Source organism: Ceratotherium simum, chromosome 36 (genome assembly GCF_057802395.1).
Source record: "Ceratotherium simum simum isolate JZ-2026a chromosome 36, ASM5780239v1, whole genome shotgun sequence".
Lineage (NCBI taxonomy): Eukaryota > Metazoa > Chordata > Mammalia > Perissodactyla > Rhinocerotidae > Ceratotherium > Ceratotherium simum.
In genome coordinates, this window is record NC_141935.1 from 4,819,643 (window position 1) to 4,891,353 (window position 71,711).

At 44.2% G+C, this 71,711-nt stretch overlaps 2 protein-coding genes and 1 long non-coding RNA gene across 4 annotated transcripts in view; all 3 read right to left on the bottom strand.

Annotated features, from left to right (window-relative positions):
• Nucleotides 1–3,054, bottom strand: part of LOC147912336 (uncharacterized) — a 23,239-nt gene extending 20,185 nt beyond the window's left edge. The window contains exon 1 of the long non-coding RNA XR_015550012.1: nt 2,968–3,054. This is a non-coding gene — a long non-coding RNA (uncharacterized LOC147912336). The remainder of the gene's footprint in view (nt 1–2,967) is intronic.
• Nucleotides 3,055–32,432: 29,378 nt separating this feature from the next.
• On the bottom strand, nt 32,433–47,087 carry LHX9 (LIM homeobox 9). 2 transcript variants are annotated; one of them, XM_014794159.2, is made up of 5 exons: nt 46,811–47,087; nt 44,721–44,923; nt 43,248–43,603; nt 37,205–37,407; nt 32,433–33,107 (listed from the first exon to the last, which is right to left on the bottom strand). In XM_014794159.2, the coding sequence occupies exons 1-5, from the start codon at nt 46,982–46,984 to the stop codon at nt 33,051–33,053; spliced, it is 993 nt and encodes a 330-aa protein (XP_014649645.1). In that variant the 5' UTR covers nt 46,985–47,087; the 3' UTR covers nt 32,433–33,050. The 2 variants fall into 2 exon arrangements, with proteins under 2 accessions (XP_014649645.1, XP_004439038.1); XM_004438981.3 differs by lacking the exon at nt 32,433–33,107 and adding an exon at nt 35,755–36,012.
• Nucleotides 47,088–57,334: 10,247 nt separating this feature from the next.
• On the bottom strand, nt 57,335–62,381 carry C36H1orf53 (chromosome 36 C1orf53 homolog). Its single transcript, XM_004438982.3, has 3 exons — nt 62,111–62,381; nt 58,859–58,960; nt 57,335–57,557 (listed from the first exon to the last, which is right to left on the bottom strand). Exons 1-3 carry the CDS (start codon nt 62,372–62,374, stop codon nt 57,486–57,488), a joined length of 438 nt encoding a protein of 145 aa, XP_004439039.1. The 5' UTR covers nt 62,375–62,381; the 3' UTR covers nt 57,335–57,485.
• Between the last annotated feature and the right edge of the window lie 9,330 nt (nt 62,382–71,711).

A 71,711-nucleotide genomic window follows, 5' to 3' on the forward strand; every position in this document is an offset into this window, starting at 1 on the left:
ATTTAACTTCTCTGTGACTCAGTCTTCTCAAGTACACATTGTGGATCATTGTACTACCAACTTCAAGGAATTGTCCCCAGGAATAAATGAAATCATGCATGTTCAAGCACGTTCAATAATATCTAGCACATAGTAATGCTAAATAAATGTTAGCTGTATAAAACTCTGCCATAGTGATGCGAAGACTCTGCATTACATATTTTTATTTCAAAATATAAGGCTTCTATAATCAGGATTTAAGGGCAAAGTAGGGTTCTTATAAAACCTAGACATTAGTTACCCCCTGAAAGTAAAAGTAGGAGGAATGAATGTTAGAAGGAACAAGCTTTGAGTCAGACAGAACTGGTTTGGAATTCCAACTCAGTCAGGATCAGGCTGTCTGACCCTAGGCAAGTCATTTAACCTCTTTCAGCTTCAGTGTCTTTATCTCTAAAATGGGCATTATAATACGCAGTCTGCAAACTAAAAGAGATAACATGAGCCCGGTGGCATATTATAGCCTCAAAAAAATGGCAGTGACTATTACCATGAGATCAGCCATCTGTGAAAGAAGCCCACCTTGATAGTCTAAAAGTGGATGGTTGAGAGACATTTAGAACCCCCAAGTCCAATCGATCTCACTGGGCACTTAGCTACAGGAAAATACGATGGCCTGGAAAAGACAGCGACGGCTTAATAAAAGACTGGACTACAGCCTGCATGGAATGTAGAATGCATGGAAACACAAGATTAAAGATTTTGACACTGTTTATATGACTCTGATTCAGAAAAGAGAAAAAGAGACGCTGAACCTAGAAAATGAGTCACCACAGAAGAACACCCTGTCGAGGAGCAGAGAAAATTCACCTAGATTTACCGTGGCGTCGTCAAAATATTCAAACAAATCCAACTCCCTTTGGTCTGACTCTACAATCACCAGGCAATATTCCATTTATTATTATGTCCTTCCTAGTAACTGAATTCCAGAAACTGGAATCCCTGAATGGCAGAAACAAATACCTGGATATTGGAAGGGCATAGTCTCTGGAAATTAATTAATGTTTGAATAAAATCAGACGTCTGTTGTTATTGTTGTCGTTAATTTAGTTAACATGAGCCAGACACGAAGAGCCTGATAAAATCTGAAGACACGGCAAAAAGTCAAGATGCTTTGCTTTGAAATCAGGAGACTGAGTCCCAGGGTAAGGAAACTCCACCAAAGACTGCTTCCCCGAGAGAAAACCCATCTAGCCGGTCAGCCCACCTGCCTCCGTGACGTGTCTACTCAGACAATGTGTCTTTAACATCAACCACTAGAGTGTAGCATGAATGACTCAGTTTGATGATTTCCAGCCCCGAAAATATCAACCCTTAGATGCCATTCTCTTTCTCACACATGGAACGCAAAGAATCGCTAAATAATATTAGATGTCTTGCTGAAGTCCATACATCAAGTGTTAACACAGCAGGGATGGAAATCCTTAGTACCATCCTAGATTCTGACATTATCTCAAATCCACTTTCATATTCATAGTCATTCTCCCATATAAAATATTAACCACTATTGCTAACAGGTCAATGGTAGGAAAGATTAAATTAATAATGCCTAATAATTAATGTAGGTGTATTCATCTTGGTATACTAATCTACATATTTCATTAAACTTGGTTAATAAAACAAAGGAAGGGCTATCCTATATCTTTCCACTCTGGTCCTCACTGAGATGTTTCTGACACCTCACGCACAAGAGAAAGATGAAAGTTTTCAAGTTGTTTAAATGAAAACAGAATCTAGCGTTCTATTTTTTAAATATAGTCATATCAACACCACCAAACACAAACTAAATGCCTTCCAAGTGTTTTAAATCAAAGAATTACAGGGAATTTCACAGTTTACTTCTTGGTTGAGGATGGTATCTCAAAATATGGACCATTTGGTTTTTAAAAGCTTCTTGGCAAGATCAATACATGAGCCAAAAGGCATACAAAACGTAGAGAAGAAAAACGAGCCCTAAATTTTATTTCTAAAATCTACTAAATGAAAACATATATTCTATTAAGAAAAGAGAGAGACACTCCCCTCCCCATTTTACTCTCAAAAAGGAGGATGTGTGAAGTATTGCAGCCCTGAGAGAGCAATATTTGACTCACAGCAGACGACATGGTTTCACACATTTGTTACTATACTAGTCCAAATAGACGCAGAAATACACAGCCACTCATTCGGTAAAGTTTCTAGGTTACTTATGAAATTCAGATATCTTCCCTAAAATTGCAAATTTTCTTCTTGTTTTTCATGCTCCTAGCATAGAAATATGTTACTAAATGGGCCTGTGGTCAAATTTATCGAAAATCTTTTGTGCTGCGATTTCCTCAAATATTTAAAAATGCAATGAAATCAATATATTAAATATTTACTGAATTAATGTTAATGGGTTCAGAGAGACAAGAAAAATGAACTCCACCTTATTACCATCCATGATTCCAACACATGGCACTACAGAGGGAGAGGGGTCCGGAAGGCAACCAGACCCTGGTTCATCAGTGGTGAGCTCTATGCATTCACACCACGTCACCTAAAAGGCTTGTGAAGAGAAGACGGCAGAACAGTGCTGCACTGGCGAGAAGAGCCAGAGGGAACTAGCACTTAACTATGATATATGATATTCCCCAAAGCCTCTCAAGTCTCAGGACAGAGACTGCACAACACGTCAACAGGAACACAGTTGTGCCAAAAACTGAGCCACTATGCAAACTATACATCTGCCCAAGTCCCACTAAAATCAACCTACTTATATAAAGTCTTCTATATTCATCGCTCCTGGGGTGTTGCCCTAGCCCACAGCCCTCTCAGAGAGCTTCCGGTGCCTGCCCACCCACCTCCAAGGAGAAATTTGGCCTTCTGGTTCGTTCCATACGACCCTGCCTTGCTGGCGTGGCCTTGATCACAATGGGGCCTATCACAACCTCTCCAGCAGTTTGTACTTACAAGACAGGTCAGTCAGTCAGCCACTCTGGTCCTCGATTTCAGCACATACACACAAAGGAGCTGTGGTGCCGCCATGTTGATCACATGTTGAGCAGCCAAAACGCAGCTAGAGAGAGAGAGATTGAGATCCGGAGAGAGAGAGAGAAGAAAAAGGAAGAGGGGAGGAGGAGGGGCGGGGGAAAGGAGAAGGAAAGAGAGAAGAAAGGAGCAGAGGACAAAGACCACGTAGGGTGTGGAGCTGAGGAGGGGAGGGGGAGAGAGAGACAACCTGGTTCCCAGTATCATTCCACTTCCTATTTCTAGTCCCTCAGACCCAGCTGCATTTACTTCCTCCGGTTCCGTTTTCCCTTAAGCTAGTTTGAGTAAGTTCTGCACCTCAGTCTGTTCGAGCTCTTCCCACCTTCCCCTTTGAGATATCTCGTTTCTTACCTTCTTCCCACTGTGGGAAGCATCCCACCTTGAACTAGCCTGTTTCTTCTTTCAACGGCTTCCTTCTAGTAAACTTTGTTAGAATTCTGTGAACGTGTTTCCATAGGTGCTTGTTGCTTCAGTAAATGAGGCAAGTTTGAAATAATCAATCTTTGTTCTCACTTCTCTCTTGAATTTGGGACTTTTGGGCCCCTTCACTAAGAAGAATTTCCTTTTAAAATCTGCTTACGTTTAATCAGAACCAGAAATATACAACCCACAGACTACAACAGTCCCAGTGGCAGCAACAAGGCCTTAAGAAGCAGTTGTTTAAAAAAAAAAAAAAAAGAAGCATTGTTTTCCCTTCACTTTGATTTCTGGTTAATGTGTCTGGTGTGCTTGTTTCCAGCCTTTAAAAAATAAAAAGAAAAGAAAAGACCTTCTATCTGACTTTCCATTTTTAATGATTTAGCATACTGACCTGCCAAAAAGCCGAAGGCTCAAAAACCCTAATAAGGCCTCACAATAATAGTTTCTCCTCCGAACAAAAGTCCCCTCCAGAGCACCTGAGTCAGCTTGTTCCCTCTGTAAGGAGCCCCCTAACAAGCTGCCCTCCTACAATTCCCGACACTGCCAGAAAGGAGGATGGGGTTCCTGAGCAGGCCACCAGCGAGTTCCAAGTCCAACTCAAGCCGATGCAAAGCATCGTCAAGGAGACAGCCCCAACCTTTGACACAATAGGGATTATTTTTTTTAATATGTTAACACTCGAGTTTTGGAAATTTGAATCTTACCTTTTTTTTAGATGCAAGGGTCATGATTTTTCTGAGATTTCATGCTATTGTTGTAAATGCACAGAAAGGTCATTTTTTTTTAACATGGAGGAGTCAGGCATTCCCATGTCAATGCACTGTAATGAATTTTCTCATGGGCCTTTTCCCATAAGAGGTCTTTCTGTCCCTCTCTGCCAGGTGAAAACCTTCTGCACCAAACTCTAACTGGAGATTGCCTTCCAGTGTTTAAGGGTTATTAAGCAGATGATTTTGATCTGCTCTTCTCTCTCTCCCCTAAAGGGAAAAAAAAGGATATAGGCTTTACATTCACCAAAAGTGTTTTACAAAAACTATACCCTGACCGAGAGTTCTAGAGCAAATGACGATGTAGCCCGGGTGGAGTTTCTCCCCCAGGGTGTTTAGACCTGGTGGGAGAGTGTGAGGAAATCTGAAGCAGGACGTCTTGAAGTTGCTTCCAGGCACATGGCTTTATTATTCAGAACTTCCGGGAAGACATTAATATGCCTGTGTGCCTGCTCTCTCTGTGGCAATAGTCACAGATGGGAGTCACGGCCCTGGGGCGCTTTTAGACTTCATCTACAACTCGTATTAATAATGGATTTTACCTGTTAGTCCAAGGCGTTTCTGTAAACTGGATTTTGAGGATTCACCATCTCCATTTTAAGATTCTCACTCTCGGCCTCCACCTCCTCTCAGGCCAGCTCGCTTCCTCTGGGACAGGACTCCAACAGTTCTTTGCAGGTCCAGGGAACCTCAGTCTGTTGATCCTGCCGCCTTTTCAAGGGCGCTCAGCACCCTCGTGTCATCACCCTTCTCCTGTAACAGCTCACGGTTCATAGTTGGTCATGATAACTGCTCCCTCGCTTAGGCCCTTCTCTCCCGGAGCCCTCTCTCACTTTGTTTTCCTTCCTTGGCAAAACTCCAGGCCCCTGCCGAATCCGTGGCTACACCTGCTCGGCTGATTGTGGCTGGAGACAGGCTGGTCTCTGTGTAAATCCACCACCATAACCTTAAAGGGGGCCCTTCCGGCTGCAGGCAATTCTGCCATCATTTCCTAGTCCACGCCTTCTCCATTTTCTCGACCATGGTTTCATATCTTCTTTTTCATCAAAGCTCCAACACCTCCTTACCTATCTTCTCTCTCAGCTGATCGCCTTGCTTCCTTTTCCACTGAGAAAATTGAAGTCGTCAGTAGAGAATTTCCACTGGCTCTCACCATCACCTTTACCTACCGCCTGCACCTGGGCTGCAAATTCTGCCTTTTTCCTGTTATTGTCAATAAACTGCCTATGTTCCTCTGGGGCGCTAGATACCACCCCTTCTCACCCCAGCACATCTCCTCTCTCATCATTGTCAGTTTTCCCATCTCTGTGATGTCTTTCCCACCAGCCAGCACACATACTGTCATTTATTCCATCTTAACTGGATGATGTCGTTTATTCCATAGTAACTGCTTACTCAACATCTCCACTTGAATATCTAATAAGTGTTATCTCAAACTTGTCTACATCCACGCTCCCAATGTTCCATCCCCCAACCCCACACCTCTCCTCCCACAGCTTCCCCACCTCAGCTGATGGCATCTCCATCCTTCTAGTTGCTGAGATTAAAATTTTTTGAATAATTCTTAATTCCTTTCTTTCATATCCCATATCCAATCTGTCAACAAATCCTTTTACTCTTACCTTGAAAATATATGCAAATCTGATTACCTGGTGCCACCTCCATTGCTCTAGTTTGCTTAAATCCACAATCATTTCTCAACTGGACTTCACGACAGTTCCCTAACAAGTCTCTTAGCTCCCATCAGGTTCTTTTCAACATGACAACCCCAGTGATGGTGTTAAAACATTAGACGTATTGTGTCCGCCTCTGCTGCCAATCCTACAATGGCTTCCCATCTCACAGAGAGCTAAAAGGAGAGTCCAATGACCACCCTACAGGGCTTTACGTGATTGGCTTCCCCTCTACCCAGTAAGGCTCTGAGCTGATCTCCTTCAGCTCTCCCTCTCCTGCCACACTGGCCTCCTCTCTGTTCTTGTCTGTTCTTGCAGCACATGCAGGCCATCTCCAGCCAAGTGGTTCACTCCCTCCCCTCTTTCAGGTCTTTACTGAAACTCAGCAAGCTCTCTGTTAGAGGTTCTGACTCCTTCCAGCACTTTCCTACTCTCCTGCTTTGCTCTCCTCTTCTCCGTGGCACTATCACTATCCAGCATTATTTGTATATTGACTTAGGTTTGTGTTTACGCCCTCTCTGACCATAACGGACAAACTGGAATGCAGGCTTCATGAAGGCAGGGATTCTGAGGATTATCCTCAGCACCTGGAACAGCGCCTGACACAAGGGAGGCCCTCAAAAAAGGTTTGTTGAGTGAATTCTAAGAATTACGTAAGTGATCCCTGCCAAGCCACTTACTCCCCTCGTTTGCAGTGCATCCACGTGTTAGGTAGTGACCTTTTGTTGCCTTAAAGTAAGAATAGTGACAAGTCACTCTCACCAGCTCCCCTTTGGGCTGGTGGGACTGCTGATTGATAGAAATTAGGAGCAAAGAGAGGAAAGCTAATGGAGATCACATATGGCCTGTCTTAGTCTGCTGGAGCTGCCATCACAAAACACCATAAACTGAGTGGCTTAAACAAGAAAAATTTATTTTCTCAGTTCTGGTCCATGATCAAGGTTCCGACTGATTTGATTTTCAGTGAGGGCCCTCTCATCTTGCAGATGGCTGCCTTCTGGCCATGACCTCAAATAGTGTGCACATGGGAGAGAGAGAGAAAGCTCGCTGGTGTCTCTTCGTATAAGGACACCAATCCTATTACATCAGGGCCCCACCCTTATGACCTCATTTGACCTTAATTACTTCCTTAGAAACCCCATCTCCAATTACTGCCACACTGGGTGTTAGGGCTTCAACATGTGAATTTGGGGAGGACGCAAACTTTTGGGCTGTAACATGTCCCCATTGAATTGTCTGGCCTCAGGCTTAGCATGGAGTAAACCAACTTCTGTTTTTCTTCATGAGTCATGGAGTATGTGGGATTCAACTCCCAGGATATCCTTTTGTTTGTTCTCACACACAATATCCTTTTGTTGGATATAATTATGCTTTTTCTTCCTGAGTAATTATTATGATTCTATTTAATGCTCAAATCGGTCACAAAAACAAAATAAAAACATTACATAGGAATTGAGTTTTAAGGTTCTACTCATGATCTGATTTCTTAGTAATAAACAAATGGTCCAAGATTTACAAGTGGCTTTTCTTACTCCATGAATCCATCTACCAGCAATCACTATGCTCAGGCACGGACACAGGCCCCAAAGACCACAAAAATCACATGACACTGTCCCTGTGTGCAAGAAGCTGTGATCTGAGAGAGGAGAAAAGATTTGCACAGAGCTCAGCAATAAAACGAATACAAGTAAGACGAATATCATGACACTGATAGAGTGACATGACAAATAAGAGGTCATAGACCGTGTGTGCTGTAGACCATCAGAAGGTTTCTGTGCAATTTGGTCTAAACGAAGCCTCTTAGTAACATTTCTATGTATGAAAATGTGTTAGTTTTTTAAATCTCAGTGAACTTTGATCAATATGCCGTGTGAATTTCAGAAAGAAACAAATAGAAAACTCTCCTGATCGGGAAAAGAAAAACATCCCCCAACAGTGGGGAGAAGGTAACTCCTCTGCTGACACTGATCAGATTTAAGGGAGAGGAGACAAGGCTGGGTGCTGGTAGGAATGATCGCTTTTGATTCTATCCTCGCTGCTTTCTAAATTGGGACACGATTGTCAGTCACCAGAGGGAATTTACACATTAGACAAACTGTTATCCTGCAGAGTCAATGTGTGGGAGGGCAGAATTCTTCCTTAAATATTGCTTTCACACGTGTGAATGGGCAATGGAGTTTCTGAGGTCTTTCAGGGAAAAAAATATTTTTTCCTACCTAACTTACTGGAATGAATACAAGGCATTTGGCAAATTTTAGAGCATAATGTTTACTGTGTAACCTGTATGAACATGTGAAATACAACATGCCTAAAATGATCTAGTCACATAAAAAGAAACCCAGACTTATTTAATTCAATTCTATATCTACTGAGCGCTCATTACACAAAGGAAGTGCTGCAAAATTTTATGATATTTCCTTATATTGAAAAATATCATGTTTATGAAGTGATATATTCTAAAACCAAGAGCTTCCCCTGCATATAAGTCAAATAGCTGTGTTTCTAAAGATATTGATGACAGCTGGGCTGTGTCAGACTTGACAGTCCATCACCTGCTTGTGGGTTTCAGGGAAAGTTTGTCACTCTTCTGGGCACAGTACTTCCTCGTGACTTAGGTCCTCACATCTCGAGCAGTGCACGTTCTACAGGAGCCCTGAGTATTTTGCAATTTAGCTCTAAAAATGGCTTGATACAACAATAGCTGTAGAATCTATTCGGGCAATAGTGATGTTTTTAGCACTTTTAATAAAAAAGTGGAATCTTAACGGGCTATGACAACTCGTACCAGTATTATCTCCTCAAATAATAGGAGATGCTTTTATCTCCTCAAAACCAAGTATTACAAAAATTTTGACACTTGCTCCTACAATTTGGGCTCTTTCAACAGCACACTAGAGATTGTGTGACAGAGATGGAGCACATGTTACTTCACAATACCAGCTACCTTACAGGAGGAGCCTTTGGTTTTTCCCGGGACAATTGTTCCCCTATAAATGAGGCAGGCAGTGAATAGGGAATGAAAAATTAATATAGACAGAATTTGGCCCCACACACAAAAAATGTTACCAGCCACCTTTTCTTACATTAGGCTGCTCTCAGTGCTCAAAGCCTTCCTCCTCTCTCTCCACTTCCTGCCTAATTCTACAGTCTTCCTTTCCGTGAATGATGGGTTCCAGCTAAATTAGCTTATTCTCGATATTTCCAGGCACATGGTTTGCTTCCTCTCCTCTATATCATTGCTCCAACTGTCCCTCTTTGATATATTTTTTCATCCTACTCCACCCTGAGAATTCAACCCCTCAACCCTTCTTAAGTTTCGCTTTAAGGCTCGCTTTAAATCCTATGAAATATTATAATCATTTCGGTCTGAAATGATCTTTCTTTTTCATAAACACTGATGGCAATTACTGGCCATAAAATTGATATAGCAATCAATTACATGTATCAACAATAGACAATAGATCATGGCACGTCTTTTCTATTGTCTGCCTTCCACAGTTTTTAAATACTGTATTTTTTAACTAAGATTTCTCTTATCTACTATTTGTACCTGAACAAAATTGTAAATTTCTTGAAGAGCGGGACCATGTCATAATCATGTATTTAACTCCCTAAAGCAATGGTCCTCAAATTGTGGTCCCCGGGCCATCGACCTCAGCATCACCTCAGAACTTGTTAGAAATGTAAATTCTTACCTGACACCCAAGTCCTGCTGAATTAGAAATTCTGGAGTTGAGGTCCGGCGATCTGTGCTTTAACAAGCCTTCAGGTGATTCTGACGCTAAAGCTTAAGATTCTGTGCCCAGAGCGTCTCAAACAGTGCCCTGAACTTAACATTATTTATTCAATCCACATCCACTCAATAAATATGTATGGTGTGCCTACCACATGCCAGGCATTAGGCTAGGGATACACTGCAAGGGCAGAAATGTCCCTGCCCTCATGAGTTTGGAGGCTACTTAGAGAGACAGACATTAATTAAGCAATCTCACAAATAAATATAAAATGGCAGCTGTCATAAGTTGTATAAAGGAAAGGCACACGATACCATGAGACCTTATCGTGGAGAATTGATCTTGTCTAAGGTGTGCTTTTGAGAAAGTGACACTTAAGCTAGAAATGAAGGATAGGTATGTGTTTCACAGGTGCAGAGGGACTAAAGCACATTCCAGGCTCAGGGAACAGCATGTGCAAATGCCTGTGTTGAGGGAGAACATGGCCGCTGAGGCTGGAGCACAGGAAGTCAGGAGGAGCCATAATGGAAGATGGACCTTCCATCCCAAGTTAAAGACTGGTCTTTTTTCTAAAATGATGGGGAGCAATTTAAGAAAGATAAAGCAGGAAGACTGGGCTGGGGTTCAGGTGGTCACAATTCGAGTTATGTTTGAACAGATCACACTGTACAGCAAATGAGGGAGCAGGAATGACTGTGGCAGGACCAGGGAAAAGCTTGTGCTGTGTTCCAAAGAAGGGAGGGTGCAAGCTTAGACCACGGAAGTGATAGAGGGGGAGGTGGATTTGAAAAATGTTTCGGGGTAGAAATTGACAGACTGTGATGATGGATTGGATATTAGCAATACAGAAAACTAAGTGTCAAGGATTGGTCTAGGGTTTCTGGCTTACATAAGGGATAAAGGACGGTGCCAATCCCTAAAATAAAAACATAATCAGGAGATCAGTTGACAAACAAGAGAGAAGATGAATGAATTGTTGTGTATGGCTCCTGAAAACACTAGAAAATATGGATCCACAGATGGAAGGATTTCATATAGGAGAGGTGAACTTCTTTTATTGTGACAGGAGAGAAGAGAGGCTGAATCTTGATGTGGCTAGTTTGGTATGTTTCAGCAGGAGTGGATATAGTTCCCATCTAATAAATTCTGTTTCCTGGGAAATAAGCCAGGTCACCTGCTTATAAAGAGTGGAATGTACAGTTGTGGGGGGTCATGGAGGAGATGATGTTAGGGGTTTGACAAAAGTGGAGCAGATGTGAAGAGCTGTTACAGAGAGTGAGAGATCAATTTGATCAGAGGAATACATGGATTACCAGGAAATATTGAGGTTAACATTGTGAAATTATCACACTATCCATCTGACCTATTGTGCAAATTTCTCTGGCAGAGTTCAGCTGTTTCTCTGTGGTCGTGGGAAAAAATGCAGAGTTAGGCTCATCCAAGTTTGAATTTTTGTCACTGAAATGTGACGAAAAGACGAGAGAACTTAGAGTATTAGCAAAAGTGTATAAATAAGTGAATAAATGAATGAATGATGAGTGGTGAAAGAATTCTATTCCATAAATATGTTAAACTCAGTTCCTTGAAAATTCGTGTATGAAAATCATCATAGCCACCCATATGACAGATGATTGTATATCATAGTAACCTTACACTACTTCTTCTAACCTTGCTTGAAGGCAGCCCTCATCTAACTATTCCAGCATTTGCTTAGGATTTTGGCTGTCACCTCCCCTCTTCATGTGTTCCATCTGATGAGCCAAAATTGCAGTGAGCTTGACTTTGACATCAGGGGCTGACCCTGGGGAAAGGTTCCAGGATGTCATTACTGGTGACCTGATTGTGAATGAAAGGGCCTGAGTTATGCCTGTGGCGTGGATAAAAGCCACTGTGTCCCTTCCAATGCTGCCTGCATTCCAGCAGGGGTTGAAACCAGCCTCTACCTGCCTCCCTGGGGGTCATGTGTTTCTTTGCTCTGAGTGAGAGAAAAACAGGAATATGGAAAAGTTAAAAAAAAAAAAAAAGTGGGAGGGGGGACGGGGAATTCAACAGGCCAGGGATCATCTGAAAATTCATTAGGAAGTTACATGAAAGTACAAAACTTTAAGGTCTTTATATACTCTGTTCTATCACTTCCTTTTTCTGATTCCTGCATTGTGAACATCCAAGCGAAGAATTATTTTTGAGAGAGAGGGAGAGAAGAGTAGTCCAACTAATGAGGCATTTCCAAGTCAATGCAGGAATCCAGGGGCAGTTGGCATTCACCTTACAGCTTCCGGGCTCTGCAACAGACATCACAAACCTGGCCCTCATCTGAGTGACCATGGGGCCCCAACAGATCTGGGCACATCCTGGCTCTTTCCCAGGAGTGAAAAGAGCCCAAGGTGGAGTCATCCGGAGAAAAACATCATTCTCCTTTCCTGCGGGATTCTTCCAGCCACAGCGACTATGACGCCTGCTCTTCCTACATCGTCTTTTGGGGAATAGAGAAGGGTGGTGGGTGTAATCTCTTTTCTGGAATCTTGGACTTTCAGTATTGCCTTCCACCCTCGTCTCAGCTTCCAATCCTCTTCTCCACCCTAAACATTCCACTTCTACTCCCAGGAGGTCTAACAATTATTCTACCATTTTGTTCTTATGTAGATTTTCTTAAAAAAGCTCTTAATTGAAACATAACTCAGGGCCGGCCCTGTAGCTTAGTGGTTAAGTGCGCGCGCTCTGCTGTTGGCGGCCCGGGTTTGGATCCCGGGCGTGCACGGACGCACCGCTTGTCCGGCCATGCTGAGGCCGCGTCCCACATACAGCAACTAGAAGGATGTGCAGCTATGACATACAACTATCTACTGGGGCTTTGGGGGAAAAAATAAATAAATAAACATTTAAAAAAGAAAAAAAAAAAGAAACATAACTCAGACAAAAATTTCCATGAAAGGAAATCATGTCATAGTATCAAACAAATCAAAATATAAGAGCTCAAAGAGTTCTACAGATATTACAGGATGATCACTTTTCAAATTCCTGACACACCCTCATATAAACAAATGGGGACAGGACAGTAGGCAGTTCCAGAGAGAGATAAGAGCGATTCACCTACTCAACGAGAATATTTTTCTGTTTTGATAACATTTTAGAACATCTGTTCTCAAACTTTTTGGTTTCACTCTTAATATTTACTAAGGACCCCCAAAATCTTTGTTTTTTTCAGGTTATTTATATCAATGTTTATTGTATTAGAAATTAAGACTGATTCTCATATCTGCTTCTGTTTTCAATCTGTTACATTGTGTTGTTTTGGCTGCAGTATATGAAGAAAATTTGGCCTCATTAGGATGTGTAGCTGGAAAAGAGAGGAACATTTTAATAGCCTTTCTGATCATTGTGAATACTCTTCTTTGACACTTAACCAATACTTGACAACGGTAGTTTCTTAAAGGTAGTTGCAATATGGGACCTGGAAACAGTACCATAAATTTCTCATACTTTGTACACTCATGAGAGAATGAAAGTGAAAATGGCAAATAACATCTTGGTATTCTTCAGCAGATAATTTTGACCTTGTGGAAGCCCTGAAAGTGTCTTGGGAACAGCAAGTGGTCCCAGCACCATTCTTCCAGAACCGTTGCTTTAGAATCTCCACAAGGAGCTTGCATGACTCTGACGTGGAATGGATGGATTCAATTATAATATAATGTGCTAGGTAGTATCACTTCCATCTCTGAAAAACGTGTTTTTCACTGACTGGAAACTATAATAGAATCATGAAGCATTAACGTCAAAAGGAACATTGATATCATCCCTCTGAATCACTTGTTTTTAAGGACAGGAAGCTACGTGCTGAAGAAGGTCAGAGCTGAGTTAAATGATACCCCTGAAGCCGTCCTGCTGATTTGGGCAAGTCAGACTCACAATTCATCTCCTTTGTGGATTGTGGAGAGAATAGTGGGAACTTCATTGTATGGAATATTTTTATTGCCTCGGTTGCTCATCGCACATCTCAACAAGAAAACAACACACCCTGGTGTTACTGTAATTCTTTAAATCCTCAAGGAACAAATATCTTTTTTTTTAATTCATATCATTTTCCAGCCCTACCCAGTGGTGTGTGTCTGACCTTAAAAGAAACCATCTTAGAGTTCTGAATGGCAGGCAATCTAAAGAAAAAAATTAAGAAGAACAAACCTTTATAATCATTATGGTCTCTGAAAACAGCATCCATGGACTTGTACAGTGCACAGCGTATGCAGCCATATGTGACATCCTTGGCTAAGCTTCCAACAATGATAAAACGTTTATGAAAAAGCAAGATGCAATATCATAGCTTCCAGATGATCACAATGGTGTGAAAACATAATGTCCCTGTATGGTTTGTCCAGCAGAGACACATTCCCAGTCTCACGACTCTGAGTCTATTAACACAGCCTGAGATAAAATCGCCATGTTTGAGGGAACAACCACATGACACTATTGGCTCACAGCGAGTCTGCCTTGAACTAAAATTGACCAAGTTTCTTTCACATATGCAGCTGCTTAGCTGTGCTCAGTTCTCCCATCTCTTTCTCCCACACTCACTCCCCACCACCCCAGAGTCCAAGAGTTTTCAAACTGTGTTTACAACACGTCCTCCGTGGCCATGGAGAGAGATGAGGAGGAGTAGGGAGGGGGTCCCTGATTCCTCCAGTCCCGCTGCAACCAGAGCAGATGTTATCTTACATATGGGAGTTCTGGTAAGATTTTATTTGATGGAAGTATTCGATGGTAGCATAAATTTAAGGATCACTCCATAGCTTGTAGCCAGCCCTGGTGGTCTAGTGGTTAAGACCTGGCGTTCTCACCGCTGCGGCTCGAGTTCATGTCCTGGTCAGCGGCTGAAAGCTATGCCACCGGGATTTCAAATACCGGCAGGGTCACCCATGGTGGACAGGTTTCAGCGGAGCTTCCAGCCTAAGACAGACTGGGAAGAAGAATCTGGCCACCCACTTCTGAAAAACTGGCCATGAAAACCCTGTGGAGTATTGTCTGATAGAGTGCCGGAAGGGAGAGGATGGCACAGAAAGATCACCCTGCTGGACACAGCGTGACTAGGAATCGGAATCCACTCCACGGTGCTATGAATAACAACAACAAACCACAGCTTGCCTTCGCGCACATGGATTTTAGGACCTACGTGTAGCTATACACTTTCTTCCTACTAAATTTTCTCTTTTAGGTTCAGACCCACATTCCAACCCCTTAGTATCTCTTCAATTTGGATTTTACCATCTACTATATTTTCTGTCCCTCCCAGCTTTGTGACATCTGCAAGTGTGATTAGCCTCACAGCTCTGTCCTCAAACTAATTCAGTAATGAAAATGTTGAAAAGAACAGAGTCCTTGAACAAGCCCTTAGACACCTCCCTCAGGGTATATTAATTCATTAATTGGTCCTCTCTGGGATTGATTTTTCAAATCAGTTATCAATCTACATGGCTATCTACAATGGCTCTCCCGCCTTGAGCCCAAATCAAGATTCAAATATGTTGAACCATGTCTGGCAAAACGGACAGGCTTAAGAAGAGTAGATTCGCAGGACTTAGGTGTCTGAGGACTTTTGTTTGGGGCTGAAGGAGGAAGATTGTATGCAGATGCCTGGGGTGAAGCGGGGTGACATTAAAATGGTGGCTCTCCCTACATGGTCCTGTGGGTTGTATCAAGGTCTGGGGATAGGCGAGACCACAAGCAGAAGTCGAGTGAAGGACTCTGTGACAAGGGGGTGCCCACAGAGCTTCTCGGATCCCAGGTGACAAAGTGCATGTGTGAGTGAGGGAGAGGGCATTCTGCTTCTTTGGGAACATTTAGGAAACAGCACCTTTGGTACAAATGTTGCATTCTCATAGTTGGCCCCCTTACATAGCTTTGTAAGCAGGAGACACCCAGGGAAGCCAGGCTGCAGGGGAGAACATGAGGGCATCTCCCAGGAGGTACCTGACAGGCTGGTAGATGAGCATGTCTGAAACACCCCCAGGTCTTCCCAGACCTTTCCAGTAGGGGGTGTAAGAGCATGAGGAAGTCCTTGAGGAGTACAAAGCTGCCACACATTGCGATTCGGGTGTTTGAGATTATGTGATGCCTCTGTACCTCCAGATTGACGAGGCCTGGAGAGATGCAGAAATATGTATTTATTATTCAGTACACATTTCTCCCCAAAGGATATTGTGAAACACTTTGAGAGCTTCCTGAACTCCAAACACAATCTTCCAATGTACACCCTACTTTTTGCTACTTTCTAAAAGACTCCTGACTGCTGTTCGGGCAAGTTTTCCTGGAGTGAAACACCTTTATATAATTGCCATTGCTCCATCATGTTTAAATTCCTGCTGTTCAGAGTTGGTACACCCTTACCAGTCTGAAGAAATGTCCCTGTCACAGAGGTTATGGTAGAAATAGAGGAATCGAGTGGAATCCTAAAAAAAGGTTGGTGATGGAAGTTACCATAGAAAGTATCTAAGCCAGTGTTTTCCCAAACTTACCTGATCACTTGGCGTAATTACGAAATACCAGATTTCAGGTCTCTCACATGGACTTGGGGTAGGGCCAGAACCCCTCTTTCTAGCAAGCCCTCCAGGTGAACCTTAGGATCAAGGAACTTTTAGAAACAATGATTCAGGGCAGCCTCTCTTTCTACAAATGATGAAACTAAGACCAACACCATTCAAGTGATTGGCTCAAGGTCACAGCTTCATTTTGTTGTGTTTACATCTTCCCCCATCTACGTGACTGCTGCAAGAGTATCACTTTTGTGCCTCTCTACACTTTTATCAAAATCTTTAACAGGATCTCAGGACTGGGTCCAAAATTGTGGTTTCCATAAGAAGCACCCAGAAGCCCCCTGACTCCAGGACAAGGCTCGGGGGTGCAGCGTCTGCAGATGTTGGAGATAGCATGGTGGAACAGCCTTCTTCTGATCTTTTTTATATATTCAGTTCTGTGAAGAAGTTCAGCAAGCAAGGTTTTGTTGCTTAAAATAAGAATTTGAGGGGCTGGCCCAGTGGCATAGTGGTTAAGTTCCACCTGCTCCACTTTGGTGGCCCAGAGTTCGAGGGTTTGGATCCCGGGGTCAGACCTACACACCACTCATCAAGCTATGCTGTGGCAGTGTCCCACATACAAAATAGAGGAAGACTGGCACAGATGTTAGCTCAGGGCCAATCTTTCTCACCAAAAAAATTTAAAAAATAAGAATTGGAGAGCAACTGATCTAAAATATTCCCATCTGCAAAGTTGATCATACTTTAAAAGTTCGCCTATCTCCAAAAAAGCGAAATACTTCAGAGCCTCTTATTTAAATGCTCATTCCATGTTCATTAATCCTCGCCGCTAGTAACATCTACATATATTTATCTGAAGGTCGTATTTATTTTATTAACGCAAAGATGGCCAATTACTGGTGATCATTTATCTCAAAAAGTTCATACTTCATAAGGACTATTAGCATCGATTTGGTGGAGGAAATGAATACCTGTTTTCTAACAAGAAGAATACCAAAATCAACAACCATCCTTGGAAAATAATAGGATCTATAAACACCGGTGAGCTGTGGCCTCTGGAGAACAAGGCAGTTTCCCACCTTCTCTAACACAGTGGTTCCCAAACGGAATGACGCAGCTTGTGGAAGCCCCGTGAACCCTTCACAGCTATGCTGTACACACCGCAAATGTTTGATGCCAAATTTTGATCAAAGTGTAAAATTTATTTTTGCTCTGAGTTTATATACTGATAAGGTAATGCTGTTGGTTAGAGTTTCATGGAGTCAGATACACTATGTTAGCAGGAGGAGAAAATGTAGCTTAACACAAATCTGGCACCAAAGAACTATCTATGCTTATTTAAATGTGAAGGTTGCCTTGTAAATATATAGGAAAGTCTGGTCAGGGCAGTACACAGTGGTACTCAAAACTGAAGGATAGACAAGTGAACGGTGCAATAATGAAATGCCTTTATCATCCGTGTAAGCTGTCATGATTCAGAAGTAGTGATGGTGTTGTCATCATTAGTGACTAGTTTAGTGCTTCTTTGAGTTTTTTAATTCCTTTTAAGTGTGCCTCCAAAAACTAAGAGTGGTAAGTGTTCTCAACAAAATGGAAAGAACTGCTACAGTAACATAACAAAAAGACTTAGTGCAAGGAGATCCTGAGCTTCCCAGGCAAGACACCAGGATGGGTCCCTGGAATGTTCTCCAATCAGAAATGTATACTGGGGGCTGGCCCCGTGGCTTGGCAGTTGGGTGCACACGCTCCGCTACTGGCAGCCCAAGTTCGGATCCCGGGAGCACACCAATGCACCACTTGTCCAGCCATGCTGAGGCAGCGTCCCACATACAGCAACTAGAAGGATGTGCAACTATGACATACAACTATCTACTGGGGCTTTGGGGAGAAGAAGAGAAAAAAAGGAGGAGAACTGGCAATACATGTTAGCTCAGGGCCGGTCTTCCTCAGCAAAAAGAGGAGGATTGGCATGGATGTTAGCTCGGGGCTGATCTTCCTCACACACACAAAAAAGAAATGTATAATGATGATGGGTGTTATTATATGCTACATTATATGCTCTCCATTCTGGAGACGTTACCTACAAGAAGCACTTGTGGGTGTCAGAAAAGGAAAGTAAGACTTGAACGAATCCTGCTGGACCCATGTCTGTACCTTTCCCCCCGATTTCCCTCATGGAGAATTATAAGTGCCAGCAGTAGTTCTTCATCATGAAAGCTTCTCTTTCCCCTGGAGTTCAGGTCAAAATGTCTTCTTCAGCCTATCTTATCCACTAATCTATGAAAGAGTTACTGCTTCACAACTCAATTTTTTTAAATGCTTACTGAACAATTACCGTTTTCCTAGCGCCTTTAGAAAGACAACGGGGGGGGGCGGAGTCAAGATGGCGGCGTAGGCAGACTCTGAACTCACCTCCTCCCGTGGACACAGCCAATTTACAACTACTCGTGGAAAAATTACCCCTGAGACAGAACTGAAAACTGGATAAGAGGAACTCCTGCAACAACGGACAATCCTAACTGAGGTGGAAGAGGCAGAGACTCCCTTCCGGAGAGGAAAAACGCCGCCTTCACAAGCCGCCAGCTTCACGGCCGCCGGGAGCGGCTCACAGGTACGCAGCCTCCCTGGAGGCGCGGGGCCCTGAGCCGGGGATCGCCCCCGCTGGGGGCATTTTGTGGACCCAGCACAATCGAGACCAGCGGCATAATATCTGACTTTGCCTGCTACTAAAGCATTGGGGAGCACCCCCAGAAAACCCGGTTCACAAAGAAACTAAAACTGGCTCTTAAAGGGCCCGCGCACAAACTCACCCGTTCCAGAAAGCATCCTAAAATCACCAGAAAGAAAGGTGCACAGTGCTTCGGTGACAAGAGACTCACCTAATAGGCCCTGAGTGCATCTCGGTGAGGGGTGAGACCTCTCCAGGGACTGGGACATTGGCGGCGGCCATTGTTGTGGCCTGGTGTGAGCGTGCTGACACAGACGACATTGGAGTTCTCCCTGAGACCTGCTAGCCCAGGGTCTGCTCCACCCGCTAGAGCACCGATTTAGTCCAGCTCAGCCAGGGTAGGCAGCCCACCCTAGAGACTGGCCCCACCCAACAACAAGCCCTCAGGCAACGTGTGGGCCTGCATAGATTGGTGACTGGATTCTCTACAGCCTGGCAACTGAGCCGACTTGAGGGGGGCAGGGTGTGCACAAAGGAGCGGGTGGAGAGTGTGGGGTGGTGGCGGAGTGTGTGGGGCTCCCGCCGTGGAGAGACTGGGTCCGCTTGGGGAGGTCGGGGTGCTCACACGGGGCAGGACTGTGTTGACTGTGTGTGTGGACCTGTGGGCAACAGGGCTTGTCAGCTGCAGAAGACTTGTGCTTCTCAAAGACCCACATAGGAGGTTTGCCCCACCTTCCAAAGCCTGAAACAATTGGGTGCTCCCATGCCTGAGGCCAGCCCCACCCAGCTGCAATCCTCAGAGAGCTGACAAGAGACCTAATAGGCTAGAGGTTTACAGCAATTGTAAGGCCCTGAGACTAACAACCTGCCACACTGGGGGCCTACTCACTTAAAAGAAATACTGCAACACAAATGTGGTATTAGAACTTGCAGCCAACTGTGCTGGGGCTCCCCACACCTGATAAAGAGACTGAAGGGCCCACAACAACTACAAGCAGCTGAGCATTACAACAGCTGGCCAGGAGCATAACTCAGCCTCCCTGGGCGCCTATAGGGAGAGCTAACAGGCCACAATAGAAGGACACACGTAGCCCACATAGGGGCCACCCCTGGAACATTGAGAACTGAGGGAAGCACACTGGAAGCCTCCTAAGGCATCACTTACATAAGGTCACCTATCCAAGAGCAGGAGACGGAGCTGACCTACCTAATACGTAGACACAAGCACAGGGAAAGAGGCAAAATGAGGAGGCAAAAGAATACATTCCAAGCAAGGGAACAGGACAAAACCCCAGAAAAGGAACTAAGTGAAACAGAAATGAGCAACCTACCCGACAGAGAGTTCAAACTAAGAGTGTTAACGATGCTCACTGATCTGGGGAGAAGAATAGATGAACTCAGTGAGAATGTCAACAAAGAAATGGAAGATATAAAAAAGAACCAATCAGAAATGAAGAATACAATACTGGAAATGAAAAACTCATTAGAGGGACTCAAAAGCAGAGTAGAGGATACAGAAGAACGGATCAGTGAGCTGGAAGAAAGACTAGAAGAAATTACCCAAGGTGAACAGGTAAAAGAGAAAAGAATTAAAAAGAGTGAGGACAGTCTAAGGGACCTCTGGGACAACATCAAGCGCACTAACATCCGTGTTGTAGGTGTCCCGGAAGGAGAAGAGTGAGACAAGGGGGCAGAGAATCTATTTCAAGAAATAATAGATGAAAACTTCCCTAACCTAAGGAAGGAAACAGACATCCAGGTACAGGAGGCACAGAGAGCCCCAAACAAGATAAACCCAAAGAGGCCCACACCAAGACACATCATAATCAAAATGTCCAGAATTAAAGATAAAGAGAGAATCCTAAAAGCCGCAAGAGAATGTCAAGTTACATACAAAGGAAACCCCATAAGGCTATCAGCTGACTTCTCAGCAGAAACCTTACAGGCTAGAAGAGAATGGCACGATATATTTAAAGTGCTAAAAGGAAAAAACTTACAGCCAAGAATACTCTACCCAGCAAGGTTATCGTTCAAAATGGAAGGAGAGATCAAAATTTTCTCAGATAAACAAAAATTAAAGGAGTTTGTCACCAAGAAACCAGTGTTACAAGAAATGTTAAAGGGACTGATTTAAGGGGAAAAGAGAAGACCACAAATAGGAAAAATTATCTATTTCCACAATTAGAACGTAATGGATACAAATGCACAAAAAAGAGGTTAGATATGATATCAAAAACATAAAAGGAGGGAGGAGGGGAGTTAAAGAGCACAGCTTTCAGACAGAGGTCAAACTAAAGTGACCATCAATTCTGTATAGAAGAAGTAAGGAACAGAGAAGGACTACTAAAACACTGAGAAAAAAAAAAAAAGTTAAAAAATGGCAGTAAGTACATACTTATCAATAGCTACTTTAAACGTCAATGGACTAAATGCTCCAATTAAAAGGCATAGGGTGGCTGACTGGATAAAAAAACAAGACCCATATATATGCTGCATACAAGAGACACACTTCAGACCTAAAGACACTCACAAACTGAAAGTGAAGGGATGGAAAAAGATACTCCACGCAAATGGCAATGAAAAGAAAGCTGGGGTAGCAGTACTCATATCAGACAAAATAGACTTTCAAACAAAAACTGTAAAAAGAGACAAAGAAGGGCATTACATAATGATCAAGGGAACAATCCAACAAGAGGATATAACACTTGTAAATATCTACGCACCCAATGTAGGTGCACCTAAATATATAAAGCAATTATTAACAGACATAAAAACAGAAATAGACAGTAACACAATAATAGTAGGGGACTTTAACACTCCACTTACACCAACAGATAGATCATCCAAACAGAAGATCAATAAGGAAACATTGGCCTTAAATGACACACTAGAACAGATGGACCTAGTAGATATATACAGAGCATTCCATCCAAAAACCGAAGAATACACGTTCTTTTCAAATGCACATGGAACATTCTCCAGGATTGATCACATATTAGGCCACAAAACAAGTCTCCATAAATTTAAGAAGATTGAAATAATACCAAGCATCTTTTCTGACCACAACGGTATGAAACTAGAAATCAACTATAGGAAGAAAATCAGAAAAGCCACAAATACATGGAGATTAAACAAAATGCTACTGAACAACGACTGGGTTAATGAAGAAATCAAAGAAGAAATAAAAAAATACCTGGAGACAAATGAAAATGAAAATATGACACGCCAGAATTTATGGGATATAGCAAAAGCGGTTCTAAGAGGGAAGTTTATAGCGATACAGGCCTATCTCAACAAACAAGAAAAATCTCAAATAAACAATCTAACAATGCACCTAAAGGAACTGGAAAAAGAAGAACAAACAAAGCCCAAAATCAGTAGGAGAAGGGAAATAATAAAAATCAGAGCAGAAATTAATGAAATAGAGACCAAAAACAATAGAAAAAATTAATAAAACCAAGAGCTGGTTCTTTGAAAAGATCAACAAAATAGACAAACCTTTAGCTAGACTCACCAAGAAAAAAAGAGAGAAGGCACAAATAAGTAAAATCAGAAATGAAAGAGGAGAGGTTACAACAGACACCTCAGAAATACAAAAGATTATAAGAGAATACTATGAAAAGCTATATGCCAACCAATTCGACAATCTGGAAGAAATGGATAAATTCTTAGAATCATACAACCTTCCAAAACTGGATCAAGAAGAAGTAGAGAATTTGAATAGACCAATCACCAGTAAGGAGATCGAAACAGTAATCAAAAACCTCCCCAAAAATAAAAGTCCAGGACCAGACGGCTTCCCTGGTGAATTCTACCAAACATTCAAAGAAGACTTAATACCTATCCTTCTCAAACTCTTCCAAAAACTTGAGGATGGGGGGAAGCTCCCTAACGCATTCTACGACGCTGACACTTCCCTGGTACCAAAACCAGACAAGGACAACACAAAAAAAGAAAATTACAGGCCAATATCACTGATGAACATCGATGCAAAAATCCTCAACAAAATACTAGCAAATCGCATACAACAATATGTTAAAAAGATTATACACCATGATCAAGTGGGATTTATTCCAGGGATGCAGGGATGGTTTAACATTCGCAAATCAATCAACGTAATACACCACATTAATAAAATGAAGAACAAAAATCACATGATCATCTCAATAGATGCAGAGAAAGCATTTGACAAGATCCAGCATCCATTTATGATAAAAACTCTGAATAAAATGGGTATAGAAGGAAAGTACCTCAACATAATAAAGACCATATATGAGAAACCCACAGCTAATATCATCCTCAATGGTGAAAAACTGAAAGCTATCCTTCTAAGAACAGGAACCAGACAAGGATGCCCACTGTCACCACTCCTATTGAACATAGTATTGGAAGTCCTAGCCAGAGCAATCAGGCAAGAGAAAGAAATAAAAGGGATCCAAATTGGAAAGGAAGAAGTGAAACTGTCACTATTTGCAGATGACATGATTTTATATATAGAAAACCCTAAAGAATCCACCAGAAAACTTTTAGAAGTAATAAACGAATATGGGAAAGTTGCAGGATACAACATCAACATACAAAAATCAGTTGCATTTCTGTACACTAACAACGAAGTAGCAGAAAGAGAAATTAAGAATACCATCCCATTTACAATTGCAACAAAAAGAATAAAATACCTAGGAATAAACTTAACCAAAGAGGTGAAAGATCTGTACACCGAAAACTATAAAACATTTCTGAAAGAAATTGAAGAAGACACAAAGAAATGGAAAGATATTCCGTGCTCTTGGATTGGAAGAATTAACATAGTTAAGATGTCCATACTTCCTAAAGCCATCTATAGATTCAATGCAATCCCTATCAAAGTTCCAACAATGTTTTTCACAGAAATAGAACAAAGAATCCTAAAATTTATATGGAACAACAAAAGACCCCGAATAGCTAAAGGAATCCTGAGAAAAAAGAACAAAGCTGGAGGTATCACACTCCCTGATTTCCAAATATACTACAAAGCTATAGTAACCAAAACAGCATGGTACTGGCACAAAAACAGACACACAGATCAATGGAATAGAATCGAAAGCCCAGAAATAAACCCACACATCTATGGACAGCTAATCTTTGACAAAGGAGCCAAGAACATACAATGGGGAAAAGAAAGTCTCTTCAACAAATGGTGTTGGGAAAACTGGATAGCCATATGCAAAAAAATGAAAGTAGATCCTTACCTTACACCATACACAAAAATTAACTCCAAATGGATTAAAGACTTGAATGTAAGACCTGAAACTGTGAAACTTCTAGAAGAAAACATAGGCAGTACGCTCTTCGACATTGGTCTTAGCAACATCTTTTCAAACACCACATCTGACCGGGCAAGAGAAACAATAGAAAAAATAAACAAATGGGACTACATCAAACTAAAAATCTTCTGCACAGCAAAGGAAACCATCAACAAAACGAAAAGACAACCTAACAATTGGGAGAAGATATTTGCAAACCATACTTCTGATAAGGGCTTAATCTCCAAAATATATAAAGAACTCATGCATCTCAACAACAAAAAAACTACCAACCCAATTAAAAAATGGGCAAAAGACCTGAACAGACATTTCTCCAAAGAAGATATACAGATGGCCAACAGACACATGAAAAGATGTTCAAAATCACTAACTATCAGGGAAATGCAAATCAAAACTACAATGAGATATCACCTCACGCCCGTCAGAATGGCTATAATTAACAAGACAGGAAACAACATGTGTTGGAGAGGATGTGCAGAGAAGGGAACTCTCATACACTGCTGGTGGGAGTGCAAACTGGTGCAGCCACTATGGAAAACAGTATGGAGATTCCTCAAAAAATCAAGGATAGAACTACCATATGATCCAGCTATTCCACTGTTGGGTGTTTATCCAAAGAACTTGAAAACACCAATTTGCAAAGGTACATGCACCCCTGTGTTCATTGCAGCCTTATTCACGATAGCCAAGACTTGGAAGCAACCTAAGTGCCCATCAAGGGACGAATGGATAAAGAAGCTGTGGTATATATACACAATGGAATACTACTCAGCCATAAGAAACGACGAAATCCAGCCATTTGTGACAACATGGATGGACACTGAGGGTATAATGCAAAGTGAAATAAGTCAGAGGGAGAAGGTCAAATACCGTATGATTTCCTTCATTAAGTAGTAGATAATAACAACAATAAACAAACATAGGGACAGAGATTGGATTGGTGGTTACCAGAGGGGAAGGGGGGAGGGAGGAGGGTGAAAGGGATAATTCGGTACATGTGTGTGGTGATGGGTTGTAATTAGTATTTTGGTGGTGAACATGATGTAGTCCATGCAGAAATAGAAGTACAATGATGTACACCTGAAATTTTTACAATGTTATAAACCAATGTTACTGCAATAAACAAAAACAAACCTAGAATGGCAAAAAAAAAAAAAAAAAAGAAAGACAACGCAAGTGTAGGCATCATCCCTTTTCTCAAGAAAGGTATGCTATTTGAGGGAGACGTAGGAAATAATTAGACAATGTGTACATAATAAAGGCCTGATATTACTCATGTCAAGTGTGTGGGACACACAGTGAGACATAGGGCGGTCAGGAAGGGCGACATCGACTAGCACGAGTGTTAATGAGGACAATTTTCGTGGAGATAAGATCAGAATAACTTAAAGAAATGATAGTTTTAAGATTCAAGTCAATTACCATTTACTGAGTGCTTATTATGTCCCAGGTACCACACTATGAGCTTTAACAGAATTATTATAATTATGTAAAAAATACAAGAACTGGAAAAGAACTTGGAAAAAATTTTATATAGATGCTATATGATAGTTTGGGGATTATAGGTGATTTTATTTCTTCTTAAAATGTTCCTTTATTGGTATTATGTATGCAATATGTAGTGAAGAAAAAAGAATTTGTAAGATTGAGGCAGATAAGAAGTAATGAAAAACATTTTATAATTAGAGAAGATACTGTGTGCAAAAACACGACAGAGAGAATTAATAGGACACGTGCTATGGACAACGAGGGGTTAGTTCATGTTGCGAAGGAGTTGAAAATAACGTGAAAACAATAAAGCAGAGTCATACTACGAAGAACCTGGACTGTCTCAGTGAGGAGTTTATACTTAATCACATCTACAATGGGAATCCATTAAAGTTCCTGAGAAAGAAGGCATAGCTGAAAGATAATGTTTAGAAAGATTACCCTTGTAGCATACAGGAAGGATTTTGAGTGGAAAGAGATGAGAAGTGAGAGGACCCACAAAGCTGTGATTACAGTTCGAGGAACGTGAGAAGATGAGGGCTTGGACCAAAATCTCGGTGGAGGACGTAGAATATGAACTCAGGTCTGTCTGTTCCCACACCTGTCATGTGTGGTTGGAACCAGAAAGAAACTTGGAGACTGTCTACTCTGCTACTCGAACTCCTCTGCTGAAGTCTTCCTAAGGACCTGGGGCACGACCCTAGTGGGTCCACCTACAAACCAAAATTTTCTTCTAAATAGGAGATTTTATCATTACAATTCAAGCAACGCTTTTATTTTCTTCTATTGTGTATCCCATTTGTTTTAATATGAAATTAACGTTTAAAATTTTTATCAAGTAAAATTAAATGATAAGTATATTCTATTCCAATTATACACGGACTGAGAAAGGTCTCTTCCAGCTGCCCCAGGTAAATGACAACCAGGCTCTTTTTAAATTCCCACAGAGAAGAGTCACCATCTTCTAGATCATGTGGTTCTACATTAGTGAGAAAGCCCTTTCATATAGTTAGTTTAAATATAATCTTTTAAAAATTTCTGACCATTGGTTCTACTTTTATGGGGGATCAGGGCGTTGAGCTGGGGAAAGCAAAACCATTACCTGAAACAACTCCTCTGTGACTTTCTACAAAGAATATCTTCCCAAAGGTTAAGAAACCTAGTTTTTGTGAGCATAGACATAGGGCCATGGCAAAAAAGAGGAAGATCAAGAAGGTTGATTGAAGACAGAACAAAGAAAGGATCAATAGGCTTTGGTAACAGAATGATACAAAATAATTTTTTTGGGAAGTCAATGAAGAAATTGATGACTCGACTCCCAGTCTGGGTGACTGGGAGAAGAGTAATATCATTAGCAGGAATGAAAAAGTCCAGAAGTAAAGTTTGCTGAAGAGAAAAAAACGAGTTCAATTTTATTTATAGTGCACTTCAACTGACAGAACGGTCAGGTGGAAATAGCCCAAGAAATATAGTTGGAGTCGTCACCAAAGTCAAACCTTTAAGAAACGCCGTTTCCGGAGAAGCAGGCAGAGAGGAGATCCCGGAGCTGGACCGCGATGTGCTCGCTCTGAGTCAGCGGAGCCCGAGGGAAACAGCTGGTGCGTCGCCTGTGGCAAATGCCAGTCGGGAAATCGTTTTAAAGAGAAGCGAGTAATAAGGGGTGTAAAATCTGGCAGAAAAGCAAATGTGAATCAAGACAGGGAAAATGCGACGATTTGGAGAACGAAAAGATCGTTCTAACGATTGCTAACTTGAAGGAAAACGGTTTCAGCAGTGTAATGGGAATAGACCTGGGATGAAAGAGTTTTGGAAGAATGAGGGTGAGCAACTGATGAGCTGAATAGAAGCCGTGAACATTTCTAGAAAATTCCATGAAGCGATGACTGTCAGTGTTTCGTAATGATTGCAGTCTTTCTAAAGGAAACGTGACTTGCCCTAACAACACAGTGGCAATAAAGAAGAGGTATTCCTAGTGGCCTCATTGCTGCAATGACGTTGCTTCAGCAATGGTAAAAAATAAAAAAAAAAAATTTTAAAGTAAATCTGCAGAGACTAAAGTGAAACTCTTGATATCCAGATTTTTCTGAGGAAGGCCCACAATCGTCTCTGGACTAGAAACGATACTCACCTGTCTGCGTGCTTTCTGTTTCAACTGCAAAAAAAAAAAAAAAAAAAAAAAGGAGATTTGAACCAGGCAACATAGCAACGCTCTTTCCAGCACACAGAGTGACTCCATGAGTTCATCCATATCTGAGTCATAGCTAAAACAAAAACAATGCCCATGTGATAATTTGTATTGGTGAACGTTCCAATCCAAGATGCTCTAGAAAAATCAAAAACGCCAGAATTGATACCAAATGCTTGATAATCCAACACTTCCTAGTTCGGTGTTCAGGCTCCTGAGGGTGCGTACGTGGTGAACTGTGTCTTGGTAGCCTCAGAAGCCGGCTCTGTTAGACCATGTGCATATCCAGCCCACGGCAGTGTATACCTGTGTGGACGTGCATATGGTCAATGGAGAAATTTATATTTCGTGTTCACTAATGAACTCATTGACGGCCCACCACCTTAACAGACTAATAATGCTCAGTTTAAACCAAAATATCCTCTTTGAATTGTGAAAGAGCCTTTTGTTTGTAATGTGCCTCCTTTAATAGGTGAAGTAAATTCAACTATTCATTCCAACAGAATTTGCCCTTGTTTTTGTTGTGGTGGTTGTTTATGTTGAAATGTAAGCATTCGTCAAACTTTGTTGAACGAGAAAGTTCAAAACAGCAACATAATTCCAGTAAAAGGCAAAGTTACGGCCAGGCTCAGTGAAGACAGTAACCTACACAGAACCCAGAAAGATGACCGGCCCTGGCAGGGGCGCCTTCCACAGCATCGCTAACAGAAAGCAGACCCTTTGCAGTGTCTCCAACCAAAGGAAAATTGCCCTTATTTTGCTGTTAATTAAAAATTGGTTTAAAAGAGATGAGCTTTCTTTCTTAAAAATATATATCTTTTCATGGGTTTTAGGAAGAACATATATAACACACACACACGCACTGGCTCATGATGCTTAAGAAGAAAACTGAATAAAGAACTATATTACAACCTTGGAAATAGAAAGATCTCCTTGTAGTTAAAATATCCAGGAGGAGACCTCAGATCTGCACTGAAATAATAAAGTAACTATGAAATTGTATTTATAAAATAAGCTGTCTCAATTTATATCACAGAAAAATACCATCATTTAATTATTTATATCATAGCATTTTGGAGATTTTTTTTTTTATAATTTTATTTATTTATTTTTCCCCCTAAGCCCCAGTAGATAGTTGTATGTCATAGCTGCACATCCTTCTAGTTGCTGTATGTGGGACGCGGCCTCAGCATGGCCGAAGAAGCGGTGTGTCGGTGCACACCCGAGATCCACACCCGGGCCGCCAGCAGCGGAGCGCGCGCACTTTAAGCCACCGGGCCGGCCCTCGGAGATTTTTATAGCTCTTTAAAATGCCTGTGGAGCACCTAGGTCAATCTGGTAAAATGCTAAAATATTATATTTAAGATAATTTTCCACTATATTTTTCTTCTGAAAAACCACTCTATGTGTTTGTAGAATTCAAACAGCTTCAGCTGCTCGAAATGGTGAAGTACCTTTGTGCTTTTCAGAAATCACATTTCATAAAGGGCATTGATTCTATAGAATTAAAGTTTACTGAATAATAAATAGAACTTTAAGTGAGGCAAGCTGTCAAAGCCCTTGAATGTGAGAGTCAGAGCTGAGCCTGTCATGATTTTTGCCGCTTCGGAAAAGAAAAAGGAGCAGAATGAGAATGAATAAGTAAAGGCAACCTCACCTTTGAATTTCTTCCTCTTTGTATATTTGTCGTAAATAACAATTTAAATATCCTTTGAGGCTAATATTTTCTGGTTCAATGGGGAAGTACAGGAAAAAAAACTAATATATTCACGCATAATATGAGGCAACAGAGACCAGAGCATCTTATTTGTAGCAAATTTTATTTTCAAATAACCATAAAAGGTATCCAGTTTCTCTTCAGATTAATTTATAAGATCATGCAAGATGTAAACAAGAAGTTCCAAAGGAAAAAATCGTTCCTGACAATTCTAATATGTGAGGGAAAAGGACACAGAAATGCACACCAGAACTTTCTACATATGGCTAATACCTGATCTTTGTTCTCGCCCGCTTTTGTCGTTTCAGCCAAGATGAATGTAGTGCAAAGAAGCAAAAATTAATAATCCAAGGGAAGAAAAACTTGTTGATGTGATGCATGATAAGGGAGGATTTACTATATTAATATTCACAAAGAAATGTTGGAAGTGGAGATTGATTTTAGATAAAAATATCTATTTTGCAACACAGTTAAAAAGAAACTTAGTTGTGGTGATTATATTGCTACTTACATCATATTCTTGGACTTTTCCTTGAGTACCATGCACAGTTCAGAACTGTTTTTTTCTTTGCTATGGAAACAGGTAATGTGAAAAGGAAATCTTCCCAGAGGCCATTCAAAATAATATATTAACCTAGAATTCTAACTTATTTTGAAAATATGGTAAATGGCAACGATATTCTGAAAAAAATGTTTTAAGAGCAGAGTAGGTATTATAAAAATGTTTCAAAATCAATGGCACACCGTAAAGAAAATAACTTCCCATTTTTGACATTGGCTATAAAGCAAGGACTGTGGCTTTACATTTATATTTATTTGAATATCCAGAGGCGGTTCCCAATTACTAAGAACATAAAACTGATCCAAAAGGCCAATCCAGAGTTTATCCATACATATGGTTTCAAAGAAAGTACAATGCCATTTCTCCGTTTAGACTAAGTCCTAGTGTCTTTATTTAACGTTGGTGTCCAGAGACTATAAAATGTAAAAGGTCTTGAATCACCTCAAGAATACACAAACTCTCTACAGGTAAAGCTAGCATTGTTTATAACACAGTTGAAAATTAAATAGCAAAACTCCACACAAAATTAGGTGTTCATCTTTTATAACAACAGTATTATCTCTAGTCTTCTCCGTAAGAGCCTAGAGGGACACGACTCCAAATTTCCATTCCAGAACGTCCCACTTTGAACGCTTCCCACCATGGTACCCCTGGCAAGCACACTGCAGCAGAAAATGAGATGTTCATATGTGGTTTAAAAAATGCTCTGCCTCCAAAGAAAGGATATTGTAAAAGAATGTACAATGGATTCTACTGGGGTTTTGTTGAATAAAGCTATGTTTTAGGTGATGAAAAATCACCAAGGTCTTAAAAGTGTTTGCTTTGGGTCCTTTATCGTGGAGTTTTATCCTTATTTGAGGTATAAAAAACCTACCCACTCTGTAAGTCAGCATTGAGGTGGCTACTCAACCAAAGCAGACAGATGCTAACTCTCAGTAGAGTCTTTTTTTGCCCGAGATCAACTTGCCAGAAGTTAGACTAACCCAGGCATATGGGAGGTAGAAGCTATGAAAATGGAGGGCCCTGCTCCCTTCTAAGAAGTCCACTTCCTTCCCTTGCACGCCAACCAATACGTGTTCGGTTGAGACTCCAAGACCGCTGAGCATCCCAGGAAAGCAAGACAGACCTCCCAACTCTGCATCTCACGCTGTTTTCTCTTCCCATTCACATAATTAGTGCTCCTTTCTTTTACTTTTTAAAAATGTGCCTGTTTCAAATTTGTATTATTTTTTTCAGATGTCTAATTTCAGTTATGTTCTTTCCCTCTTTGGTCTCTTTCTGCATTTCACATACCAGACAAATATTTAAAGGTCTGTAAAACCAGGCAAGCTTCCAAAATATTTCTCAATGAAACTGGCATAGGTGACAGCACAGGGAAAGAAGGCAAAGCTGAGGAACAAGGCCTTCAATAAACTGGCCGGAAATGTACTGGAAAATCTAAGTTGCTATAGCCGTGGATGAGGTTTCAATGAGGCATGAACATTCAAGTTACTGACAAAACCAACCTGTTTCATGATCACTCAAAAATAGTCTACTTGTCATGGTGCATTGGTTTTTTTTTTTATTAGCAAGTTGCTCTCTCTTCTTAAATTTTTTTTTTTTAGTATTCAGGAAGTGAAAGCATTTAAGACAACATTCAAAATTCTGAGAATACATGTAAGTGAAATATTTAATGTCTGCCATTCATAAAAGTTACATCATTTACATAGGGTTCATTTGTATATAATAAAAATTTCATCATAATGAAAATTTTCTGGAAAGTTATATGTTAATTTGTTTAACATATGCTTTGGATAAACAGCTAAATAGGAGTCGTTAAAAAATTCTTTCTTCAAATATTCCCTTTAACAATTAAAAAACCTCATTCCTAAATATTTGTTTTTCTTTCCACTTGCTCCTTTGTTTGTAATATCATCTGTAATTTGAACTATGCAAAGATTGGATCTTTTCATAGTTCAGAATATATTTGTATACATCAATAAATTTGCTCATTGCATAGCGAACATGTAAACTTAGAGAGGATCTATAAATTTTACCATAATAATCTAAAAAAGTTGCTGAAATTTTACATGACAGTTTATTCTAAGGTTTATTTTTGTTGTAATTTGGATTTTCTTTGTTTTGCTTTATTTTTAATACGCATGTCAATTGATTACAACAACTAAAAAGGAAAAGTTAAAAACCAAGTACTTAATTTTATCCTAGACTACTAGAATTTAACCTCATATTGTTTGGACTTCTTCCTAAGTATAACAAGGTGGAAATGTATTGTGCTGCCTCTTAAGACAGTGTTACAAATTAATTTCAACAGTGTGTTTAACATAAAGTTAACTATGTTTGCATCAAATAAAATGTTTATTAATGAAAGCTATTTATCATACAAGAAACAGCAAAGATAAGTCATCATACAGAGATGTACACTAGAAGTGACAGATGTAAAAGTGCATGCAGAGATTTCTGTTTAAAAAGGAAGTACTAAACAATAATACTAAAATTACTGGGTTTGGATGCCTACTCTCTTAAATGAGTGATAGCTTCTCTTTGAATTTACAATTGGAAAATGCCATTAACAGATAGGACTAATACACATTAGCAAGCAGGTGAAATGAGTGTTTTGGAACTTTATTTTACAACTACTGTGCTTGACAAATGTGTGGGATTTTTTTTTCAATCATAATTTTCTTCAAATATGGGGTGGGCATATTACTGCCAGGTTGCTCTGGTTTATACACGGTTTATCTAATTTTGTTTTAAACCATATAATTTTAAGCCTCCATTTGTGTTAGACACCATAAAGAACAGAATTTTTCTTAACATTCAGTAAATGACATTTAAGTCTCTCTCTCTCTCTTTTTTTATTTTTGGCTCAATAGATTTTAAAATGTATGATTATCATAACCTAATATTGTCTTTGTCTTCACTGCAGTGGATTTCCGAGCAAACTTTTCCCCTTCTTTTAATACTTTAGGGAATTTTCAAACGTCGGGTTGTTTGGCTGTAATGCCCCAAGATTTGTTCTCCCTGAAAAAAATCATAGTGACAATTTATTAACTACAGAGCAACTTGGCTTTTAGGGGTCTGCAATTTCTATTTAGATTTACAAATATCCATTTGTGCTCAATAGACCTAACATTAAATCTTAATCATATTTAAAGTTTCTTTTCATGCAATTACTTTATCTGCTAATTATCTTTTTTTTAATTCTAAAAATTGGACTGAGTCAAATCAGTGGGGCATTACTTTTATTCTAAGAAAATATATTTAAAGGTAATTCTAAGTTGAATTACATTGCATATGCAATGGTGTGTACATTTAAAATGAATCAGAAGTTTGGAAATCTAAAAACTATTTGTATGTTTGAATATTTAAAAATCTTTTGTATTACCGTTTAATAGCTTTTACATATAGATATTGGAAACACACTAGTACAGTTAAACCTTAAATAAAACTGATGGGAAATAAAACTCCTTAGATTCAAAATGGTTTATTCACACAAATTTAATAGGATATATCACAATTGTTTGGTCCATAAATATTTAGGGGAAATAGTTTCTATACAATGCATTTATCAATAAACAAAGGAACATGGACAATTCTGCTAGACCACTTACTGTACTATAAACACGAAGCTCAATATATAAGATTATTGAATTTATCAACTATATTTGAAAGAGTGCACAACTGCTTTCTATGACATGTTCATCCCCTCTAACAGGATACACCATAAAAAGAGTTTCAGAAATAAGAGGTAAAACAGTACAAAACTAGTGAGGTGTCAAAAGGGCTTAAAACAGTTAATTTAACAAACAACACATATATCCTGATTTTTCACAAACTTACTTCCAAGTTATATCATAAGGCACATAGGAGAACTGAGTTATAATTAGTCTACTTAATAAAGTAGATCTATAGTACCATATATTGTTCTGTCAAAGAACAAAATTTATAAGTATCAATATTTTACCTGTAAAAGTGTATTAATAAGATCTCAGCCTTACCAGGGTTGTTTGGTCTGGTTAGTGGTAAATGCCCAAAATGTAATAGATTATGAAAAGTCAAGATTTAAGCTCCATATAAGATGATAACCACACTTGCTAAATATATAATGGCAATCACACCTTTCTTCTGTTACAGTGTTAACTTATCTTCCATCATCTTTTTTTAAAAAATAAGCTACTTTCTGTGCTAATTTTCTAAAGACCCTGAGCAAAAGTTACAATAATGCACTTTAATGTGGGCAGTGAACTGTCAATATGTAACCACACATTTATACAGCCAGACGGACACCTTTAAAATCTATTAAATAGCCACTTCGACCGCCAGAGGAGATTTAAGGGGTCCAAAAAGTGGAGAATATGTGCAAAGTTATTCTTAACAATCCACTAAAGCAAGACACATATCTTGACTTCTTTTTTATTTTTTTTAGGAAATCCACAATCTAATTGGTATTTAACTACAACAGAAGCATAGATATGAACATTCACCACTGCCCAGACCATTAAGATTTTAGCTTAAATTAAAAGAAAAAAATGCTACTGTAAACTAGGAAATATATTCAGATCAGCATCCACGAGGCTTCTGAGTTTATCTGCTTTAAGACTAACTTGAAATCTCTAATGTCAGAAAAATTATTTTCTGACAAATATATCAACCTGTGCCAAAGTAAAATAAAGCAAAACAAAACCAAAGAAATCGCATTGTTGGTTTTAGTCTGCTAAGTTTTTTTTAAACATTTTTCTTACAGAATGTCAGATACAATATCATGGTACAGCTGAAGCCAATTAATAGAGCTATTAATTAAATTATACTGACTTTTGTAACTTCTTAAAAAATTATATTTTGCTTATTTCCATTTTCCCTGGGAAAAAAATTAATTTAGAAAGAACGGTTTTACAACTATCATTTTTAGCTTTAGAAGGTTAAAAGTATAGAATTTCAAATTCTATTTAAAATTTTCATGGATACACAGGGAGTTTAAGTATTTTTCAAACGTTAAAAAGCAAATGACTAACCAAAAAGTTTTGTTGGGAGGTACATCCCTCAGAGAAGGAAAAGTCACATTCCTGGAATAGATTTCCCACCTAATTAATCTTTAATATTTAGAGTTGCTACAGTTAATGATTTGTTCAATCATATTCCTTATTTGTAAGAAAAAAGGAATAATCAAAATATTTTTTCAGTTTTAAAATTTAAAAAAATCTGAAGTCTTCAAAATTCCATAAGTACACATACAATGGCAGGATTTGAAAAATAACTTTAATTTTTATTTTATTAACCTAATCATTTAACTGGGAATATGATTATTTGCCCATTATAATACAACTCTTTTTTTCCTTCGAGATTCTGGAAATAAGTAACATACAATTTTAAGAGGCACTTGTTAGAATGATTCAAAAACTCCCCTTACCATCGGAAAGATCTAATTAATTTTTAAAAATCCAAATCCACTTTGTAGACAAAAAAAAAAAAAATACACTTTGTAAAGGAGACAATACTGTAAACTCATTTGCCAAGTGGCTGCCGATGCTACACACCGAGCTGTTGTTTTTATTTCCCAAATATCTTGTGGGTTAGGAAAAAAAAAAGTCTTGTAAATAATAAAATAATAATAATTAGAATAATAATAAAAAGAAGAGGAAGAATTAAAAAAAAAAAAAAAAAACCAATGTTAGAAAAGGTTCGTTAAGGTAGTTTGTGAGGGGCTTCCGGATTCGTGGCTGTCCAGGTTAGAGGTCACGGCTGTCACTACAGTGATAGTGGGATTGGTCAGGTCTGTTAAAGTGGTCGCTGTGCCGGGTGGAGTGAGAGCGCCGCTGTCTGCTGAGGGCGGGGCCGGAAGCGACGTGCCATCAGCTTTATCAACACCCCCATTCTCCTGCCGCAAAAGGTTCCTTCTGAATTTGGCTCGTGCGTTTTGGAACCAAACCTGCAAACCAATCCCAATGGATTTCTTTACCGATGTTTATTTTTATACTTTTTCTCTCTTTCCTTTTTTTTTTTTTTTTTTCCTTCTTTTTTTGGGATATTTCTTTTGTAAATATAATTGTTTATTTTTCTTGGGAGAGACGGACCTTTTTTTTTTGGCTTTCTTTTAAAACAGAGTAATGCAAGCGATGCTACAGGTGTCTCTCAACTGCACATACTCCCCCCAGCATTATAAGTGTCATTGTGACAACTGAGGCTTAAGTGGAGATACCATGGAAATGAAGGCACAGAGACAAAGAGGGGGAAATACATCCTGATTCTTCACCTGTTTGTCGTCTTTCCAGAGTGAGAAGGGGGAGGGTCAATGAAAGTTTCGAAAAGTAAGACTCACTCTTATGAAATGAACATCATGGAAACAGATTTCAGGCTATTCTTGAGTCGGACACATGGCAAGTATTCTTGGCATAGGAAAAACTTCCAGAGCCACAGACCCCAAGCAGCCCAAAACTGGTCCGCGGAGTTTAAAACGCCTGCTATTTGTCGCTGGGAAGTGGAAGAGGATCACAGGGGACCCACAGCAACCACTATAATTTCATTAGTTGGATATTGTTACCATGATGAGTTTAGGAAACAATTGGACAGCTGATCTCACTCCCAGTATTTCGTTTTTAAATAAGGTTTATTAAAATGGGAAAATGCTGGCTCCCATTGGTCGCTGAGACACTAAGCAAACTTGTGGCTTTTCAGGAATTGAGGAAAAGGGTCGATTTGAATTTGGAATGTTATAACACGTGAGTGAGGCTGCCAAGAGTTTGCTGAAGTAAGACAGCTCCAGCAGGTGCCCTCAAGTCTGTGCACTGAGCCTAATGTGAATGGAAACCTCTAAAAGCCACAGCCTGTGCAAATGACCTGCATTTTCAAAGCAGTGAGGCAAGCTCTGCCAGCCTGGGTGGACCCACCTCTCCATCTGTACAGAGAATGTGGGTGCACTGTAAAAGATCCTGGGTCTCTCTTTGGGCACCCTCCGGGAGGCACCCTGCAAAATCTCAGTACACCCTCTAGGGAGATAACTAAGGTACACTAATGAGAAGCAGTTCAGGAAATATACCTGTCACTCTAAACAGGGAAGAGAACTATATTTCCTGGCAATGGGAAGGGAGATGTATGCACAGCCAATGATGGAGCTTTCTTACCTGCAAAACTCTTTTGGTCAGGCCTGTTTTTTGAGCAAGCTGCTTGAGGTCCTTGGCGTCCGGGTTATGGTTGATGGCAAAGTAGGATTTCATGGTCCGGAGCTGGTGGTGCTTGAAGGAGGTGCGCATGCGCTTGGTCTTCTGCGAGGGTGGGTAAGCCTGCTGATCGCGGTCCAAGTGATCGGCCTCATTCTCGTTACAACCTGTTGTGGTAACAGTGAACACACAGGGCTCAGTGGAAACTCCTGCATTAGCTGAAACGATGGCGGCTGTTGGATACTAACGCTGGCATAATAAAGCAACGGTGGAAATGGCTGTCGAACCAATTATGAGCGGGATCCAGACAAACACAAGAGGTTAATCGCCCAAGTCAGCCAAGCTAGTCTGTTCATTTGGATGCATCCGAAGTTCATATAATAGAAAAACATGAAATGAATCCTCTCTTTTGCTTACTGGTTCCTAGAAATCTTGGGAAGATGAATAAGCCATAAGTGTGAGAGTAAGAGAAATCGCCAACCATGAGAAGAAAAAGCTCTTTTCTAATATATTTATGCATATCAGCACAGTACCCCTCCACACACACAGAGACTCTACATTTTGTCCATATTTGTGAAATTGAGACGTACTATCTGAAGGCATTGCTTTTTTATGCAAACAAGTAATTTCAGCTCCCTCAAATCTGAGCATTTCTGAGAGCCCGCCAACTAAGGAAGAATTCCAATTTTTAGCCTTTTCTGATGGTCCTAGAGCCTTCTAGATTAGGAAAAAGAAAGAAGCTAGAGAAGGGGGAGAAGTTAGAAAGTAAAAATTTGTAGATTTCTCATGTAATCATAAGAATATTATTTTTGAGGGCTTTTAGCTATACTGAGTTAATGTAGGGCTATCCCAGGAAGAAAAGTTTCCCCCGGGAGTTATTTTAATAAATATTTCTGAAGGCGAATGAGCCCAGACTTCTCTTCATGGCTTGATTCATGCCTGAAGCACTCCCCACAGCTCATGGTTCAGACACACTGATGGTGCTTATTTCTAGGCTCAGATCTTGGCACTTTTTGCTCTGGCTGTGTGTGAGTAGGGTTGGAGCTGTGCCCTTGGCTGGCCTGGCGGTAGGAGGTGGCATCTTCTCTCCCCTTGCAAAGCCTCTTAGCACTGAGGGCAAAACAACCCAGCCCTTGAAACCAGCCTGAAGGTCATTATCCCCAGGATGCAAAGCTGCACATTTAAGAGGTCATTTCCAATAATCTACCGGCTCTGCATGGGAAATATGATTACAAAATGAAAACATTTTGCTAATTATTTACTGATGCAGCCAACTTCGCCACTTAAGAGCATGGCAATTTTTTTTCTTTAAACCCTTACTTCAGATATCTATCTGATATATCTTCAGGTCTGGTCATCCTGCATTTTGGTACATTACAACAGAATATCTAAAATCAACCTGATCATGTCACTGGGGAGAGGGGGAGGAAAAACCTGAATCTTGAAGAAAGTGAGGCGTCTCTTACTCTTAATTCTTCCATTCTGCTTGGTAAAATATTATTTGCCTGCTATGCTCTGGTTAGAATTACTTTTTAAAAAATATTTTCTGTAAATCAGGATACATACAGAAACACAGTAGTTTTAATCATTAACCAAGAGGTCAGCTGCATCACAAAATCCACTTAACAAGAAATTCTCTCCAATGTAAGAAGACCAGGCATGAACTAATGTCTCCTTTGGTTATATTTCCATAAGATACATAATTTGGAGGGTACACTTGGTAAAAGAGCAGGCAAGTTCATTGAGGGAAAGACTATATCATATTCACCTTTGCGTCCCTGAAGTCAGGATCAGGGCCAGGAGCTCAAGAAGTGTTCAATCAAGATTTTGAATTTTTGTTCATCCACAAAATTATGAGTGACTATTAATGCAAAACCAAATCAACTTGAACTGGAATCCAAGTTAGATATATACACTCAAATGTTGAACATAGACTTCTTAAGCCCCACGAGGAAGGGTACCATATACCCAGAGATAAGGGAGAGAATATACTTTACATTTTATCCTATTTCAGCCCAGTGGGGATATGTCAAGTTCAAATATTCTACAGAATTGCACTTTCATATCCTCAAATGGATGCAACAGCATCTTACGACCTACTATAAAACTACACTTATCTCCAGTAAACTGAGCTATATTTCACGACCAGATTATAAATGTACCCACAACAAAATGGTCAAAGAGCCATACCCTAATCATCGGGGGATTCTTCAAATAAGATTCTGTCCCTATCAGATGTGAGTAACGTGTAGCTTTTCCTGAGCAGCACATCAAATTGAATATTATATTTGGGATGGAAGACTTAACTTGGTGTTTAAATAATGCCCTTAGCCATTTTCCCTGCTAAAGTAATGTTTCTTAGAAATGAATATGATTCCTAACCTAACTATATACTCATTAGTCTTTAAAAGGAAGTTTGTGAAAATTAATTATAGAATGATTTGATAAAATTGCTTCTCTGACTATGCATTCTATATCCATTATTGCAGACTAAAAACTTAGCAGAGAATTTTAGTGCCTTAAACACAATTACGGGACTTGTTCCCACACAGAATAAAATTCGGTGTGTACGGAGATTGTTAGCTCTTTATGAAACAACTATTACTGTATATGATTTTCCTGTGACTGTGTTATCACTTATGTTATTCAACTTAATAGAGCAATCTATTTCTTCTACAGAGTAACTCAGTGCATTATTCTAAATTACTTATGTTTAACCACAAATGCATTATGTAAACTTCCAAGCAATTGTGTTTCCCCAGGGTCTACTTCTAAAGCTATAGATGTTTTTGCCCCCTGAATTATAAGATGAAATGATAACTCTCTTAAAACTGTCTTAAACATACACCTATAAGTACAAATCTGGCACTATAAAGTTAATGAGAAGATCTAAATATTTTGTTTTCCAGTCACTTATGAAACAGTCACCTATACTAAAGTAGGTTTCTGTTCTGAAGGTATGGAACCTTCTGAGAACTAACTGATCCCTGGGAGACCACTAGGGGTCAGTGCCAGGCTAATTTAACGACTACCAGGGGCTTTAGAAGTTTGAAAGCGAAGCAAGAACCTAAGGAAGGGAGATTTTGAGAATCGGCAAAAATTTAGTCTCTCAATTAATGCTCAATTACCCAGATAAGAGCTGCCTGTCCTAGACTAAATCTTCTCACCTCTGGGGAGCTCTATTTCAATCCAGCATTTCAAATAAACTTTCCACATCTTTCGAAGATATCTGCCTGATGTCTGCACAGAGAGATATAAACTAGATTAGCAATATTCTCACTAAAAGGCATTTGCCTTATGTCAAGCACTAACTGAACTTTGCCAAGTTTCACGTCTTCTCTGGAAGTCTCTGAATCATAAACATATTTTGTGCACATGTTTTTGAAAACATATCAATGTATAAATTATATTTTTTCAGGATCAACATTACTCTTTCTAAGACTAGTCTACACTGAAGCAGAGATGACAATAGAAGATCCAAAGAAAGCTAAAATAATGAGCTAACACTGCGGGTACGTTTTATTTTCTACCTTTTAACATGCTTTTAATTCACTGAAGTTTTTCTTCTGCTAGTTTTGTAACAAACCGGCATTCGAGTCATAAATGTTTTTTAATGGTGGGCTGATTTTTGGTCAGTCATCTTTAACCCAATTTATCTAGATTATTTTCACCTGATCTTAAAGATCTCTACTATTTACTTGTAACTCGGGGGAAAAGTGGAGAAAGGGTGGGGTGGATGCTAATTAAGAGGCATCTGATCTGCAGTGGTATGCAGATTCCTTCAGGTTAGGGGGGCCACAGCAACCTTTGCCTTCTGCAGGAGAAGACAGCATCAACTTTCTCTACAACCTGTAGCAGCACGAATTTGCAGACTAAAGACCTAAGTGGAAGATTTTCATCCTTTTTAAGAAATAAATTTATACTCTCTAGTTCTCCTCGGAGAAGGAGGAGAAGCTAAGTTCTACTGTCCTTAAAGCTCCTCAGATCTTTCGAACATAAAATAAGATCCAAGGAGAAATGAAATTTACCCAATTAGATTAAATAAACAAGCAAAAAACCAGGCTTGCCGCCGTTTGGCTAGAAATCTCCTCCACCCTTCTGGACTTTGTCTGGACCGAAGGATTCCCTCTGTCTGAACGACTCGCTAGTTATGTGGGTCTCTCTCTCTCTTTCTAATTAGGGCATTAGGGCCTTGGTGAGTGGCTCGAGATTCCGATGTCATCTTCTATTAATAAAGAACAATTAGTGCCCTGCCTGTCCTGCCCCGAGGACCAGGCATCAAAGGAGGTGCAGTAAGCGCCCTGGGCAAAGTGGCCCCTGGCGTAGCGCAGCAGGGGGAGCGCGAGGCCATGACCCGCCACTGGGGGCTGGCAAAACCCGGGCTGCGCCCGCCGCCCTGACACGACCGATTCTGGTGGGTCTGTAGCAAGCCGGCCGGCCCGTCCGCATTCATCTAGCAACCCTGGCATGAACCGCCTAGGGACAAGCGCAGCCGCGGGATCACCGTCCCTACTCTCCGTGGGACGCCGCCCAGGACGCATTCATCCTCTCAAGGCCATCAGCCTAGAACCCCAGGAGGGAGCCCAGGGCTGGGGAGAGCCCGCTCACCCTGCGTGACTTCCCCTGAAAACTCTGGGCTCAAAACAGAACTCTTAGTTCTGAGTGGTTCACACTGGCTGTGTGACCTTGGGCAAACCACTTATCTGGCTGGATCCTGTTCCTTTACCATTGAGCATCAACAATGGTTAGGCACCATACCCGGCTCTGGGGACTGGAAGAGAGAAACAAGCCAGATCCGGGCTTGGGGATGTTCGTGCTTTGGCTGGATCTGGGTGCTCATGGTAACAGAGTGGGGTTGCCACAGTGAGGTCCCCAAGGTCACCTTCCAACAGAATGGACTCCCCTAGCCTGATTCTCCCACCTGCTGAGATTCCCATCCCAGGCTGGGACTGGGCAGGGGAGGTCAGAGCAGCTGGCCAGTCCCTAAGCTCCCCAAAAGTTAGCCTAAGGCTTCCTGGAACCCCTTTCCCAGTGGCTGGGACTCACAAGAAGAGCTTCCATCCTGCTCTGAGTTAGAGTGTGGTCCGAAGGGCCTGTCATCATCCTCACCTGGGGGATGGAGGGTGGGGGCAGACACCAACAATGGGCAATTGGTGAATGGGAGAGATTGATAAATGATGGGTGTGAGCCCCAAAGCAAAGAAGAAAGAGCGCTTTGGCCTGTTGCCTGCATTTGATTTTCGACTAAGAGAGAAGGTTGGTGGAGGACAGAATAGCAGCCTGTGACACCACCAAGCCTCCTCAGTGGGCCTGACCTGCAGGCTCTGTGCGTCTTCCGGGGGTCTGGATATCTGCATGGTTGACCACACAGGGAAGGAGCTGGCTGGATGAGGACCCTGACTAGGAAGGGGCAGGCCAGCTCTGCTGTGGAGAGTGATCCCCACCCCTGCATCTGCTTTGCACCAAGATCAGGGATTTGGATTTTTAACACTCTGGCCAACTGTGTTCTGATTAACTCTGGGCTGGTGACCATAGCCTCTGAAGACAGACTGGGGTTGGCTCTGAAGATTTTTTTTTCCCCCAGTATTTAGGAAAACCTCCTCCAGGATCTATAATTTGGCTTCCACACAGGAATTGCCCTGGGGCTGTTTTGCTCCAACTGGGAGCCTGAAACTAATGGTCTCATTAACTAATGGGCAACCAGGATTTGGCTCTGCCTGTTGGAGGGAAGTCATTGCAGCCCCATGGTTATGAATGTGTTTTTTGCCACAACCTAAATACAAGTCTCTCTCTCTCCCTTCCTGCCTCTCTCTCTTCCTCTCCCCTTCTCCTTCTCACCCTCTCTCCATCTTTCCCTTCCCTCTGAGAGAAAGGGACTTGTAGGGAGAAAAGGAGCATGTTATGGCAAAGCGCCCTCTTGCAACCAGATCTTGGACAGGGAAGGAGCTGTGTGGAATCCTCCCGCGGCAGCGGCAGGCTAGGACCGGAGTTGGGTGGTAGGGGCCCACCTGAGTTGTAATTGACGATGTCAACTCCCAGCGCTGGGCTCTTCCGCTTCCGGGGCCGCCCCTTCTGCACGGTGCCGGTGCCATTGAAGTAAGGCAGGGCCAAGCCGCCGCTCTTGGCCGCCAGCTCGGTGTAGCTCAGCTGCGGTGGGTACTCCCCTTGCAAGAGGGTCTCAAAGTGGGCGCGGCAGTACACCAGGCTGTCCTTCATGCCAAAATGGTCGCCCGTGGTCAGGGTCTTGTTGCAAGTGGAGCAGGTGAAACAGCTCAGGTGGTAGACGGAGTCTCGGGCGCGCATGACCATCTCCGAGGCGGAGATGCCAAGGTGGCAGCGGGCACACCTCTGCACAGAGAACCTTCTGGAAGGAAACAGTCGAGTCAGGACGCTGGTTGAGGCAAAGGCAGGTCCATCTCCCACCCGCGACACCAGGAGCTTGGTCAGCATTGGCCCAAGACTGAGACCTGGGAGGGCTCCGGGAGGAGAGGACATGGGCCCACTTAGACATTAATTTTATTTGCTTATTGACCTAGTCTGGTGAACCAGGACAAAGATTCCTTACATTAAAATCAGAAGAATCGGGTAACATCCTCAGTTTCCTTCTCTGTAAAGTCGAGATTTAAAAAAACAAAAACCCGGCGCTAGCTAACTCACAACTCTGTCGAAAGAATACGAAATTGCGATGCCAAGTGAAAACGTTGCATCGATTACAAAACACTCTAGGAACGAAGAGTGGTATTATTATCAGTATGGATCTGTGAGCGTGCGTGAAAGCTCTCAGACAGACACAGCCTCGGCAAAACGACCATTTTGCAGGAGAAAGCTTATTCTTTTTAAACCAGCTCTCTCGCTCCGGCTGAGAGCGGAGCTGGGTCACCTCCACATGGTTCTCTCTCCCGATCCAGAAACACAACCGGGAAGCATCAACAGACACGCCCGCGCCGAGGTCACGCTCCAGTCCGGCGGGCACAGCTCTAACCAGCGGTAAAAGGCACTCGCAACTGAGCGGCTTGGGTTTCGGCAACCGCGATTTTCCTTTTCATGGTCATTTACAGGTTTCCTGCCCCTCTCGCGAAAACCTAACACCCGGTTGCGGCTGCTGCCCGGGCCGCCAGTTCAGTCCAAGGCACGGACATTGCTCAGTTCGTAGTAAACGGAAAAAAAAACCTCTTTCGTCTCGGTCGGCGGAGACACGTTCCTTTACTGTCCCGGATTTCTCCAGGTTCCCTCAACCCGGCTGCGCAGTGCGGGAGCGCATGGTGTGCACTGATGCCGCTCTGAACCTGGGTGTCCCTTCTACCCATCCTCACCGCCCTTCGGGGGACGGGGGTGCAGCTTGAAGGGTCTGCAGGGGTCTTCCCATGTCTCGGGATGATAACCTTCCCCGAACGGGCGAAAGGTGGGGCATAAGGAGGGGGCTCGGGCTCTCAGGTGGCCGCGCCAGGTGTACCGGGCGTAAGGGACAGGGGTGGGAATACCTGTAGTAATCCTCCTTGCAGTAAATGCTACCGTCCTTGGCGAAGCAGGTCAGCTCGGACTCGAGGGCCAGCTTACATTCACAGCACTTCAGGCACCTCAGGTGCCACTGCTTGTCCACAGCCAGCAGGTAGTACCTGTCCGAGATCTTGCCCCCGCAGCCTGCGCACAGAGCGGGCTTCTCGGGGCTCAGCGGGGGCATGCCCTGCAAGGCAAGCAGACCGCGCGCTGACGAGGGCGCGCGGGGGCCGCACGGCGCGAGCCCAGGCGTCCGGAGCGCGGCAAGGGTCGGGGCCCCGGCGCAAAGGCACACATCGGGGACACGTTTGCAATTTTCCCCTTTGCGGCTCACCCCCTTTCTGCGGTGTCTGCCCCAACCGGCGTTCCGTCCTCCCGGGATTGTTCACCTAAAGACAAGCCGGCCATCTCAAGCCTCTTTTAAAAAGGAGTAGGAGCGCATTGACTACAGTTTCGTGGATGTTTCTGAACTCGGATAATTACAGGCTAAAAAATGTGGCTTTCAACGCACACAAAATAAAACCACGGAAATTGTTATTGGGGAGTGGAAAGGCGATTTGAATGAGCACGAATTGTTTTTAAACAAACACTATTACAATTCTATTTCTCTACATTCTTATAAGCAGCGTTGAAATTAAAAGGAAGGGAGAGATTATGCCTGTGCTCATGATTTGGTCGACACTGTTTTGATCGGATATATTTGGCAGATCTACTATTCTCTAATTTTCGAGGATACTGGTCCTCTTCCTGGTAGGAGTATAAAGAGCCTGTTCCCCAGGGAGGGTTTGTTGTCCAGTGCCCTCGGTACAGTCCCTCTTTCCCTGGCATCAACACACCCAGGACATCTTTGTCCTGAAAATCTGTTTAACGCCCAAGCTTTCTGCCTGCGGCCGAACGATGAGCCGAGGATGGGGAAACCTCACCTTGATGAGCCCAGGCCCGCTGCGAAATTCGGGTTTGGGTTGCTGCTTTTTGTGTTTAAACGGGATAGCCACAAAAGAGGAAAAAAGAAGTTAACAGCTGGACATGTCCCTGAAGACTAGCAGAAATGGGTTGGACTTCTCCACGAAACTTTGGCGGGCCTGGAAAAGTAAAGTTTCCCCCTTTGCTCAAACCAAGGGCCCGCACTGAATTCATGTTGCAAACGTGGAAAGATCTACCAACTGGGCTACTTGATGGAACCCCAAATCCCCAAACCCCCCTGACGTGCCCAGGCAGGCTACCAGGTGAGTTTGAGCTAGCAGATCCGGTGTGATGCCAAAGGATCTGCACGGCTCTGTTTGGCTGAAATCATTTCCAGAGAGTTTTTTAGTTTTTCCTCTCCGGCTGGTAAGTGGGAAAGGCAAGCACATAGATTATTAATTGGTTTTCTTTATTAAGCAGACGTGACTTTTATTCTTATGAATAGTAGTAACAGCCGCGGTTGATTACATCGTTTAAGGGTTAGAAATTCCTCGCACTTGGTCTAGGTGCCCCGCTCCTCCGGGTTTTTCATTAGATTCCTCTACACATTACACCCGCCCGGCCCGGGAGCTGAACGCAATCCTGTCTCGCTAGAGGGGCCGAGCTGGGCTGCCAGAGACCCCGAAAATCATTGGGTCTGGGGGTGCCGAGCTCCAAGCTTCCGGAGAATTGGAGGTAGCCCAGTGACGTCCGAGTCCATTCCAAAGGTTCCCATCAGACTCAGAGACCAGAGTTCCCCGGGCTCCTGCTTGGCCCGGGCGCCCCGGCCGCGCGCAGCTCACCCTCTGGCCGCCGATACTCGCCGGGGAGGCCCGGGAGTCCAGGGGGCTGGAGCCTGGAGTCTGAAATCTGCAGGAGAGGACGACTCCGTCCTCTGACTCCCGGCTCGCCCTGTTCTCCCGGGAACCGCGGCGGCAGCGGGTAGCGAGCTCGGGGTCTCAATAGTGGAGACATTTCGAGTCAGAAAGGGAGCTATTTCTGAGAAAACCCGCCCGCCAGCCTGGAGCGGCCGCCTCATGCCCCGCCATCCTCAACTCGCCGGCCAGGCTTTGAGGCTCGGCTTCCAGGGCGCGCAGGGGGCCGGCTCCCGCACCCCGGGGCCCTTCCTTACCGCGTCGCGGCCGTTGAGCTGGGCGCCTTTGGCCAGGCGGGCCTCGGTCTTGGATCTGCGCTCCATCTCCTCCATGATGCCTTGGATGTGGCCTCCGGAGATCCCGTGGAAGAGCATGGCTGGGGGGCGGAAAGGACACGAGTTGTCTTCTGCTCGGCACCCCACTATTTCCATATACACACGCCCAGGGCTCTCAGCTCATCCGAGTACAGGAGCAGAAGGGACCGCGGAGTGCTGCGCGCTGGAGGAGCGCAGAGACGCTCGGGGACCGAGGGCAAGAGGGAGAGGGAGGAAGAAAGAGGCAGACGGAGTGGAAATTGGTCTGCTCGGGAAAGAAAAAAAGAAGAAGGGCGGGGGAGCCCCAGCGGCTCCCTGAAGGAGATGTGCAGAAAACAAACAAACACGGAGGAGGGGAGAGCAGAGGGAGAAGGCGAATCTTACTGCTCCGAGAGATCGAGTTACTAATGGGAAACAACTGCAGCGGGGGAGGACAACAAAATCTGGTGAAGAAAGAAAGAAAATAGTTTTGAACACAAAGAAAGAAAAAGAAGTGCTATTTTCAGCGGTCCCTGGCTGCTCCAAGGTTCCCAGTGCCTGTAGGTTGGGTTGGGGACTGCTCCTGCCGTAGCTGTGTCCAATTTGTTAAGAGACTAAAGCCAGCCCATTTTTGATAATTTAGTAGGAGGAGTTCTCTCCCCGGAGCTGCCACGGATTTTTATTCAGACAACAAAGACCTGTCATACTCCTCTCAACCCCCTGGTGATGGGCGAGCGGGGACAAACATTACGGGGGGGGGGGGTGGAGGGGGCAGGCAGGAGGAGGGGGCATTTACTTCCCCCCAACGCGCGCGCGCGCGCGCGCGCGCACACACACACACAACCACATATCCTTCCAAGAATTCCCAGCAATCACGTTTTAAAGGGGGAAAGGAGCCCTTATTGTCCCTGCCCGGGTGCGGGAGGCAGAGAGCCGGCCTATTGGGTCCAAGTTCAAGATCAGACCCCGGCTCAAGACATAGAGAACGGCACCTCCAAACTTTGGGTTTCCTCTCTGTGGACTTTCTGGTCCACAAAACCAGACTTACGGGGACCCCAAATGAATAAATATTGGACGGATATTCCTCTCCTCCCCATCCCCTCTTCCTCAACTCACTTTTTAAAAGTAAATCGCCTTCTCTCCCCAAGCGCCCCCGGCCCTACCAGGGGCTGGAGCATCCCCCAAGGTGAAAAGCAGAGAAGGAGAGCCCATGTTTCTGGAGTGTACTTTTGGCAAAAAGATTTTCTTTGCAAAATTAGTGTAGAGGACAGGGCATGGACTTGTAGGCGCGAGTATGCAACTGAACTATGACCATGGGGTGAAGTGTTCTCGCACCCAGTTCAGGTTTGCAGGAAAACTGCTGGCGATTCTCGAGTCCCGCTTGAAACTTGTCAATGTGGGCAGCAGCTCCGGGCCCCGGGGGAGCTCGGCGCCCGCCTCCGCAGGACCAGGCGCGCGCCCTACTGAGCGCTGTTCCCACCGCCCCGGCCGGACCGGGACTCGTAAAACTGGACGCACAGCACAGGGAGGAGGATGTGAAAGGGGCTCCTCGCCGTGGAGGAGGGGAAGGTGAGAGCTGACGAGCAGAATGGCAGACCTGCGCCTCACAAGAGGCGGGATTGTTCTGTCTCCCTCTGTCCCCGTTAGCGGCGGCCCCTTCTCGGCCCTATTAAAAAGTGTCCACAATACTCTGATATTGTCGATTCATTCAAACCACCAGAAGCCCCCTAGGGGCCCCAAGCGCGGAGCGGCGGCAGGAACCAACCCAGCTTCAGCCAGGGAGAGGAGGAAGCCAAGGCTGCTCTCTGCTCCCCTCCTCCCTCCGCTGCCTCTGTTTCCCCCACTCCCCATCGGCTTCCCAGGAACTCGGGCCTAGGTCCTGACACGTCCGGGATACTCGAGAGGAGCCCTTCCCTCCGCAGGGAACTGACAAGGAAGCGTGGCCGAACCAGAAAGATGAAGGGAGAGAGGCAGGGAAAGGAGGAAGGGAAGGAAGGAAGAGAGAGGGGAAGAAAGAAGAGAGGGAATGAGGAAGGAAGGAAGGAAGGAAGGAAGGAAGGAAATGAGAGAGGAAGAAGCAAAGAAGGAAGGAGGAAAGAAGGGAGGGAGGGAGACAAGAATGCAGGGAGGAGAGAACTACCCTCGTGCGGCAGCCTGACTTCCTGTCCCAAAGCATCGCCTCCTGAAGCTGCCAGAGTCGCCTCTTCTGTGAAACCCAAGACGCCACGCTCTCCCTTGCTCTTTTCTCAGGGTCAAAAATAATGTTATTTGCAGACTGGACACTGTTACAGTCCTCCGGGTGCCAGAATACAGCTCATAAAACACAATTTCACACAAAAATGAAGCCAATCAAGTGAACTAAGCTGGAGACCTCCCCCCTCACTTTGGCAGCCCTACCGGACAGCAGGGCTGCTATTTACTGTAAGTAATGTAATTAGCCCCTTTGGATGGAAATCAATGAGCTTTTCAAACCCACGTGCACACACCGAGGGCCCCAAGGAGGGGGTGGGGGCACCAGCCCATTCAGAGACAGCAGGTCCTCTCACAAAGGGGCAGATTGCCTTCCCACAAGTCAGCAGCTAAATGGACTCAAACCCCAAGCAGGAGGAGGAGAAAGAGGAGGGGTCTCCGAGAAGAACCTCAGTCAATTTACCCAAGGAAGCCCCAAGAAAAAAGTAAATAGGGGACCTCAGTCCAGGGTCCCGCTTTGTCTAGTTTCTGGGCTAAACTCTTCCCCTCCTCTCAAATGGGGGTATTTGGAATCAGATTTGGCTGTTGCTGGATTTTGGTCCTGCTCAGCAAAAGTAATGAAGAGCCCAAGAACACCACTCCCCCCTTGCAAGAGATGAAATTTTGGAGACTTCAGGAAGTGAAAGTTTAACAAACTCCAGGAAAAACCAGAACCTTGTGAAGAGTGTCCAGGGAAGCCTAGCACAGAAGTCCTGTAAGCCCTCCATTCATTCATTCATTCATTCATTCCTCTGTTCCACACATTTGTTGACCATCTATCAGGTACATGCAGCACAGAGTACCCTCTGCCATCAGCTTCCTGGTTGGACCCCAGCTCTGCCTGCTTTTTCTTATAAAACTCAGGTTATAAGTTCCTGCAGCCGGTGGGATTTGCTACTTCCCATAAAGAAGCGAACTGCCAGGATTCTGCCTTCTCAGCCAATGCAGGAAGTTCGCAGAAAGCTAGGGGTGGGGCGGCGGCTGCTGGAGTTTGGGAGGTCCCTGTTAGTTCTGCGGAAATTGCTCCCCATCGGTCCCGCCCTGCCTCCTCTCACAGTTCCTTAAAGAGGAAGCCCATGGGGGAGGGGGGTGGGTGGAGATGCTCCAAGAACTGGGTGTGTGACCTGGGTGTCCTAACCTTTTTGTCTTGGAGCCCTGAAAGATTACCTAAGAGGGTCCGCCTCGCTACACGTCACTCTCAAAGGACAGTCAGCACTTTGAGGAGAGCGTCTTTGTGGCTCTCTCCCGAGGAGGGGCGGGGGCCCGGCGGCCGGCGGAATGGCCCGGGAGTGCTCCATAAAAGTTGGAGTGCTCGCTGGTTCAGGTCTTGGGGCTGACCCCCACCCCCCCACCGCCCACGACCCGGCCTGGTCAGTGGGACAGGTGCACCGGGCTCTCCCCCGCCCGCGGCCTGGAATAGGATTCGAGTCTGCTTTCTGGACTCCAAGCTCTATTCGGGAGCAATGGGCCAGACCCCTGGCCAGGCGTTGCCTCCCCCTCAATCGGGCACACGCGGTCCACTCTCTTCTTTCTGCTCCGCCAACCACCCAGCCGGCTACTGTTGCCGCTCTCAGGAAAGCCGGCGGCTGGACGCCAGCGGGCGGAGGGGTCGCGATTGGGGGTCAGGGTCCTGGCATCTCCACGAGGGCGGCAGCCTTGTCGGGGCTCCGGCCCAGTCAAAGTCCCCAGAGGGGAGGAGAGGGGAAGTAAGGGGAACACAGGGCTTTACCCAGGAGCAGCGGGGGCTTTAAGGTCCAGAGAGGAAAGCAACCCGGCAGTCCTGCATTTCTTGAGAGCACAGGCGACTCAAGGTCTCTTTAGACCTGAATTTTGGAGGCCAAGATCCTGTGCTCCCAGGTTTGCCCTTAAAGGGGCAGAGGTCACCTTTCCTCCTGACCCTATTAAGCTGGTTGAGGAGCCCTCTTGGTCGGAGAGGTGCAGCTCTTGAGGCAGTGTCCGGCTTTTGGCACTGTCGGGAGCACCCCAGCGCCCGGGGAGGTCAGCACGGTCCTGGGGCTGGGAACGGCGCACTCGGCGCGGCGCCACCCAGCCCTGGTGGCCCCGGCTGCGCTGGGCGGGAGGTGAGCGGGTCGCCCGGAGGCGCCGGGCCTTTCTCTAGTCAGTGGACGGAGGGAGTCTCTACGTGGGAACCTTCCCCCACCGCTGGGGATGGCAGGTCCAGACTGGCCGCCTCACCGGCGCACATCTGATTCAGTCCTACCGGGAGGCCTCCCTGAGGACCAGATGCGAGTGGGCTGAGCCGGGCTGGCCCCTGGAGCTCAGTTGCGCATCTTTGCTGGCTTGCGCCCCGGGGCCCTGCGCGTCCGCGCGCCCGGTACGCACGCACCCCCCGCAGCCGCGCAGTCTCCCGCCGGCTGCCTGCTCCTTTCAAACCTTTGTCCTCCAGGCCCTGGTCCTTCTCCAAGGGGGCGGCCGCCGAGTCTAGAACGCCGCGCTTCTGAAATCTGAAGCCCCGTTATCCACCCTGTGCCGCCGCGGGCTCGGCCGCCCAAGGAAGAAAGGAGACGTCCCGCCCCGCGGCCGCTACCCGGGGTTTGGGTTGAACAAGGAAATGTGGGTGAAGCCAGGTTCCAGTGAAGCCCCGCACAGGTGAGAACCGGTGGCTTCCCCGCCCCCATCCCTTCCAGGAAGGAGACGCCCCCGCAGCTCCGCGGAGCCGGGAGAGCGCAGCCCTTTGGCCGCTGACAACTCCGTGACCTCCGCCCCCCAAATCCCCTCCGTCCCGAGGAAAGTCAGCGACATTCGAGAGAAAGGCAAAAGGAGGGAAATGCAGGTTCAAGAATCCTGTCAGCAGACTGCAGGAGACTATGTATTTCAGAGCCTGCGAAGCGCGGTTTAATTTCTAAGACACACACACACCCCTCTTCCTTCCACCCAATGGAGGCGCGCACACGAGTGTGCTCGCACACACTCACACTCACACGATTCCCACACTGGCCCAAGAGAAAGGGAGAAAAGGCAGGGAAAATGAGAAGGTACCTGGCCTATAGCTCACCTGCCTCTAGAGCGGTGCCGTTCAGCATCCTTGGAGCGAAGGAGTGGATCACGCTGCAATGGAGCCTACATCGGCAGAGAAAAGCCGCGCGTCAGCCTGGCGCTGCGCCGGGGCCCCAAGAGCCTCCCAACCCCCGAGGGCCGCGTCCCCACCGCTCCTCCCGCTGCGCCCCCAGGTGCCGGGAGGCGCCCAGTGGGGCCAGACCTGCCTCGGGAGGGGGCCCGGGACGCTCCAGGGGCACCCGGCCGTCTGGGCGCGCACCGAGGCCAGAAAACCGCTCCAACGAGACAACCCCCGTGGGGATCTTACCTTGCACTGCAGACGTTCCCCCTAAGAACCCTGTCCTCGGCAAGGGAAGGCGGGAGGCGGCGGCCAGAGGTGCGGGCTGGTCCCCAAGTCTCGCCGAGGGGTTCTCTGTTAATCCAAATAAATAAACCGTTGGATGGAAATGAATCTTCCTCACTCTCTCTCTCCCTCTCTCCCTCTCTCTCTCTCGTTCTCTCGCTGTCTGTCGGATTGACCCCAACCCCTCACCTCTGACCCGCAGCTCCCTCCACCTGTCTTTTATTTTCTATTTATGCTTCCAGATCGGGAAGGGAAGGAGGGAGGGTGGGCAGAGGGCACAGGCGCGGGCCTGTGCCCGGAGCCACGCTCTGAGGCTGCGTTCAGCCCTTCCAGCGCCTCAATAACCAGGGGAGGTGTTAATGGAGGACTCGGCCGTAACTGAACCTCATAAAGCCCGGAGCATCTCGAGGCTTGGGCGCGGCTGGCGGCTGGAGTCCCGCGGCGCGCCCTGGGCTCCCGGTCCCCCAGCCGGCCTCTGCCTTCCCGGGGCTCGTACCTAAAAGATGCTGCGGCAGCTGGTGCCTGCATAGACGGTGAAGGGGCGGTAGCTTCTGCCGGGAGCGAGGCTAAACCATTGATTGCTCACCCGCCACATCCCCGCCCTCCCCTCACAGTCCTCCCTTCCTTCTCGGCGCTCCCGGACTGGGCGCCGGGAACCCAGCCCTTCGGGATGCGCCCTGCGCTCGGGGGCGGCATTCCCGGCCGGGTCAGCGCGCCGGCCGGAGGTGTTTCTGCCGCCCGGCCCCAGCTAGGAGGTGGGAGGGCGATTAACCTTCCGGGAGGAAACCGACTCAAATCATGGGAGACGCACATTCACGGGGACACAGACAGACTCCCAGACCCGGGACGGGGCGGGGGCCGTGTTACCTGGTCTCCGGTTCCCGAGGGGCTGCGTCGCCCCAGCAGCCTCGGGCGCAGTCAGGCCACGGGGAAGCGGAGGGAGGACCAGGCAGCCGGGCCTCTGGCCAATTATTTACCCACTCCCCCACCCAGTGCGCCCCTCGCAGTCGGAGATGGGGGGCGGGGACCACTGGGAGGCTCCCGCGCGCATGGGAAAGCGGGTGTGAGCAGCGAGATTGGCCGCCCCGGGACGCGGGTCCGGGCGGTGTGCCGCCCTCCCTACCCGCCCCTCCCCCTGGGCCACCGGAGCGGCTCTTCCGCGGCGCGTGGGCCGAGGGCGGCGAGGGCTGGGGGCGCCCGCGCGCGGAAGAGCCGCCTGCAAAAACAGCGTGGGATGCGGGGCCAAGTGGGGCTGTGCCGGGTTGGACCCACCTCTCCGCCGGCCCCGCGCGCTCCGCCGCAGTTTAGGGGTGGTGAGGGATCCAGCGGGAGCCGCCAATCCAAGCCCTCTGGCTTTCTCTTTCCATTCCAAATCCCGAATGTGGCTCAGAGGACCCCGGACGGAGTCCCTCTTTCTACCCGAACACTTGGCTTCACTACCAGTCCCACCTGCCAACTAGTCCCACTAGTTTACCTTCTAAGCTCCCCTCACCCCCGACTTTCCCCTTCCCATTCCGGCTTCCTTAGTTCTTTCTCTCCTCGAGAATCCCTCCAATCTCGGCGCATGTTCGCAGCCAGGGAGGCGACAAGGTTCAGCTTCTATGCTCGCCGGCGAGGCCATCGAGTGGATGAACGGCGATACCGACCCGAAAACGCTTAGGTGCTCTCACTCATCCCTGTCCAAAGCAGCGGTTTTTATCCTCTTTTGGGTCCCGAACCGTTTTTGGTATTTGATAAAAACATGCGTTCTGCACGCGCGCACACACACACACACGCACACACAGAGGCGCGCGCGCACTGAAGCGCACGCCGATGCTCACACTTTGGAATACAAATTTTGGGTGGGAAGATGCGGTCGTCGTGAATCTCCCAATCCTCCAGAGCTTATGAGTTTCGGGTTTACACTCTCTTTTACACCCCTAGTCTCAGGAAGGGGAGCGTGAGCCTGGAGGTTTTGTGTCATGAGCCCAACCTTGAAACTGTTTGTGGGGGCGACGATCAACCCAGCGCGGGGCGCCCCGGCACACAGCCGGGCATCCGGAGGTCCTGGGTAGCTGAGCCAACCCCTAGCTAAAGAGCTGCGGGTTCCTCCACAACCTTCTCTCAGAAATCAGGCCCTCCACAGAGGAGCGCAAGAGGATGCTGACAACCCCCTCACACACACACACACACTCACACACACATTCGCACACTCTTAAACCTCTGACTTTTTTTTCTGAGAGGAGAGAGAGCTTTGACAACTAGAAGTACCTTTTAATTGTTGCAGGGTAGTGAAAAAGTAGCACCGAGTTTTAAATCCTCCACCATGGGCAGGCGTCCAGTGCACAAACTCAAGCCTTTGCTGGAACGGAGAGAAGATGGAATGGCAGGTGCTGGCATGGAGTGGAGGGGACGTTCCTTCTGGCCTAGCCGGGGACTGTGAGGTCGCAAAGTGTCCATAGGAAGGCAATCTGCCGACGCCTGTCCGCCTGGTAGTGTGCCCCTCCCTGGCCTTGTCTGGAGACGAATCTAAGCCCAGCTGGTTTCTGGCGGCGGAACCCGGCGTGCGTGCAGAACAGACTTTGGGGACGCCGCAGGATAAGGGGCCCTACGGCAGAATGAAGACCCGCGCAGGCCCCAGGGAGCATCTCCGCCTCTCGCGGCCTCTTCTGTTCCAAACGCACCTGGTTTGGGAGCCCCAAGTTTCACTAGGAAAAAATAAATAAATAAAAGCCCTCCTCTTTCTTGCTCTGCAAAATCGATGGGGCCAATGTGGCTTCTGAAGACAGGGGAGTGTGCATGGTAATCCACCTGCTGCCAGGACTGCCCAGGGCAGGGCCCTTCCCAGGGAAGGGAGGAACCATTCTGCAGGAATCTATCCCCATCGCCACACCGATAAACCCCACAACAAGATTCCCCAGTTTCTCTCGGGTCTTTCCGTGTTAGAAACAATCTAGAAATCCATCTCCCTTGATTTATGGCGCCTTGCGGCAGGAGTCTCCTGAAACCTTGAAAGCGGAGCAGCGCCAGAGTTGACTTGACGGCGAAGTCTCTGTTTCCCGCATCCACATGTGTTTGTGTACACACACCCAATAAGAAACCTGAATTTTTACTTTACAATGTGCGAATACAATATAGCTTGAAGCTCTCGCAGCGAGGCCCATTTATGTGGCCGTATTGTGTTTAATGTGGGAGCACCCGCACGCCGCCACCCCTGACTGCGGTTCACAAGCATCTCCCCAGAACCACAGCGGAGAACCTCAGACCTTGGCTGCCGCCTCCAGACACAAGAAAGAGTGAGAGCCCCCGCCCCCAGCCACCACCAGCGGCGGCTCCTGTGCTATTTTTGCCAGGGAGGCTCGAGTTCTGCCAGGAAGAGTCACAAACATCCCACATAAGGGTCCTCCGGGATGGACGCCCGGAGTCCTTCCTCCTTGGTCCAGTTCCCCACTGCAGGCAGTGCCCTGGGAGGAGGAAAGAGCCGCCTCGAGGAAGGAGGCAGCCCATAGGTTATTTCCATCTGCCAAGGGGCTTTCTCAAAGCACTGCCCTACCTCGGAGCCCCTTTTCAAAATGAACTTCCTTTCCTGTTTCTTGTTTCTCCAGAAAGATGGCCTTTCCAGACTCCATTTCCTTCTCTTCTCCCTCTTGGGACCGCTGAAAAAAAGCATCCAGCCCCCACCCAGAAAATGGCCTTGGTAATCTCCAAATCGAGTGGAGAACATGGAGCAGGCTGGTTGCTTCTTGACTTAAGATGGAAATTGGCTCCCAGGGGTCCATAAACCTTTCCGGAAAGACTAACTGCCTCCTCAGCACGTTGCTGACCCCCTTCTCCTAGTCTCCTCCTCGAATTAATTTCTAGAATGGGCAAAACCTGCCCCCTTACATCCCAGGAGGCTGCTGATACCTCACAGGGCCCACGGGCAGTGTGGCTGAGGGCACGACGACTACAGCTCCAGGAAAACTGGGGCACCAAACTTGCCAACAATTTGGGGAAACAATTTTTGACATAAAATGAACAACAACAGAAGTCACAATGGGAATATACGAACTTTACTGTACTTCTTTTCACTTTTCAGTTTAGAAGTGCTTTTATTTTGAATTGAATTTGGGAGGAGGCACCAGAACCTTCTGGTGACTGAAGATCTCTAAAACCCTCATTCTGGCCACAGGCAGAGACTACAGCAGCCCCCTGAGATGTTCGAGAACCTTTCAGATTCTGCTAAGAGAGCTCTGAGTAAAGCCAGCCCTGAAAGTGGGCAGCAGCCTCATTTAAGGGAGAGGCTTCCTAGGGGCTATCATCCTCAGGGGGAAGCAGAGAAGAAGGTGTGGACAGAATAGTCCCTGGGAGCCCCTAACCCAGATTGGAGAATGATGCCCAGGGGCTGCACAGCAGGGACTAGAAATGGTGTAAAGCTAATAAAAGGTTCTAAGATAGATTCACCTGGGAAGTCCCAGGAGACACAGAAGGGTACAATGTGGAGGAGAGAAGAAACAGTGGCTTAATCGAGGCATCTTACCAGGCCTGACCCCCAAGTCAGAATGATTTAAAGTTTTTATTGAGAGAACAGATGGGAGATGAGAACATTTCTTGATGCAGAATGGCGCTTCTCGGGCACTCATATGCTGCACACGATAGCGTTTTATCAGTCTCCTTATAGCTCAGGATATAAATAAAATGAAGAATGTATTCAAACTCTTCTGTTTGCCAGCAACCTCCCTTGGGTTGTTCACACCGAGGAGAAAACACTAGCAGAACTGAGGCTATAAGAAAAATCAAGAGCTACTAATGTGACCCGATTGGTACTAATCTATTCAATGGAACAGTCACTATTTTCTTTCTTCAACATATGTGTCTGATAATGAAGTAAAAAGAAAGGGAAATAACTATCAACGTGCCATTTCAGAAACACACAAACATTTGCTAGCTTTTTCATTTTATTGATGTTCTTTTAATATATATACTTAAGATTAAACTAGGCTCAAGTACTAACAGCACAGAGAGCAATTCTGGATTAGGGTTTTTTTTTTTTAAATAAGGTTCAGTTGGAGAACAAGGATGAAGTTGTTGTCAAACATAAAAATATGAATTGAATTGCTTCTTTTTAGATGGATCTTTAACATTGACTTGACCATACGGACACTGCAGAAGAAACAAAACAAATTATTATTCAATTATTTAACAGTCATCTTGCAAAAAAAAAGTACAACACTTCTCACAGTGAAAAAAAGAGACTGCTAATGATGTTGGATAGATCACATTTGATCTATCGGGTCCTGCAGACTAAGAGGAGAATAACGGCAACCTCTGGCAAATGGTCCTAATTAGGGTCCAAGAATCACTTCCTAAATGCATCCTTCCAACTTTCAGACTTTTACTGTCAAAAACACACTCTTAGAAAATCCTCAGGTCCTCAATTTATGCAAAGCTCTCATGCATTTGATTAGAAACAGCTAATGGTACAGGTAGGAACATACCTAAAAGTGAAGGTCTAATTTTTCAATACCGACTACAGTTAATACATGCATTTTTTGCATCTATTCCTTAATTATAAAGTGGGTCAGCAAAAGGAACTAATACCTTCTTGCCCACAAAACAGACAGTCAAAATGGTCTGTAAACAGAAGTTGTTATCTGCTTAGAATCTTAACTCTATAACAATTTACCTTACTAGTACGCTTTTAAAAAGTTACAGTAAAGAACCCCTTCCCATTTATTTTTTGCTCGAAATAGGGAAGGATTAGTTAGTTCATCTTAATCAGCGGACACAGAGATATACATTCACTGAAATATACATTTTAGGAAATGTACAGCACAAAGTGTGGGGTAGTTAGTTTCATGGTTATTTTAAAGAGAGTAGAAAACAGGCAACAAAATGAGAGAGAGAGAGGAAGAAGGAGGAGGAGGAAAGGAAGCAAGGAAGCTAGGGAGGGAGGGAGGGTGGAAGGAAGGAAGGAAGGAAAGAAGAAAGGAAAAGAGGGAGGAAGGAAGGAAGGAAGAAAATCACTATCACTTAAAGGAAACCCACCTCTCAATGCTTCGCAAGTTTCTATTTATTCAGCTAATAATGAAGAAAAAATGCTTTCTGGGATCTAGTTTGCAATATTCTGGATTTCTTTTCCTGTCCTCTTTGTACTTGCCCAGTGAACACGACTTATTTGAAACCTCGTGAAAAGTTTCCTTGTAATAAAGAACTCCCATGAATTTCAAGTCACAGCATTTCAAGGCACTGATGCTCACAATGAAATGTTACAAAATTCCATTAACTTTAAAGGTCCTATGTTGGTCCTAAGGACTTCATTGTCCTTGGCTAAAGTAGCTTGTGAAAAGTGCACTCCAGGTCTATTTAGCTTTTTTATTTGACTTGTTTTTCAAATAATAGGTATTTACGAAGTTACAGAGGCACCACCAACTGCTGCTGTAATGCGAGAATTTGCAACTCACGTGTCTGCAGGCGGAGCCACAACATTCTCCTCTCTGCAAGTGGGCGAGCTGTGTGAGCACCACATAGCCAGTAGCTGGATCCACGTAGTTTAGCTGGCCAGCCTGAAGAGTAATGAAATAAAACAATTCATTAATCTCAATATCCATCATATCTCCTCACCATAATTTCTACTCATAAAATACCGCAACATTTTCTTTAAACAATATTAAACTTCTTCCCGGCAACTTGAGTGGCACTTGCAATTAAAGGCTGAATGCCTTCCAACATTATATACCATCCAACTTTATGTGACATAAGGAGAAAATATACAGGTTGAGAAAAATGAGAAGTTGATGGGAAAACAAGAACTCCTCTATACCTGGTTACTATGTAGCCGCTGCTCAGGTATTTTTCATTCAGTTTCTAGGTAACAAGTTTAATAACAGGTGATTTAGATGACTTTAAGAGCTTAAGAGGCTGAAAATGAACTTTCACTCAGAAGTTGCAGTTACAATTTCAGTACTTAAAATATGTGGGTAATGATTTAAACTTACAGAAAAGGTGATAATCAAAACCAACAGTCCTTATAGAAAAGTATTAGCTTCTCTCTTATTGAACACTTTTCTTTGCCTTCACAATGTGTTACTCCATTGCACATTTTACACTATTTCTTTTTTTGGAGTGTTGTTAGTTATGTTTTTAGGCAAAAAAAAAATGTATTATTTTAACATATTAATGCTCAATGCTTTCACGAGTTTGATCAAAAGCAATTTTTGCTCCACCACTTCAGATATCAAAGGCAGCATCTGGGGGCCGGCCCCGTGGCTTGGTGGTTAAGTGAGCGCGCTCCACTGCTGGCGACCCGGGTTCGGATCCCGGGCGCGCACCGACGCGCTGCTTCTCCGGCCATGCTGAGGCCACGTCCCACATACAGCAACTAGAAGGATGTGCAGCTATGACACACAACTATCTACTGGGGCTTTGGGGGAAAAAATAAATAAATAAAATCTTTAAAAAAAAAAAAACAAAGGCAGCATCTTCTACCTGCATTCAAATATGGTTTTAAAAAAGTGTCCCAAGTACATCACGTGAAGGCAAAGCAAATAATGCAACCTCTTCTGTGGATCTGGGCCACGTGGGTGACACTATTTAGCCTTGAGATTTTGTAGAGGAACTTTCTTCTGGGCTTTTTATATAACCTTTTCACCATGCAGTAACTCTGCATCTCTCTGCATAGAGCCTTTTCATTTAAATACACGTGAAACGTGAATGTCTTTTTTAACGTACGTCTTTGTATGTGCCACAAACTACTTCTTCAGAGTGGCTTTCTTAATGGTGGAATATTTCATTCTGGTTGAGGTTTTAACCCACTCCGCTTCATGAGCAAGTGTGGAGCAAAAGGACAAACAGAGTTCAAGTCTAGGTCTACCCCAAGGCATTCCAGCAAAGCTAGACCCGGGCCACAGAAATCCAGCAAGTCCCAAAGCCAGTGGAAGGGGCCTCCCAAATCCTTTGGGACCACAGAAGCAGATTACATGAAACCAGGAGCACTAAACACTACTTTAGAATGACCAACTGTCAAGACCTCACTTCTTTATTTACAAAGCCTGTGCTTGAAGACTTGGAAGAAAAACAAAACAACACTGGGAATAGTGTTAGCAGCCTTCTTCTCACTTTTCGTAGCTGCTGGGAGTCTTCTGAGGGCAATTATCCGGCAACCTGGAAGCCTAACAGATTGCTCCTGCACTTGTGCCTGCTCTCCTGCTTTCCATGTCGGCTCAGAAGCTTTGAGCTTGTTTGCTGCCCACACAAACTTCATTTGTCTTCTGTCAATGAGCCTCAAGTAACCGTGGCAACAGAGGAAGAGGCAGGAAGAGGGCTGACAGTCCGACTGGAGAGCAAGATGTTCAGTGATGCAGATCAGCACAGGGCGAGAGGAGGGCCACTGTGAGGGGGCGCTGATTTGTTGGAAAATAAAACAACAAGCTTGTTACTGGGTTTACTTATGGTCTCCCGGACAGTGACTGAACCTGCGATGCTGCCACTGATGAAACAAGCATGCTTCCCTGAGGGAGAAAAGTCTCTTTCCTTCCCCAGGCTGAGTGAACCCATCTTTACATGCCACTGGGCTTTGCTGTAAAAAGAATGAATGTTTTTGCTTATATTTACCATATTTATAGGGTAAAGTAGGGGGAAAAATTACACATGGTTGTTTAAGAGAGTATAAACAAGAACAATCAAGAGCTGCCACTCATTTCCTGATGAATCTTAACACAGAGGTTTCAACACTTGAATGAGTCAGGCGGGGATTCTCAGGGCCTACTGTCAAGGAAAAAAAGGCAACTGAGGCGCCTCCAAGGTTTTCTTCTCTACCTCTTGGGCTCAAGCCACACCAGATAACACAGGCAGTCCTGTCAAGTACTGGTCATACACACTGTACTAAATAGGTCACTTTCACACCGTTTTTGTATCTTTATTATAGAACTCACTTGCTCTCTCAAGATAATGAAAATATAAGCCTGCTACCTTTAAACTCACGTAGTCTGAGGTTTTAAAAAGTGTGAGGGGAGATGATAAGTTTTGATATTGGTGCTAACGAGCAACTGTCAAATCCTCAAAACAGAAGAAAACAGCTCAAGATTATCTAGGAAGAATGTAAACGCCTGATTATAGTTTTCTTGTAATCGTGCCCCTTCAGAGCAGAGAGAAAGGACGAAAGAATGGTAGCAAAAATTAAAAAGTTTGTTTTATCATTATTAAAATCATTGGATGGTAAAGTGTCCAACTGTGCAGACAAACACGAATATTTCCTGTGACTTCTCAGCTCCTCCACCTCCTCCATCAACTCCTTAACCCGCTCCCCCATCACACACACAGTGGCGTGACGATGGGTCCCATACTGCGATCGCAGTTTAGCTCGGACGCTGGTCAGAAATGAACTGCGCTCATACTCAGGACAGACACACGCTAACCCTTTGCCCAGAATACGAAACCGTGGTTAGTTTTCAAGCGAAATGGTCGGAGCTGGAAGTGCGCGTGCTGGGCAGGGGCCAGAGGCAGGACCCGCCAGCTCCCAGCAACCTCTCCCTCGGCGGGACAGCCTCTGAGGCCCGGGCGGTCCAGGACGCGCAGGCGCACAGACCTCGGGGCCGTGGGGCGGGGCCGCGGGCCGGAGCGGAGGGGGGCGGGGGGGCCGAGTGGGCGGGGCCCGGACTGCGTGGGCGGGGCGGGACCTGGAGGGGCGGGACCGGCCCGAGTGGGCGGGGCCTCACCGCGCAGGCGGCCGCGTGCAGCTCCACGATCCGCCGCTCCGCCGGCGTTAACTGTTCGCTCGCCTGCTGCCTCGTCTGGTCCTCCGGCCTGGGCTGCGAGCGGGACCCGGCGCCGCCGCCGTCTCCCTCGGAAGCGGGGCGGAGGGTTAAGCTGAGGCGCGGCCGGCACCCTGCTCCGGCCCAGAGAGGTCTTGGTGGCAGGGCGGCGGGAGGCTGCCTACCGAGCGCGGCGCCCGCCACCGCCGGGATCTGCCTGGCCGCCATGGCCGCCGCCGGCCTGTGGGAGGCGGGGCGGGCGCGGGGCCCCGGGGGCGGGGGCGCGGGGGAGGGCGGGCGCGCGGGGCCCCGGGGGCGGGGACGCGGGGCGGGGGCGCGCGGGAGGGCGGGCGCGGGGCCCCTCGGAGCCGGGACTCTGGCCTCAGGCCGGGCTCTGCGGGGCTGCGGGGTGGGGCGTGGACCGAGCCTCGGGGCTCTCCCCGTCCGGCCGCGGAATAAAGTGGACTTTTTAGGGCGCTGGTGAAGCTCCGGCAAGATGCGGGGACGGGAAGAACGTGCCATTTCCAACCTCTGCACCCACAGTCTAAGTAGTCCATTTTTCTTGTAAGTGGACATTTTTTTCTCATGTCAAGGTAGACTTGGGATCATTCAGCATCATCGCCACAGCTGTTGAGATGCCAGATCCAGAAAAGGATCGGGCCCCTCCAGAAAGGCTGCGTGTTTGCGGGGATTCTGTGCTGGGAATGAAGGTGGAAGCCGAGCCTTGGCCTCGTTCTTTGGCCCGGCCTAAAATGAGGACCCAAAGCGAAATCGCACACCTGATAGGAAAAGGCGGTGTGTTAAGTTGCTAAGTATTTGCAAAATCCAAACTAAAATTATGTTTCCTGTCCGAAAGATGAAAGTTATCCTGGTACCCCCACAAAATTGAATTTGAAAAAATTAGCACAAGCCCAGGAGGTAATTTCAGGTGTTAGAATTAAATTAACACCACTCTCGCCCCCCCTTCAGCCCCCGGCTCCCCCAGCCTGGGTCTCCGGAAAAGGAGAGTCGAAGAGTCTCCATTTTGTAAGTGTTTTTCAGTTTTGAAGAACCAAGGGCAGGAATTGATCCCTGAGAGCTAGAGTAGATTCGTGAGTCGCACAGGAGAGGGGTGACTAAGCCCCCGTAGGCCATCACCACCCCTTTTTCCATATCTGCATTTACCATGCAACCCTGTAATCATATTTGGATTTTCTTAGTAGGTGCTGATTGAAACGACTGTATTGGTCCATTATAAATCTCATAGTGAATTAATGAATTGGAATCCCATTTTGCAAATCTGTGTCCTTTCTGTTGGAATAATAAATTAGTTATCAGGATCCGGAGACTGCTCAGTGATCTGAGAAAAGAATTTAAAACCTAGAAGGCTAAGGAGGGACGCTAGGAAAAACTACAGAAAGGTGGGACCAAACTTGAGATCACCAAAAGTGAGCAACTGTGATTAGAAAAGGGAATTCACCATAAATCAGGGGTGGGTGGGTGGGTGTGTGTGTGTGTGTGTGTGTGTGTGTTTGCCAAACCAAATTCTAAATAAGTCTGGATGGTCAGGTTGATTGTATTGTTTTTACGGTTGAGGATGAGGACCTATAAATAGGTCATGACATTAATTCAAACAATGGCACAGCATTTTACAGCAATGAAATAGACTAGACCAGGTTCAAATAGGAAATGAATAATCATCTAGGAAGAGTAAGTACTGTTACATGAAACTTGCGGTGGATGACCAGGTGGGTTTGAATGTAGAGGGGTCAAGCAAGGGAGATCTTTGTGGCGATAGAATAGTTCTTATTCTGATGACAATGGCTTCACAGGTCTACACGTGATAATATGTAGAACTAGCCACACCTTGTTCCAGTGTCAGATTCCTGGCTTTGATATTGTACTGTATGAATGTAAGGTCAAACCATTGGGGGAAACTGGGTGAGGGGAACATCTGTGTACTATCTTTGCAACTTCTTGTGAATCTATAATTATTTCAAAATTTGAAAACAGTAACTAAAAAGAAAAAGATGTAAAAATGGTTTCAGATTACTTGGTAAGGCAGATCGCTGAATTAACCAGAACTTTCCCTGTCTCCTTTATTCCCAGGTTCAAAAATCATCCTGTTTGGTTAAGGCCTGTGGGCATTTAGGCTGAGAAAGCTGTTTGGTACTATTCACACATTACCTTTGTGCTTTTATAGGTATATATCTTTAAAATATAATCAAAGTTGGAAATACATATACTTAAGAGTTGATAAAGTATTTTAGTATGAATAATTTTCAAACATTTGATAATTTAATTGGAATATCATTTAAATATTGGATAAAATATCTGCCCCCTTCAGTTTTTTTTTTTTTTTTAACGTTGGCCCTGAGCTAACATCTGTTGCCAATCTTCCTCTTCTTCCTTTTTTTTTTTTACTCCCCAAAGCCCCAAAACATGGTTATAGGTCCTTCTAGTTCTTATATGTGAGGCGCTGCCGCAGCATGGCTTGATGAGTGTGAGTAGGTCCCTGCCCAGGATCCGAACCAGTTTAACCCTGGGCCGCTGAAGCAGAACGCACGAACTTAACCACTACACCACTGGCTGGCCCCTGCTCCCTTCAACTTTCAATTTTCATTTGATCTTCATACATTAGAGTCGGCGTCATTTCACATCAAGTAACTTGCGTTCATCGCGTCTCTTGTTTTAAAAAGCCTCCGGGCTTGACCCTTACCTTCTAGCATGTGTTCATTTATTCTCAGACTCTTTGCACTCACAGTAGACAAAACTAGGAAAGTGGGGGCATGATGTTCCACCTTAGAATGGTAAATTAAGTCCTCATTTTATTTACAAAGCATTTACGCTTAGATTTGCCCCAGAAGGTTTCTTTGGGCCACACCTCTGCATGTAACATGATATTAGATATGTTTTATAATCCTTGCCGTCATTTGAGATGTTCCTCGATCATTTGAGCATCATTTGATGATGCTGTTATTGAACATGCTTGTTATTTTGGGAGGAGGAGGAGAGGAGTTCAGAGAAATGCGTTCCCCTAGGTTTCATTTACATTAATTTTTAAATAGCTGTGTTAGGCCTCTCCAGGTTGCAAGATACAGATCACACAACTTAACCTGGTTACAATAAAAGGAATTTGCTCACATAACCATGAAGCATGACTTGATTCAGGGCTCAGTGATGTGACCAGGGCTCAGTCTCTCCATGTTTCAGCTGTGCATCTTCAGTGCTAATTCCCTTTTCAGAAAGGTTCTTTTCTCGTTGGTGAAAGATGGCTACAGACCACTCCTGGGGCTTCATCCTTTCTCATCCTTGTCCAGCTAAAAAGAGAGTCTGTTTGCCGAGAAGTCCTAATAGCCTTCCATTCCTGAGTCATCAATCTTTATGAGTATAGGTTACACTTCAGCCAATCAGGGCCTGCCCCTGGAACTGTCTGTGTGTAACCCCACCCAAACCAGTGGCTGAGAATGGCCTGTATTGATGCTGGGGCACAAGTAACAAGTGTCCACTACAGTGTGACTTGCAAAAGCAAAATAAGTTCCACCAGCCCACCCAATCCTTTTAGTATTTAGTTGTTTATCATTTAAAATATTTTTCATTGTTCCTCTTGTTCTCTTCTAGACTTCCTCCCTTCGTATCCCACATTTATTTGCTCCGTTTTAGCTTTTTATATGTAGTAATTTTTTTTGCATTGTTTTCCCAATAGATCATAAACAAGACAGTGGGTACATGTCATTTTCATCTTTGTATCTCCACAGCCCACCTTGTACTTTTGTACATAGTACTACGACACTTACTGAATAATAAATAATGAATTTTTGAATAAATAAATGAGTCAGTGGTTCTTCATTCTCAAATTCATATTCTTTCTTTATTTTTTATGAGAAAGATTAGCCCTGAGCTAACATCCGATGCCAATCCTCCTCTTTTTGCTGAGGAAGACTGGCCCTGGGCTAACATCCGTGCCCATCTTCCTCTACTTTATATTGGACACCGCCACAGCATGGCTTGATAAGTGGTGCTTCGGTCTGCACCTGGGATACGAACCCCGGGCCACTGAAGCAGAGCGTGTGAACTTAACCACTATGCCACCAGCTGGCCCCCCAAATTCATATTCTTAACTACTGGACAAAAATTCCATATGAAATTTTAAAGTTAACATTCTGTACATAGTAATGCAGATTTGAAAATATTTACTATATATTAATTGTTGCAAATAAATACTTGAAACTAAGTGATAAGGATACTAACTCTGAAATCTTATTAAGTTGTATTTATTAAATAACATTGGGCCATTGTTCTGACAAACAGGACAGATGCATCAATTATCAAATTATCTGCTCTAAGCCCCTGAAGTGCTGCCTCTAATTGAATTTAAGGGTTATCTTTTAATAAATTATGAATGTATTTTGCTGTTAGTGGACAAACTTGTGCGGAAGTCACAGACCTACCCACAGATTTTGTGTCCATGTACTGCCTGTGTCGCACAGTTCTTTTTGGTCATTGATTTATGTATTTGATGTTTTTCAGGTAGCCTAATGGTGTGTTAATGATGTGTCATATGCCATGTAGAGTGCATTTTCACTCTCAATTCTTGTGAGTGAGAGCAAATGTTACATGCCCCTAAGGTTGCCTATAGGGAATCTTTGTTTCATTTAATCGGACATCCAATAGCACACTTTGTTTCACAGAGCCGGTCTTAGAAAATACTTTTGGGAATTATAACCATTTCTATTTGCAAGCCCAGCAAACCTCTGCTGAATTCACAATGGATGCTCTGCCACCAAGGCTGCTTGCCCAGAGCACTGCTGCATTTGGCTCTTATCTTTCCATTTTGTTTCTGTTTTCCTGGATGAGCTGTAGATGAGCTACACAATGTGAAATGATCTGGCCATTTTACCTCCTCTCCCATCCTCTCAATCATTGGCCAATGAATAGTAGTTCATTGCTGCCAACGATCTCTGCATCAGGGTCTATGCTTATGAGGGCAACACGCTTATCTATCCATCCACCTGCTTGGACATATACGCTTAAAAATACCCCCAAACTCACCATGTCCAAAATGGACTTAACCTTCATTCCCTTCGAAATCTTCCCTGTTTATTTTCCATGTTAAAGCCACAGCTGTCCAATTATTCATCTAATTCAGAGGTCTTAGAGTGATCCTTAACTCTTTCCCCCTTTCCCCATCCAGACAATCACCAAGTCCTACAATTTTACACATCTATGTCTCAAACTGGTCCTTCTTTGCTTCTATCATTGTTCTGGTTCAGTTCATTAGCAATTCTTTCCCCATGATTATAACTAGAACAGAATGGTTCATTGATGTAAATAACACGTAACCAGGACTTATTCTGTATCAGGTCCTCTGCTAAGTGCTGGGGACCTATTGTTCAAACTTTGTGCGTGCTATTTATTATGACAAAAACATCCCTCATCTCCTTGGAGTGGTGAAGTTATACTTGTCCTTAAGGCCTCAGCCCATATGTCACCTCCTCCAGTAAGCTTTCCCTGACTGCTCACTTTGCTCATGGTTTCCCCATTCTCCTCTGCAGGCTGGGCTGGGCACACCACCTCAATGCTTCCGTAATATCCAAAGCGTGTCTCTACATTTACACTCTCTTGTTGCAGAGTTTTATGTTCAGGAGGGCTTTTTTTATTGCTAGACTGTGAGGTCTTTAAGGGTAAAGACAGTGTAATTATCTTTGTATCTCTAGTAGCACGTGTAAGTAAAAAAGACTGAAAAATTAATACTTGCTGAAAGTGGGGCAAGTTTAATGAGGAATGGGATGTTTTCATTTACCACCCCATGAAATACTTCTTAATTACAATGAGAAAGAATAGTAACTTTACAGTGGAGAAATCTGAAATACACTAGCTTAATGCAGTGATCACAGTTCATATCATCTGTAATGGGCCAAGCTGACATCATGAGCCCTCTTGATGTGACGCAATGAGGACACAGCATCATTTCTATGACATTTCTGCCAAAAATGTGTCACCCATCTAATCATAAGGAAATATCAGATAAACCCACACTGAGGAACTTGGGTAATTTTATAAAATAACTATTCTGTACTCTTCAAAAGTGTCAAAGTCATGGAAGTCAAAAAAATTCTGAGGAACCTTTCTAGATTGAAGAAGACTAAAGAGATATGAGAAATAAATGCAATACACGATCCTGGATTGGATCCTTTTACTATAAGCAATATTATTGGGACAATGGTTAAAACTTGAATGGAGTGTGTGAATTAGATGATAGTAATATGTAAATATAAATTTCATAATTTTGATGGTTTTATTGTGGTTATATGGGAGAATGACCTTTGTAGGAGATCCACTAAAGTATTTGGGTGTGATGGAAAAAACTGCTATCAAATGATTCAGGAAATGAAGTTATTTGTTCTAATCTTAAAAAAAAGAAAGAAAGAAATGCTTGTTGAAATGAGTGGATGAATGAATAATGGCAGCCCAACCCCATGTCTGAGTCGCATAGTAAGGAAATGATACAAATGCTTTTTCTCCTCATATTTCCTGGTTAAGGATCAGTATTGGGTTTTATCAACACATCAGCTGTTCTCTAGCTATTGTTCTGAGACACAATATACTAAGATAACAAGGTAACTGTGATTCTATTTGGCAATCAATTTAGTAAGTTTCCCCCAAACAGTCATTGAATTAATGGTAAGTGCAGTGTACGGGCTGCATTTCAAATGAAGTAAGTTTATGTTGACAGAGAATGCAGCCTTGTTAACCCCGAACAATCTTTCCAATTATAAACTACATGCACACAATCACTGTCACATAAAATATCCGGACTAATTACTTCTAGCCCTTTTGTCATGCAAGTATTAGAAATGAAACCTACTCTTACGTACAGTCACTCTTAACAGTATAATCCCCAGAAAGAACTTGGCTAAAAAAATAGCAAGAATGTAATTCCATTTGTACCTTATTACAATAAGTAGATTAGTATTGTGCTTTTCAAAGGATATAGGCAGCCACTGTTTTGTAGGATTTCCCACATACCAATACAGTTGTAAAGAGATCTTGGTTAAGGCCGTAAATACAACACACAAATCAGAGCGTTGTTCTCTGCACTCTCGTTGCTGCCTGAGGGAGATAAGCATGTCCACTGTTCCATGACTGGAATGAAAGGCACACTGAGTTTCAGGTCAAATATCCACGACATTGACGTGTATGACTAGTCTACTGAGTATGATACATGTTAATATCTTCCCAGTGGTGGGCTCTAGTGATACGCCTCAGTGATCAACACAGCACGCACACTCCCTTTAGGTTTTCTCCAGGTGTACAATTCATGCCCTTTGAAATCCTGTGGAATGTGAATCTTTTACATGCAGCTAAACTGTAATATTGCTGCATGAATTGTCATATTTGTATAATTCTGTAAGGATGTCATCAACACCAACCACTCTATCTGATGATATTTCTCCATGGCACATTTCAGGTCACATTTTCGTGAGCTAAACCTGTTTGTACCACATCGTGGGACCAATAATAACAGAAAAATCAAAGCATCGTGGCTGATGGAGCACTGAAAAATAAGAGTGCCCTGTCCATGTTGTGATTTTTGAAATAGCTAGTGGCACATTTAGAACACAATTGGGTAATTCATCCTCCAGTCTAAGTTCCATGATAGTAGGCACATATATATTCTGCCTGCCATTTTTATTCCACTGTTAAGAACAGCACCTGACCCGTAATTCAGCGATGGAATAAATCCTTGAGTGGTAGCGTGACCTGTGAAAAGAGTGTTGTCTTTGAAGGCGTACAGACCTGGAGTTGAATCTTAACCTATCTACTGTCTAGTTCTGTGACATTGAGATTATTTAAATTCTCTCAGCCTGGGTTTCCTCCTCTGTAGAATGTGAATATCTCAGAGCTGAATTATTGTGAACATTAAATGAGATATTGTATACAGAACATCTAGCACGGTGCCAGGCTCCTAAATGTTACCTGTTGTTATTATCAAACTGGGAAACCACTTTGTGTGTTCAGCCATCCCCTATGTCAGCCCTCAGCTGCTTAGTAGTTTAGTTGCCTATTTTACCATTGATCCTTTATGGCACTAGTCTTAGCTTGGTTGAATGACTACTACCTTTTACTAGTAAGTGATAAAAACTTACTAGATATGTGCATAATTAAACAGATTTTTCAATTAATTAAAAAAAAAACCCTACATCAAACTAAAAACCTCCTGCACAGAAAAGGAAACAATCAACAAAATGAAAAGGCAACCTGTGGAATGGGAGAAAATATTTGCGAACCATATATCGGATAAGGGGTTAATATTCAAAATGTATAAGGAACTCATACAACTCAACAGTAAAAAAAAAAAGACCCAATTAAGAAATGGCAAAGACCTGAATAGACATTTTCCCAAAAGAAGACATAAAAATGGCCAACAGGTATATGAAAAGGTGCTCAACATCACTAATAATTAGGGAAATGCAAATCAAAACCACAATGAGATATCACCTCACACCTGTTAGGATGGCTATTATAAAAAAGACAAGCAGTAAGTATTGGGGAGGGTGTGGAGAAAAGGGAACCCTTGTGCACTGTTGGTAGGAATGTAAATTGGTGCAGCCATTATAGAAAACAGTACGGAGGTTCCTCAAGAAATTAAAAATAGAATTACCATATGATCCAGCAATCTCACTTCTTGGTAGATATCCAAAGGAAATGAAATCAACATCTCAAAGATACATCTGCACTGTAAATTTCATCACAGCATTATGCACAATAGCTAAGATATTGAAATAAATGAAGTGTTCACTAATGGATGAATGGATAAAGAAGTTGTGGTACATATACACAATGGAATACTATTCGGCCATAAAAAAGGAAATCCTGTCATTGTGACAACATGGATGAACCTGGAGGACATTATGCTAAATGAAATAAGCCAGACACAGAAAGGCAAATACTGTATGATCTCACTTATATGTGGAAATCTAAAAACGTCAAACTTATAAACTAGAGAGTAGATTGGTAGTTGCCAGGGGCTCTGGGGGGGTGGGGCAAATGGGAAGATGGACAAAGGATACAACCTTTCAGTTGTAAGATGAATAAGCTCTGGGGACCTAATGCACAGCATGGTAACTATAGTTAATAGTACTGTATTGTATACTTGAAATTTGCTGAGAGTAGAACTTAAGTGTTCTCACCACACACAAACCAACAAAGAGTAACTATGTGACACGGTGAATATGTTAATTAGATTGTGGTAATCATTTTACAATATATACTTACATTAAAACATCACATTGGAGGGGCCGGCCTGGTGGCATAGTGGTTAAGTTCCCATGCTCTGCTTTGGTGGCCCAAGGTTCATAGGTTCAGATCCTAGGCATGGACCTATGCACCGCTTATCAAGCCATGCTGTGGCAGGCGTCCCACATATAAATTAGGGGAAGATGAGCCCAAATGTTAGCTCAGGGCCAATCTTACTCAGCAAAAAAAGAGGAAGATTGACAAGGGATGTTAGATCAGGGCTAATCTTCCTCATGCACACCAAAAAATCACATTGGATACCTTGCAAAAAAAATCACATTGTACA

Bases quoted from the DNA above. Each gene is read 5' to 3' on its own strand.
- LHX9 (XM_004438981.3), bottom strand. From the start codon at position 46,984: ATGGAAATAGTGGGGTGCCGAGCAGAAGACAACTCGTGTCCTTTCCGC. The intron at 37,408-43,247 runs GTGGGCCCCTAC...TTACCACAACAG, and splicing joins CATCGTCAATTACAACTCAG to GTTGTAACGAGAATGAGGCC. The intron at 36,013-37,204 runs GTAAGAAAGCTC...ATTGGTTTGCAG, and splicing joins TGACCAAAAGAGTTTTGCAG to GTTTGGTTCCAAAACGCACG.
- C36H1orf53 (XM_004438982.3), bottom strand. From the start codon at position 62,374: ATGGCGGCCAGGCAGATCCCGGCGGTGGCGGGCGCCGCGCTCGGTAGG. The intron at 58,961-62,110 runs GTGAGGCCCCGC...ATTACTCTTCAG, and splicing joins TGCACGCGGCCGCCTGCGCG to GCTGGCCAGCTAAACTACGT. The intron at 57,558-58,858 runs GTGAGTTGCAAA...TTTCTTCTGCAG, and splicing joins GTGGCTCCGCCTGCAGACAC to TGTCCGTATGGTCAAGTCAA.